The sequence below is a fragment of the Onychomys torridus genome, chromosome 3, assembly GCF_903995425.1.
Source record: "Onychomys torridus chromosome 3, mOncTor1.1, whole genome shotgun sequence".
Lineage (NCBI taxonomy): Eukaryota > Metazoa > Chordata > Mammalia > Rodentia > Cricetidae > Onychomys > Onychomys torridus.
The window spans coordinates 116,900,288-116,972,376 of NC_050445.1; the positions used below are offsets into that span (position 1 = coordinate 116,900,288).

General features: G+C 46.5%; 1 protein-coding gene across 1 annotated transcript; it reads right to left on the reverse strand.

Annotated features, from left to right (window-relative positions):
• Positions 1-6,788: 6,788 nt before the first annotated feature.
• Eva1a (eva-1 homolog A, regulator of programmed cell death) lies at positions 6,789-57,533 on the reverse strand. The gene is given in 4 exon segments (XM_036180212.1): positions 6,789-8,104; positions 28,710-28,797; positions 28,799-28,872; positions 57,393-57,533. Coding segments are annotated over 3 exon segments (480 nt in total). The 5' UTR covers positions 28,817-28,872; positions 57,393-57,533; the 3' UTR covers positions 6,789-7,730.
• Positions 57,534-72,089: the final 14,556 nt, after the last annotated feature.

Consider the following 72,089-nt stretch of genomic DNA (forward strand, 5'->3'; position numbering starts at 1 on the left):
AACGACCACAGTTCCTGATTCTGAAATTTACCCTTTCCATTCTAGAGGTTCACTAGGGAATACCCTCCAAGGACCCCACTCGCTTTCACTAGCTCCTGCTTTCTGTGGCTCTTGACCTCAATAGCTAACATTTGGTTTCTTTTGTCTTTAATGAGATCAGTTCCTGCTAAGTTATTTTTAATACTATATTCTTATTAATTCTTTGGGAATTTCATACAATGTATGTTCATCAGATTTACCTCTACTCCTCCAAGTTCTACCCCTCAATTTGTGTCCTCCTTTTTTAAAAAGACAATAAGCCATGGAGTCCAATTTCTGCTGCCCATATACTCATGGCTGTAGAACTATTCACTGGAGAGTGATCAACCAACCAGGGTGGTGACCACCATTTTTCATTTTTAAAAACATATATCTGGTTTGATGTCATAACAACATATGTTGCAGCAGATGCTACCCATGAAAAGACTAGCAATAAGCAGCCAGTTTTAGCAATAAGGAAGATTTTGGTTAATTACCTGGTCTTTTTTTTTTTTTTAACTATGGAGGAGCCTTATGATTGTGAGTCTGAACTGACTGCCTAATATCATGACCTCTAAAGCAGAGAAATCTTTCTTCTTAGACATCGCAGAGACTCCTACTGGTTTGTCTAATGAGAGCTGAAAGTGAAGGGCTATGTTTCGTTTCTCTGCTCAATCAGGGCCCAAGTGTCTCTCTATGACTGAACACAGAAAACAAAGAAGAAATGGATCATAGGATAAAACAGACTTCAATCCCATGGTTTCTTCTGGGGGGCAAATAGTGTTTGCTTCTCATTAAAAATTTACTAAATATGTCTGGGAGTCAAATGCCTCACAGTAGATCGGGAGGACAGAAGGTCTTGAAAGCAGGTGTGTCAGGGAGGTAGGCAGATGGGACAATTCCTATCTGGCAGATAGATTCGCAGGGCAACTCCCAGAAGTCAAGTTTTTGACCTTTCCCTTTCTTTGTTCGATGTCAAAGAACGTAAATATCGGCCATCCATGAGGTTACCCTTTAACCACTGTAGAGGAAGGATGGCTTCTCCCTTTTGTTTCTAAACCCCACCCAAGTCACAGGGAACTTCAGGGAGAGGGAATGGAAAGAATGTAAGAGCCCAGGGATACAAGGAGTGCTGTGAAATCCTGTCTTCTGGACATGATAGGACCATTGCCCTCATGAGCTCACAGTGGATGTGGTGATCTGCACAAGGCCAAACCAGTCAAAAACTCAGTGATAGGGTATCGGTGATTGGTGGCTGCTGGGGAAGGGACAGTCAGTTTTCTTTGGGCTGTGGCTGTAGTGGATGGCCTCACACCCATTAGTATACAGTCAGCACTGATTGGACTTAATGGGTTATTAATCAAGCTCTGAAGAAATTTCAGAGACCCTCCAGACAATTGAAATTGGACATCCCCACCACACAGGCATCTCGGTTAATGTAGAGGAAGACAAGGGGCATCAGAAATTGAACAACATAAAGAATTGTTAGGAGTGGAAGGGTGGATAAAACAAATGTCCATGACCTCAGGAAACAATCCCTGTCACAGGCAGGGCTGGCTCTTGGAACAACAAGCTGTAGAAGATTATAGCTCATGTACTCTGAGACTTTACTCATCCCTTTAGTAGTTTAAAAGTATTTAGTCAGGTGTGGTGGTGTGCACCTGTGTTAGCAGCCACTGGGGAGTGCCAAGTCAACCTGAGCAGCACAGAGAGACCATATCTCAACACACAGACACACACAGACACAGACACAGACACACACACACACACACACACACACACACACACACACACACATACACGCACACATGCACACAGTAGCAATATTGAAGGAGGAGGTAATACTCTGAGGTGGGTCCTGTGTGTACACTGAGAACACAGAGTTGAGTATTGTGTATGAGAATTACTGAAAAGAAGTTGCCTGTAAAGGCTGACTGACTGATTAAAACGTCAATAACTGTGGAGAGATTGGAATGTTGCAGAACCAGAGCCTAATTACAATGTATCTTGCTCAATCTTTAGCCTACTGAATAGTTATTGTCTCACCTATGTGTCACCTAACAGCTTGCTCCTAGCAAGACCTAGCATCCTAACTACAGATAAAAACCATTGGAATGTATTAACTTGACCAAACCCTAATTTTCCATCCACCAAATGCTGAGTCATCAGATAGCATCTGATGCCTATAGCTGAGATTTCTCTACTGTGCCATAACTGCCACTTAATGTATCCACTGGTGTGGAATTTAAATTGTCTTTGTCTTAGAGTTTCTGCTGCTATGATGAAACACTGTGATCATAAACAGCTGTGTGGGGGTGGGAGAGCGTTCAGTTCAGCTTACAGTTCCACATCACTGTTCATTGATGAGGGAGGACAGGACAAGAACTCAAGTAGAGAGGGAACTTGGAGGCTGGAACTGATACAGAGACCATACAGGACTGCTGATTACTGACTTTCTCCTCATGGCGTCCTCAGGTGGCTTTCTTTTTTCTTTTTTCCCCCGAGACAGGATTTCTCTGTGTAGCTTTGCGCCTTTCCTGAATCTCACTCTGTAGATCAGGCTGGCCTCGAACTCACAAAGATCCTCAGGTGGCTTTCTTATAGAACTCAGGACCACCGGCGGAGGGGTAGCAGCACCTACAATGAATGGGGCTTTCCACATCAAAGAAAACACAGCCCAGGCTTACCCAAGGGGTGTGGGGGTGGGGGTACATTTTCTCAGCTGAGGTTCCTTTTTCCAAATGACTCTAGCTTGTGTGGAGGTGACATAAGAACTAGGCAGCACAGCCTTAATGGATGGCTTTCTTTTTTTTCCCTGCTACTCTAAAACTTCATGAAACTGCTTCCACATTTCAGTAACCTAAGTGTGTGTTTCCAGGCTGTGGCCCCTCAAATTTGGTTCCAGAATAAACCACCCCTTATCCTCGTTGCGTTGAGAGATGTGCTCTGCATCAACACTGCAGTGTGGTTCTTTGTCAGGGGCTCAGAGTATAGAATAGTAAGACACGTTCATAAAAACCGCACACAGTGAGAACGTTCTGGAAACCATGGGGAAGCAATGGGAACATGTGACTTTGTCTAGAGGAAGTAAGACATTTCCATACAAGTGTTTTAAAATAAAAAGCAATTTATACTTTTAAACTTACAGTTGTCACTTTTCAAATTTACACTTAGTAATAACATAAAGTTATGATGTGAATTTACAAGAGACCTGGAGAGACCATCTACCACATAAAGGCTGATAGGCTCCATACTAGCCTTTAAGGTATTAAACTCAATGTTTAGAGCCAGGAAATGATGGTTTCTGACCTAGCAAGGCTGATTTAGGTGGCAGATGGTCTGTTTACCCAGAACTCTTCAGAGGTGTTCGTTTTTCTATTTGTGAAATGGCAGCAAGGACTGAGAAGATGAAGAAATACTTAAGACACGAGACTAGTTTCTCTGCCCAAGGCAGACTAAGAAAACCAAGTTGAGATGTTCAGAACTGCTGTTCTGGTGAGTGCATGCTGGATGAAGAGCACACAACAGCCATGGTGACCGGGGGGGGGGGGGGGGGGGGGGGGGGGGGGGGGGTGCAGAGTGGCTGGATGTGTATCATTTCAGCACCGTTGAATCCAAGATATATGTGCACATACAAATAAATGATAGAACGTGAGGAGAGAGATATCGTGATAAACACATAAATAAATTAGAAAATTTCCTCACAGAGAGATGACTGTCAAAACAAATTGAGTTTGAATGTAATGTGAGTTCTTGTTTAAAAAAAGATAAAAATCTCTTATAAACATCAGGTAACTTCACGAAAGCTTAAAACCCAATAGCTGTTAACATAAGAACCCAGAAGGCTCAGAACAAGAACAAGAAGGCCTCCTTGTGAAATTGAAAGCCTGGAGGCCACTGGAGAGCCACTAATTCCAGTCCACACTGAAGGCTGAGAGGTCTGTAGCCTGATGTCTGTATGAGATGAGACCAGCAAAGCATGCGCCACTCAGAAACAGCTGAGCAGGTGTATGGGTGGGAACCGGCAGGTTTTGTTCCATCTGGGGTTGAGATGTAATAGATGGACCTCCCACATTCAAGCTGGGTCTTTCCCACTCGGGCTGCTGAACCCCCTGCCAATCCTCTCTGAAAATCCCTTCCCAGACTTACCCAGCAATGCACTCCACCAATGACTCAGGGTTTCTAAGAGTCCATCTATCTAGTCAAGTTGATGACCAAGATTTACCAAAGTGCCTGTGGGGAATGTTAGAAGGCTTGCTAATCTGTTACCTGGGAGGCTCAAGGAAGGAGAGGAGGAGCCTGCTTTTGGTTAAGGGGCCATTTATCACTTGTTAAAGTGTGGGTAGGGTATTCCCTCAAGGAAGGCGAGTGTGAGGCCATGATTTTTTGGTCACTTAAACAAGACTTGGAAGTCCAAGAGTGAGCGACATTCCCTGAGCTACACTCCGGTTTCTTCTCAGTGCGTTGTAACATGGCAGAAAGGCAAGCCCTCACAAGAGACAGACATCAGTCCTGCCGTGGGGGACTTTTATCAGGAACTCACTGCCTCGGTGAGAGGACTCTTGTGACCTAATACCTCATATGGGTCCCTCCTCTCAGCATTGTTTCCACAGCAATTAAATTTCAACTTGAATTTGGAAGGAACATTGATCCACAGCATGGGATTACACAGTTGTCTGTTTTGTCACCAAATTCCTCAAAACCTAATGACAGAAAACAGTACTATGAAGCTCATAAATTCTATGGAATCCCACTGGTGGGTACATTGTACAGCTAGACTCCACCATCCTTCCCTACATGCAGTGAGGCTTTACTTTCCTGTGTCCTACATTGGAATGTTGTAAATCTGGAAGTGCCCACAGCACACTCCGACAATGGCAGTGATTCAGGAGTATGGGTGTGGCTGTGTCAGGAGTTGGACAGTAGCTATGTCTGCTCAGCTCAGAAAGAGGCTCCTAAGGGGAGTGGGTGGGCGATGCCTTACATCCAGAGGCTTTCTTGGGCACTGAGACACTTTTGTCAGCCGGTACTTCTCAGTAGAATTATAGATCAGAGATCTATAATTGGAGCCAACACTACCCTTCTATGATCATTCCCTCTACCCCTCCCTGCCTCTCCCCCCCCACCACACACATACACACAACCATTCCCTATGTGCTGTCCAGAAGCTTAGCATTCAAGTCAACACAAGTATAGTACAGTTGCATCTGCAGCAGAAACAAACAAACGAACAAAGATGAGCAGAGCTAGGGAACAAAAACCAACCTCTTGGTAGTATGTGAGCCTCTGTACCCAGCCATCCCTTTGAGCTCTAGACATCAATACATTCTCTTAAGTTGGGTATCTCTCTACTATAAACACAGATATCTTGTACAGAAACTAAAACCAGGAATTGTGTTATGAATCTAAACCTAAAATATGAAACTGGATGGTTTAAAAAAACAACCTGGAATTCTTGTTATATGAAAATGAAACTGCTGGTTACCAGTATCTCTCGTGCCTTAGATAGTGCCTCCACCACCCCAGACATGAAAACATCACGGACAGGGTGAAAGTGTATGACGATAATTCATCTTGCACCGGCATAGCCCTGTGGCCCGGAGTCCTGTCAAGCACACCCACCTCTGCAGCCTATGTCTAGCGAGGGCCAGAACCTCCCCTGTGATCAGCTTGGGCTATCCCTGGAGATAAAGGTAGATACTGACTTCCATTTTTCTAAAAGATGGAGACCAAGACTAAAGATGTAAATCTAAAGCCCGGGAAAACAGGACTCTGCCTGTGATTGGTCCCAAGGGACTCAAATGACAAGGATGCACGTACTGATCCAGAGAAGCTGACTTAAGTACAATCTTCAGCACTCCGTGTTGACCAAAGGAAGCGAGTCTCAGTGGTATACTCTGACTAGTCACACAGGATTTCAGGCAAACTGTAGAGGCCCCTGGCAGCTGGATATTGTGAGTGTGCAGTTAGTTCTTAGCTCCTGTGACTGAGAATGAATTCCCAAAATGCTACACACTCCATGGCAAGCTTCCTGCTCATCTCTTAGGCACGGTGATAAGGCCCCTCCCCGTAAAAAGGCTCTGGATCATGCAGCTGGACTCAATAAGGGTCCTAGTCCATGGCAAGAGAGGGGAGCCCCCGGACAGACCTCTAGGTTCCTGATTCTGTGACTCTAATAAGGTTCCTCATGTTATGGTGATCCTGACCATAAAATTATTTCATTGCTACTTCACAATTATAATTTTGCTACTGTTATGAATCATAATATGAATATCTGATATGCAGGATATTTGATATGTGACCCGAAGGGGTTGAGATCCACAGGCGGAGACCCTAGAAGCTACTGCCTCATCCTGTCAGCCAGTTCCCAATATGGTAGTCATCCTCCTATCCCTCTCCAGGGCCTGCCCGATTTCCCTCCTACCAACTTCTCTCCAGGACGGGCTGGGGTGGGGTCACTCTCTTTCCTCTTGCCTTAGGTAAATCTTCAGTTCTTCTATCTGCTTGACACTAACTCAACCACAACATATATCCTACACAAAGAACCCTTATCACAAGGGATGCTTTTTTAATTCTTTTTTTTTTTTTTTTTTGGAGCTGAGGATCGAACCCAGGGCCTTGTGCTTGCTAGGCAAGCACTCTACCACTGAGCTAAATCCCCAACCCCCCTTTTGTAATTCTTAATCCTTCTGGGGTCCAGTAGAGGCCATACTTGCCCACAAGCAAGGGTGACCACAGAGGCTTATGTGTGACCACACAGACAGCAAAAGGAGATTCTCATGGAATGTTTATTTTAGATACCACTTTCAACTGGGCTTTAATTCTCACCTCTGCTTTCCATTCTTTCCTTGGAATTCCGAACTGTTTCTTTTAAACAAAATATTATTTAAATATGAGTCTCTGAATTCATGAGAGACTTTTCTTCTCTCCAAAAACGGAAGGACACACGGCTTCTATTGTTATGCAGCATTTTCAAATACACATGTCAATATGTGTTTTATAGACTACTAAGAAATAAAACCCTTTATCCTTTGAGGTTATCGATGTATCATCCTAAGTCACTAACACATCTCACAATACAGTAACTTCTATTCATTTTCATGATTGAGGTGGGAACTAGACTAAAAAAGAGGATTTAATCCCTGAGGTGTCAGTTAAAATGCAGAGGTTGCCAAGATTTTTTTCCCTCCCATCTTAAAAATTAGCTTTAAATTAGCACAGATCATGCTATCTCAATCAAAACCACGTCCACTGGAATCCTTTAGAAAATTGCATTTTCTGGGTTAAGTTCACCCTGATATCAGCTCTCTAGCTATGAGATTTTTTTTTTCCTTTTGTAAAGGAATTGCACAGTGGTAAGTCTGCGCAAACTTCTGAGCGCCACAGAAAGTAAGAAAGTCCATCCATCCTTTCAGCTGATCGCATCGCTGTCATGTGGTTGGAGAGGAAAATCTCAGCACCATTCCAAGACCAGGAAAGGTTGGGCTGTGTGCCCATGTGGGTGTCAAGACCTGGAAAGGCAGATGCCCCTGCTTGGATTGTCTATTTCTCCAGAGGTAAGAGTCTAAAAAGCAAACCCCCATGCCCTTGGGAAAGCAGACTGGCCTTGTGCTTCTCTCCAGACTCGTTAGCAGAGCTGGCTTACGTTATGCACACCGTTCCTGCCTGCAGAACCCACGCTTTTTCTGGCAGCCTGCAGAGGTTCTGGGGTCTTAGTAGTAGCGGTTTAGGCTCCTGGTGCCAGGCACCTCGGGCTGCCCATTCATCCAGATCTCCCTGATGATGCGCTCGCGCTCCTCCAACCGCTGTGCGCGCTCCAGCTCCTCTGCAGAGGTGAAAACGTTCTTGTTCAAAGTCCTCTCGAATCGACGGTGTCTGCGCACTGACAGGTCCGAGGCTGTGTCCTCACTGCCATCCTCGCTGTCGCTGCTGTCGCTGCTGCTCTCATGGTCCTGCAAGCACCTCCTCCGTGGACCCCGCCGGCAGTCAGTGTGGCAGGAGATCCTCATCACCAAAGCAGCCAAGGTTAGGAACAGGCCAATGCACACACCAGAGACGAAGTACAGAGCGGCTCGCTCAGGGTTTTCTGAAGGGAGAGGAAAGAGAATGCATTGGACAGGAGCCACGTCTCCATGCAGGGTCAGGGATGCTGGCCCATGCTCTCATCAGGAACTGAGCTTGGATGGAATCCAGTACCAGCCTTCCCAGGAACAAATGTCATAATGTTTACAAATAGTATGGCTTGTGCCTATAAATTATCCCCGCATTTGAGAGACTGAGACAGGAGGATTGCTGGGAATTCGAGGCCAGAGTGAGACTATCTCAAACACATAACCAGAGGGTGGCAAGATGGCCCAGTGAATACAGATTTTTAACTCCAAGCCTGAGGATCTGAATTCTATCACAGAAATTTGCATTGTGGAAAGAAAGAATGGATGGGTTCCCTCAAGTTGTCCTGTGACCCCCACATGTGTGTCACGGGACAGTGCACTGGAAGACACACACACACAAGTAAATGTAATAAAATGAAAAAGAAAGAAAAGGGCAGGATGGATGGATGGATGGGTGGGTGGGTGGGTGGATAGATAGGCAGATAGATAGATAGATAGATAGATAGATAGATAGATAGATAGATAGATAAATTGGTATTGACAACAGGCCAACAACACATCTGTTGGGGGGGAGGGTATGTGAGATTATCACTATTTTCAACTTTAACTTTGAAACTATTTCTAAAATGAAGCTATGTATATAGTCTCTGGGTCTGGTTAATTTTGGTGTGTGTGTGTGTGTGTGTGTGTGTGTGTGTGTATACACAATTTTTTTATACTAAAGTTGAGAAGAATTTTTAAAGTTAAAAGACCCAAGAAATTAAAAGGTAGAAAAACTATAATTCAGCCCTTCCCTCATGGAGCAACTGTGTTCAGTTTAAGCCATGAGTCTTTATGAAGACGCTCTTCCTGAGTGCCTGAGGTGTCTGTCCGCCAACTCACTTACACAGGCCTCTGAATCACTGCTAATCACCATGAGGTGACCCCACCTTTTGGTATCCATGCCCTTGGTCAATCAACCTCTTCACAAAGTCGGGAGCTAGCAAGTGGATGTATGTGAGTGTGTGTTTGAGAGTGTGTGCATGTGTGAGCAATGTGAGTGTGTGTGCAGTGTGTGTGTGCATGTGTGTGTGTGCAGTGTAAGTGTGTGTGCATGTGTGAGTCTGTATGCAGTGTGAGTTTGTATGCAGTGTGAGAGTGTGTGCAGTGAGTGTATGTGCACATGCATATGGAACTCAGAGGTCAATCCTGGGTACTCTTCAAGCACCAGCTGCCTTGTTCTTTTGAGATGGGGTCCCTTGCTGGCCTGGAACATGTCAAGCTGACTCGGTGAGCCAACCAGTGATCCACCTGGAGTCTCCACCATCCATCCCACGCTGGGATTACAAGTGCATGCCACCATGCCTGGCTTCTTAAATGTGGACTCTAGGGATCAAACTCAGACCCTCATGCTTGCAAAGCAAGCAGTTCACTGAAGGAGCTGTCTTCTCAGGCCCTACTGACTTATTTCCACACAATATGGCAAAAGCAATAGGTGATTCTAAAATGAGGTCAAACAAAGCTTCAATACCCATCCTTCTCTCTCTCTCTCTCTCTCTCTCTCTCTCTCTCCCTCCCTCACTCCCTCCCTCACTCCCTCACTCACTCACTCTCTCTCTTTCTCTGTCCCTCCCTTCCTCCCTCTCTTTGCTCAGGAAGATAAAGTCAGCCACTGTGGGTAAGTTGTTTATATAGAGGTCCAAGTATCACAGAGCCAACAATGGCCTCTAGGTAACAGCCTTCAAAGGACTGAATGTTGCCAACAGCCATGTGGTTGAGTTTGGAAGTAAATCATCCTCAGAATGAAGACTGAGGCGAGGTGATACAAGCCTGGCTTTCCAGCAGCCTTCCGAGGGGCTTTGAACTAGAGAGCCCAGTTAAGCCACACACATCTTTCAGAACCACAGAAACTTAGAGGTGTGTATACAACTTTTAATATTTATTCATATCTACATTTATGTTTATGTGGGGGGTCATGTGCACATGAGTGTTGTAAGTACCTTAGAAGGCCAGAGGCCATCAGGTCCCCTAGAGCTGAAGTTATAGGTGGTCATGAAGTGCTTGCTGTGGGTGCTGAGAACTGAACTCAGGTCCTCCACCAAAGCAGCACCTGCTCTTAATTGCTGAGCCATCTCTCCAGCCATCTATGCTGTTTAAGACCCTAAGTGTGGGCTAATTAGTACATAGTCATGGATCACTCACATAATCAATCACACATCTAAAAGCAGGATAGGCACTGAGGAATGACCTCATCCACTGAAAGAGAAGGCAGGCCTGGGGAGTTCTGCCAGAGAAAGCTCTAATTGTTCTATAGATGAGGTGTACACTCAGTGGGGCCCTCAGTGACCCTTGTGGTATGCACTCAACAGAATGAGAACCATTAGGATGAACAGAGTCCTTTTCATGAAGATATGCCTGGCCCAGGTCACAGGGCATGGTTAGATGGACAAGATTTACATACACATCAGCAAATCAATTTTCCATATTCTGTAGTGACTTGGAAAATGAATCAACATGTTATTTTTGTGGCTTCAAACAATAGAAATGGGGTCACAGATGACATGAACTTGCTTTGTAAACTTAAAGCTGGGCATGGCGGCACAGACCTGTAATCCCAGCACTCTAGGAAGTGGAGGCAGGAGGACCAGGAGGTTAAGTTCATCCCCAGCTATGGAGTTCAAGGCCAGTCTGAGCTACACAAGGACCCTGCCTGTGTGTGTGTGTGTGTGTGTGTGTGTGTGTGTGTGTGTGTGTGTGTGTGTTGGGGGGGTAGGTTCTTAGTGAGATTTTTCAGATTTGTGTGTTTATGGTGATAGAAGAGTACTCTGTAGAACAGACCCATAGGTTCATTGAATTGTTTATTGGTGGCCTGTAAGCTGTTTCTCACATTTTTACATGTTAATGATTTAAAGGTGGAGCTGACAAAATGGCTCAGCAGATAAGAGTGCTTGCTGAGAGTTAAATCCCTGACACCCACATAAAGGAAAGAAAACAGAAAACAGGACCCTAGAGCACAGCGGTTCTCTCCTTCCTGGATTCTGTAATGTGAGCGGCCATGCTCTGCCATAGTGTCCCACTATGGTTGACTGAAATCTTTGAAATAATGAGCCAAAAGAAATCCTCCGGCCTTTAAATTATTTCCTGTGTTTGGCCATAGCAATGATAAATGAATATCATTGGATCTGAGAAAGCTTCCTATAAAAAACAATTTCTGAGCTACAAGTTGATGGCTGTGATGAGTTATAGCCATGTGGAGATCAGGAAAAGTGTTGCCAAGGGTACACAGGTGTGAAGGGTGTGTCGCTCTGTGGGAAAGCATGAGATGTGAGTCTTAAAGAGAGGGGATAAGCTCTTGGTTTCTGGGTTTTGCAAATCCTCCTTTCTATTGCTGTGGTAAATAAAACAAAACAAAAAGTGACGGAGAGAAACTTGGTGAGGGAAGGGTTTGTCTGGCGTACATGTCCCAGTAATAATAGTGCATCACTAAGAGAAGTCAAGGCAGGAACTCAAGGAGGGCAGGAAGCTAAAGGCAGGAACTTAAGCCAAAGCCAGGGAGGAATGCTCTTCTCTGGCTTGCAGACATCCCCTTACCTCCAGATTACTCAGCTTTCTCTTATATAACCCAGAACCACTTGCCCAGGGAGGTACCAGCCACAGTGGGCTGCCCACCCCTATCAATCAATCAAGAAAATGCCCCATAGACTTGCCGACAGGTTAATCTGATGGAGGCAATTCCTCCATCAAATACGTCTAGGTTTGTGTCAAGTTGACCAAACTGGCAGGCACATCTAAGATTAGTTCATGTTCACCTGAGGACAATGTGCTATCTAATGTCAGCTTGAGATAAGTCTGACTCAGTGATTCACTGATCCTGGGCCTGAGCAAAAGTAGAAAGTCATTAAACTCTCTGATACATGGGATGTGACTTAGGCAATTAAAAACCTTCCATGAGCACGTCTTTATTCCCAGCACTCGGGGGGGGGGGGGGGGGGGGGGCAGAGCCAGGCGGAACTCTGTGAGTTAAGGCCAGCCTGGTCTACAGAGCGAGATCCAGGACAGGAACCAAAACTACACGGAGAAACCCTGTTTCGAAAAACTAAAAAAGAACTTTCTATGAGGTTAAAGCCCATGAACCGTCTTTCTGTTGTGTAGCAGGAGAAGGGCAGTCCTATCAACTAATCACTTTAGCCTGGGTCCATCTCAGCCTCCTAGAACCTCAAGTCCCATAACACATGATAAAATACAGATGGAGGGGGCTGAAGAGCTGGTTCAATGGGTGAAGCACCAGCTACTGTGCCAACATACGGATCTGGGTTTGTATTTTCACTACCCATTAACAGTTGAGATGTGGGCACACTGCCGTAAGCCCAGCCCTGGAGAGCCAAAGACTAGTAGGTCCCAGGGACTCACTCACCAGACAGCTGAGGCAAATCAGTGAGTTCAACAAGAGACCCTGTCCTAAAAACTAAGGGGGAGAGTCTGGGAGAGGAGGGCAACTGATTTCAGTCCCTGGCCTTCACATATGGCCTCACAGGTGAGTGTAACACACACACAAACACACACACACACAGAGAGAGAGAGAGAGAGAGAGAGAGAGAGAGAGAGACAGAGACAGAGACAGAGACAAGAAGAGGAGAGGAGAGGAGAGGAGAGGAGAGGAGAGGAGAGGAGAGGAGAGGAGAGGAGAGGAGAGAGGAGAGAGAGAAATAAATGGAATGGAGTGAATGGGTGGTGTGTGCCCCACACTAGAGCAGATACAGAGGGAGACCAGGCAGGGTTGAGTCAGGGCTCAGGGGATGGATCTCTGAAAGGCGAGAGAGGCTTAGTCTGGGTGGCCCTATCCGACCTCATTCCAGTGATAATTCAGAAGTGTGTCACTGGGGAAAAAAGCAAAATGAAAATCTATTTGCTGGAAAATGAGTTCTGCTGTTTACCAGAATCAAACCTCTCCCAGGGGCCGTGTTCTGGCTTAGCTGCTCTGTGCAGAAAGATCCAACAGCCTCATTCTCTCTAAAGCAGGATGGACTCAGCCTCAAACACCCATCCCCAGCTGCTACCACCATTGATTTTCCTGCCATCACCTGCACAGGACAGAAGTAAGGTCATTGTATCTGAGGTGTCAGCTTGTCAGGAAGCCCAGAGTCCTTCCTCTACTACACAGCCACTAGGGCCCTTTAGGCCACTGATCCTGCCTGTATTGCTGAGTCTAAGAAAGCCTGGGCTCTGGCTGTGAGCTTTGCTCCAGGGTAAGCTGTCTTCACAGTGGAAAGTGTGTGTAAAGGGGGGAAAGACAGCAGATGATTTTTTTTAAGCTTTTAATTTTGTATTTTTGAAATAAGGTCTCATGTAGCCCAGGCCAGCTTTGAACTCCTGATCCTCTTGCTTCCATCTCCTAACTGAGATCACAGGCATGCACCATGCCAGCCTCATGGATGGTTTTAACAGAACCAATTTCAATGCCTTTGACAGACATTTTCTTGGTTCTTCCCATACTGTATTTAACTGGGAAGGCACTTGTGGTTGACCATGTGTTCACTTGCCCCCACCCCCACCAGTCCCCAAGACTCTCCCTAAAGATGCCCTTCCACACGTGAACTGTATGTATCACAGTGAGCTGTCATCAAGCACAGACATGGCCAGGGTGTAAAATAAAATACTGACAGTCAGGAGGCAAGAGCTCCTTGGAACTACCACATCCTTTTCAAAGTCATTTCCAGTTCTTAGTTTCCTGTGTGCTGTGTGTAGTGAATCTACACATGGGTACGTGTTTAAGTGGAGCTCCACAGCTGACACTGGAGGTCTTCCTCAGCTGCTGTCCACTTTACTTTTGAGGCAGGGTCTCTCAACCCAGAGTTTGCTCTTCTGGCTAGTGGAGCTAGCCAGCTTGCTCCTGGCACTCTGTTCTCCACTTTCGCAGAAAGTACAGGCTGCCGTGTCCACCTGGCCTTTAAAAGAGTGAGGGGGGATCTGAACACAGAGCTCTGATTCAAACAGCCACACGGATGGGTCAGAAACAAACTTGGAATAGATTACCTTTAAAGACCCGTGGAGAGTTCAGGCCACGAATGTAGTCAACGGACTATTTCTGCTAAAGTTCCTGTCTCCATGTCTTGGAAACTTACCTCCATTCACTACAATATCATGGTCTCAGACCTTGAGTTTTGACACAGTCACATTGATCACATGCCCCAACGCTGATCAGACACAAGTTCTTCACTTCCCAATCCCGTCACAAGTGGAATCACTGTATCCCCTTGCTATAGTCTGAATATGAACTGTCCCTCCAGGTTTATGTCTGAACACCTAGTTCCCAGTTGGTGGTGCTGTTTAGAGGAGTTATGAAACCTTTAGAGGTGGGCTCAGTGGAAAGAAGTGGGGTCACTGGATGGGTGGGCCTGCAGATTGACAGCTCTGTCCCACATCCTGTCCTCTTCCTAATCCATCAAGATGTGATGAATCAGCCACAGGTTCCCAGTGACATGAATTCTCTACCATGATAAACTTTATCCTTTAAATATGAACCAAAACAAATCCCTCCTCTCTTTAGTTGCTTCTTACCAGGCATTTGATCACAGAAAACGGAAAGAAACTAAGATAGCACAACAGACATACATAGTTCACAGACATAGACAGAAATACATCATACTGTATATACATCCACATAGACTCTCAGGGATGGGAGGGAGGGATGAAAACAGGAAGGAAAGGCGGGGGAAAAAAAGGCAAAGAGGAAGTTTGATAGATGATTGACAGGTGATAGAAGATAGATATTAGATAGGCAGATTGGAAGAAAGACAGATGGGTCGATAGAAGATAGAACAAAAATAAGAAAATGGATGCATAGACAGATAGAGGGGGCTCTCATTTACTTAACCTTTGCTAGTGTCTGGGAAAACGTCTTTTTTTTTTTTTTTTTTCATTTTTCGAGACAGGGTTTCTCTGTGTAGCTTTGGTGTCTGTCCTGGAACTCGCTTTGTAGATCAGGCTGGCCTTGAACTCACAGAGATCTACCTGCCTCTGCCTCCCGGGTGCTGGGATTAAAGGCGTGCACCACCACCACCACCACCACCACCACCACCACCACCACCACCACCGCCCAGCTGGGAAAATGTCTTTATGCTAGTCTTTTATCTTTAAATATTAGCACAATTTAAGGCAGTGAGTAAGTACTGGTACCTATGGTTAAAACAGTAAGACCGGATGACCCATGTCCTTACTTACATGAGATGGAAAGTCATGCTTGAGACAAAGAGAAGGAGAACAATCATTCTGACCTCCATAAACTGCCTTCACGGACCTGCTACACAGGCCTAACTTTTACTGTTGCTAGGTTGTTTATTTGTTTATGAGACAGGATTTTGTTATGTTGCCTGGGCTGGCCACAAACTCTTATTCTTACATCTGATTCCTGAGTGCTGGGATAATAGCCATGGACCACCACGCCTACTCAGTGGGCCTCACTTTGGAAACTGCTATTCTCTTTCTAGCCTAACTAATTTTTCTCTCACACCAGAAAACACTTTCTTTTACATACAGCATCCCAGATGTCCCCAAGCTGACGGACACTTCAAGGCAGGTTTTCTGAGCTGGTGTAATTTGAATCATGCTAACTCACTTTTCTGCCTCCGTCCAACTCGGTCTAGACTGTTTGTTTTCATTCTCCTCTAATACTTCCTGCTCCAGGTCACTCCCCTCTTGGCCAATGACCCTCCCTGGTCTTGACCACATTCAGACATCTGTGAATTAGCCAGGAAGCAGGGGGAAGAGGGCTTTTGTTGGCTGTTTTCCTTCAATAAATAAAAATAAATGTATTACTCTATCTTGCTTCCTGCAGGGTCATTGTTTTCATGAGCAGGAAGAGGCCCTTTGCGGAGGTTCTGAGGCCGATTTCATTTGCATGCTGGGAAGTCAGATCATGCCCAGGAAACTGTAGGAAGGAGCAGCCACACCAGGCCGGGCCCAGATCAGACCTGGTCAGCTGGTCTCCAGGCCAGCATACCATGTTCTCTGCCTGAGGTTTCTTGTCCTCAAAGTTTTCAGTCTTTAAGGGGGAAGGAAATACACTTTTGAGATGAGCTTTAGAGAGAGTAGCAGGGTTGTGTGGAATCAGGCAAGACTTGGCAGAATGTCTTCACTGAGTTCTCCATCATTATACAGATGGCTCTTTGTGAAATTCTGTCGCACACCACAGGGAAGGGAAGTCTTCCACCAACACTCCAGGCCTCTTTGAAATGTCAAGGGAGGCTTCCCTCAGTCTCTTCCACTCCTGGCTTGTCCTGCTTGGGAATAAGGAATACTGCAAGCAGAATCTGTCCCTGCCAGGCCAGCTCTGACTTCTGCTCCTTTGGCCCCATTCACCTTTTCCTCTCTCCTCCTAGGCAGTAAATACCCTACCAGGAAATTCCACACTCCAAGTTCTTATCCAGCCCACAGCTGAGTTTTCTCTCCCCTTAGCCTACTCAGTGGTTTCTGTCAACTCGACACAAACCAGAGTCACCTGGGAAGAGAGAACTTCACCTGAAGAATTGCCCATATCAGACTGGCCTCTGGCCATTTCTCCGAGGCATTGTCTAAATTGCTATTTGATGGAGGAGGGTCCAGCCCACAGTGGAAGGTGCCATGCCTGGATAGGTGGGCCTGGGCTGTGTCAAAAAGGAGGCTGAGCAAGCCAAGGAGAGCAAGCCAGCAAGCAGCATTCCTCCATACCTGCTTCAGCTCCTGTGTGCAGGTCCTGACCCTGGATTCCTTTGATGATGGACTGTGACCTCTAAGCTGAAATAAACCCTCTCTTCCTCCTAGTTGCTTTTGGTCACAGTGTTTCATCACAGGGAAGTGAACTGGCTTCCCTGGGGCTTGACAAAGGAAGAGGAAGGAAGGCTGAGATACATACCTGACTCCGATTTTACCACTGCTGGAGACTCCAGTCCTATATTTAATCAGTCTCTCCAGGCTAGGCAGCACAGTATGTACTTCTGCTGTAAGTATCTATATGGCCATTACCTTTCCATATGACAGTGAAAAATTTGAGGGCAGACACTATGAGTCACTATGGGTTCTCAGAACCCAATCCATGTGTTTATCATAAATATGATGACTACTTTAAATCATGAATGACATTTAAATTAAATCATGAATACAAATTCTTTTTTTTTTTTTTTTGAGCTGAGGATTGAACCCAGGGCCTTGCGCTTGCTAGGCAAGCACTCTACCACTGAACTAAATCCCCAACCCATGAATACAAATTCTAAAAGTTCAGTTAACAACAAAAAAAGTTCAGTTAATACATTTATTATATGTTCGTAAGTGTAATTACATGTTTGAGTGTGTGAACATGTCTATGGGTATGGATGTGTGCTATCAGATAGCTTTTTGTCTCTGTCACCAAAATACCTAAGATAAACAATTTAAAGATTTATTTTGGTTCACAGTTTCAGAACCAAAGTTTCAACTGTCATCTTGACACCATGCAGAATTACCTGGGAAGAGAGCCACAAAGGGGATCTGTCTAGATCGGAACTGCCTGGGGAGGATTGTCCTGCTGATCTTAATAGATGTGAGAAATTCAAGCCCACTGTGGGCAGCGCCATTCCCTGGGGGTGAGTCCTGGACTGGGTAACAGAAGAAAGAAGAGCAGTAGGTATTGGTGCATTCATTTCTCTCTGCTCTTGACAGTGGATATAATATATGCTAGCTGCAGCTGGGTGGTGGTGGCACATGCCTTTAATCCCAGCACTCGGGAGGCAGAGGCAGGTGGATCTCTGTGAGTTCCAGGCCAGCCTGGTCTACAGAGGTGCAAAGCTACACAGAAAAACCCTGTCTCGAAAAACAAACAAATATATACATACATACATACATACACATACACACACACACACACACACACACACACACACACACACACACACACACACACACATATATGTATGTATGCTAGCTGCTCAAATCACTGCCCACCCGTCATTTGCAACTGTCAATGCAATGGAACCTTTCTTTTTTAAAGTCACTTTAGTCAAGGGATGGCATCACAGCAACAGAAACGAAACTGAGACAGCGGGTTGGGCTGGTAGTTAAGAGCACCTGCTGCTCTTGCAGAGGACTCAGGTTCAGTTCCCAGAACCCACATCAGGTTGCTCATAACTGCCTGCAACTCCAGCTCCAGAGGATCCAACACCATCATCTGGGCTCCTAAAGCGTGTGCACACATGCATGAGCACACACACACACACACACACACACACACACACACACACGATATCCCTTTTAAGTTTAAAAATAAATAAATAATAACAAATTTTTGAGAAACTTTATAAAGCACACCATTCAGTTAAAGGGACTTGCTTTATGCCACTGTCTTACTGTGAGCTAAGTGCTTTGGAACCTCTCAGCAGCTAAGGGCACAAAGTCCTCAGCTCTCAGACAGTAATAGAAGCCTGAAATTTTAACACTTTATCCCATGTTCAAATGTGTGACCCGCTCAGTTGAGCTGTGGAAGTCTAAGGCCTTCTACTGTTGAAAGCCCACCTCCTTCATACCAAGCTCATAAGAAACTCTAGTCAGATTCTGGCAAATTACTGCACTCTCAGGACAGCTGGATCTGCAGGTTATCAGTGAAACAGAAACTGTAAGCTGGGGGCTAGAGGACTGGCTCAGTTAATAAAGTCCTTGCTGTATAAGCACGCGGATAACAAGAAGCTAGGCAGGTAGGGGATTTAGCTCAGTGGTAGAGTGCTTGCCTAGCAAGTGCAAGGCCCTGGGTTTGATCCTCAGCTCAAAAAAAAAAAAAAGAGAGAGAGAGAGAAAGAAAGAAAAGAAAAACAAAACAAAACAAAAACTTAAAAAAAAAAAAAAAGGCTGGGTGGTGGTGGCGGCGCACGCCTGTAATCCCAGCACTTGGGAGGCAGAGGCAGGTGGATCTCTGTGAGTTCAAGGCCAGCCTGGTCTACAAAGCAAGTTCCAGGACAGCCTCCAAAGCTACAGAGAAACCCTGTCTCGAAAAAAACAAAAAGAAGCTGGGCATGGTGGTTTATATAATCTCAGTGCTAGAGTGGTAGAGACAGGCAGACACATGGAGTTCTTCTAGCCAATCAGTGAGCTCCAGATTCAATATGAGACCCTGTCTCAGATAACCAGGTGGAGAACAATAATGGAAGACACCTGACATCAACACCTGGCCTCCACACGTGCACAGCACACACACACACACACACACACACACACACACACACACACACACACACACCAATACAAACATGTACTTACACCACATACACATATATAATAGGAAAAACATATAAGCTAAGTAGTGGAGATTGCCTGCAATCTTAGCAATTGGAAAGATCAAGAGTTCAAGGCCTTCCACAGCTACATGAGACCCTGTCTCAATAAACAACAGGAGTATTAAATATTACACACATACAACACACACACACACACACACACACACACACACACACATACACATACACACAAACACACACTTACCTTTGATGGGGGAATGTTGTTGTGTATGCTGTGAATGTGTTGCTCTGATTGGTTGATAAATAAAACACTGATTGGCCAGTAGCCTGGCAGGAAGTATAGGCAGGATAAACAGACAAGGAGAATTCTGGAAGTGGAAGGCTTCCAGATACCAGCCCACCATCCAGGGAGCATCATGTAATGGCACACAGGTAAAGTTAGGGAACACATGGCAACATATAGATTAACAGAAATGGGGCTGAGTTTAAATATAAGAGCTAGTCAGTAGTGAGCCTGAGCTAATGGCTGAGCAGTTTTAATTAATATAAGCCTCTGTGTGTTTACTTGGGTCTGAGCAGCTGCAGACCATGGGGCTGCAGGAGCCAGAGACGGAACAGGAAAACTTTCAGCTACATACCTTTAATGATCCACCAAAACTCTTCACTAAAATACTACTATACACAAAATCAAGTGGCAAATTAGAAAAGAATATTTGTTATATTAACAGAGACATGGGATCAATACATAAAGAATACATGGAAACAACATTAAGAAAGAGAGCAACAGTACTGGAGAGATGGCTCAGCAGTTAAGAGCACTGGTTGCTCTTCCAGAGGACCCAGGTTCAATTCTTAGCACCCACATGACAGCTCAAAACCATCTGTAGCTCCAGTTCCAGGGGATCTGATGCCTTGCTCTGACCTCCTCAAAGGTGGTATATATACATGCAGGCAAAATACCCGTACACATAAAATAAAGAAATAATTATCTTTAAACAAAATAAGTAACAATTAATAAAGAAATTTTGGAAAGGATCTGAGCAATTCACAGGGGGAAAAAGCCATTGGTATGGGTCTTGGCATATGAAAGATGTCCCCTAACAGGGACTGGGACACTGTGGGTCATAAACTATGTATCTGACTTGACTCCTGCACTTATAAACAAAGCTCCACTGAAAAGCAGGCATGTCTGTTCAGTTATATAGTCTTTGTCTGCTTTTATGTTCCAGTGGAGTTAAATTGGTAGGACATAAGCTGGACCATAAAGCTGAAAACACTCTCTGGCATTTTAAAGGAAAACAAAGTTTGCTGACCCCTGGCCAACAGAAATTAAATTACATTTAGGGAGCCTTTTCCATCTATCAGATTGTCAAAACTCCAAAAACAACTGAAAGCACTGTTCTGGGGCTTTGCATAGTTCTTTTTAAAAAGATTAGTAAAGTTCTTTAGGTGGCAAGTTGGTGACATTTTTCCTTTGGATGTGTATGGGACATGATCCAGCCAGTGTACTTTGGGAAACCAAGTCTGGAAACACACTTGAATGTTATGCTGCGGTGACTTATCACTGCTGTTTGAGAAAGGTCTGAGCCATTCCCACTGGCATCTGCAAAGGGCTGGCTAAGCTTGGGGCCATCTGTGCAATGGAGAAGTAAGCAACTGTCTAACAGAACAAGGACGGTTACTCTCTGCTAACCCGAGTGTCTCCAGGACATCGTGCTTAGTGGGTCAAGCAAGCACAGACAGTATATTCAATTCACTACTTATCTATAAAATAGGGGAAAGGTGACAAGAAGGGTACACCAAAGCCTATGAACCATGAGATTAGACTTCTTCTATGTCTTTTCACAGGGTGATAAGGAGAAAGAGAGGACAGGACGTACTCAATGTGTGCTGATGGGAGCGGGTGGACAGTGACCAGCAAGAAACTCACTAAGAAGGTAACGTTAAAGGGAAACCCTAAAGGAATGGAGTCCTGAGCCAGGCATATACACTAAAGAGTCCAATCATTAAGTTAAAATGAGTAATTATTCCATTTATTCTTTCTATTAGAAATTATTAATGAGGCTGTTATTATTAATGACATTATGAGTTGCTTGCAATAGTTAAGGTGGGAAATGTTAATTCCCTCAAATACAAGTGCTGAGACAGAAGAACTAAAATACAAGTCAAGGAAATGTGGATGTGTGAGAGAACAACTCTCCAGCCGCCTATGGGCAAGAGAACTCCACAGCCTCATTAGGCGACCAAGTGAAGATTTTACACTACCTATAGCTAACAAAAAGCATTAACAGTTAAAGCATACAAAGCATCTGGAATATTTTGGTATGTGTATGTGCCTGTGATGTGTGCCTATGTGTATGCATGCTTACATGTGTGCACACACATACACATAGAAGCCAGAGGTTAACATCTGGTGTCTTCCTTGACACTTACACGCTGAGGCAGCAGCGCCTCTCCCTTGGGCTCCCAACCCACCCATTCATCTAGTCTAGCCAGCCGGCTTGCTCCAGGATCGCCTGCCTCCACCTCCCCTGTTCCGGGACTGTAGGCAGGGCACCACAGTCACTGGCATTTATGTGGGTGGTGGGTATCTGAACTCCGATCCTCACGCTTCCTTGCACAGCAAGCTCAAGATAGCAACAAAATAAAGTGAATTTCATCAACAAAATAAAGCGCATTTCGTGCACTTTGGACAGATTGTTCTGCTACAGAAATACAGTATGAATTAGAGGCAGGAAGATGGTGGACAATACCATTGTGGTAATTTTCGCAAATGCAAGATGAAGTTCAAACCAACTCAGTGCCAGGGGCCATGAAGGGGAACACAATGGAAGGACTGGAAGGGGTGAACAGACTGACCTAACCAATGGAATGTGGTCTACAAAGAAGACACAGGTAAGAATCTTATTTCTGATTAGGTACAAAGAACAGTCTAGTCTATCTAGAAGCTATGGAGCTCAAGAAGACAGAGAAATGGGAATTTTCTAGTGTACGTATAACACAAGTAGAAATTAATAGTCTAGGCTGGGCGGTGGTGGCGCATGCCTGTAATCCCAGCACTCGGGAGGCAGAGGCAGGTGGATCTCTGTGAGTTCGGGGCCAGCCTGGTCTACAGAGCTAGTCCAGGACAGGCTTCAAAGCTATAGGGAAACCCTGCCTCGGAAAAAAAAAAAAAAAAAAGAAAGAAAGAAAGAAAGAAAGAAAGAAAGAAAGAAAGAAAGAAAGAAAGAAAGAAAGAAAGAAAGAAATTAATAGTCTAGTCAAATATTATTCTTATACGGCACCACCCATGAATTACAGGATACAGCTAAGCAGGCTGGGGAGGGGGTGCGGCTCAGTCAGTAAAGCATTTTGTCTTGCAGGCACAAGGATCTGAGTTTGGTAACCAGAACCTATATTTAAAAAAAAAAAAAAAAAAAAAAAAAATCCAGGCATGGGTGTGCTTGCTTGTAACCCCAGTGCTGAGATGCGGAGGCAGGCTGATTCCTGGGGCATACTGGCCAGCTTGGCCCTACTTTGCCAGTTTCAGACCAGAGAGCAGCCCTGTTTCAAAAAACCAAATAGAATCCACAGAATGACAGCTGAGGTCGTCCTCTGGCCTCCATGTACACATGTATATACATGCCCCGGCACACCCAGTACCACACAGAAACCACATACAAAAAACGGAGATAATCAAAGTAATATAAAAAGTACACAGACACCCACTTGATCTCAGCACCCATATACGAATCATAGTAGAATGCAGTACATTTAAAACTGACGGCTAGCAAGAGTACACATACCACACATTATACATGCATGTTCTCTATCCCCTTAATAGCACACCAGTTACATATTTCTATTTCATTTCATATTCAGCACATTTTCACATTTTTTCCATCAAAATTATTCTGAGAATTCTTATCCTCATAATACTGTGACTGCCTACATCTTTAATTATGCCCTTAGAAGAAATTCCTAGAAGTGGATTCCTAAAGACATAATATATGCACATGTAAGGCTTTGGGCAGATATTGCAAAACTATTCCCTAGAGAGCTTCCTGCGGTCTGTGACTCCATCAGGTTCGTGTGCAAACACTAGCCTCCCTGCACTTCCATCCTATCCTCATTTTTCATGCATTTGCTAGAATTTTAAACGGTTCAGTTTTATCAGCCATTTGCATTTTTTCCTTATGCAAACTGACAATTCTGGTCCTTTGTGGCCTTTTCTTTTGGGGACTTTTATTAAATTTGTGAAAGTTTATGTTACATATTTCAACAGTTTATCAGTAGTAACTTTTTTTTTCTTAAAGAAAGAGTCTGTCTAGTATAGTGATTACAATTGTAATCCCAGGACTTGTGAAGCTGAGGCAGGGGCATCACCCCAAGTTAGAGGACAGCCTATGCAATGCAGTTTATCATTTCTCTTCAAGGAGTATTTTGTTGAACTGGTACTGTTAATTGTTAGACTATTCAATGTTGAGGCTGTTCTGAGAATGGTGACATTTTACAACAGTTACGGTGTAAGAGTCATGTCACACACACACTGGACAAGATTCATCCAGAAGTAAACAGCAAGATCACAGTACCATGTCACAGGCTCAGCTGGGATCAGAGGCCATGTGGGTCTGCTGGCTTCCATTTGCACACACGTCAACCCTACCTAGAGAATCAGAATGTAAAGCCAGCCCTCCCACAAAGGAAACTTCATCAAAAACCCAGTCCCTTCCTCTTCAAACAACACCCAGAAATGACAGCTAACAGACACAAGACAAAAGCCAGCTACCAAAAGATGAAAAAGTCATTCAAGCGGGCAGGAGGGGTTCCACATGTAATCAAAGAGCTGCGACTGCATAAAAATGTCTGGTCCACAGAAACAACCTCAAGAAGTCAGTCATCCTGCAGAAAAGTACAACTTTAAGCTAAGGAAGAGACAAACAGGGGTCTCCCAGATTTATATTTATATAAAACACTCTCTCTCTCTCTCTCTCTCTCTCTCTCTCTCTCTCTCTCTCTCTCTCTCTCTCTCCTGGGAGGTTCAAACACCTCATATGACCCCTAAAACACTCTCTCTCTCTCTCTCTCTCTCTCTCTCTCTCTCTCTCTCACACACACACACACACACACACACACACACACACAAAGAAAGAGAGAGAGAGAGAGAGAGAGAGAGAGAGAGAGAGAGAGAGAGAGATTTGTCAGACAAAGGACTAAGACAGTTGTACGCATTAGCAGTACCAAGTGTGTTGGTGTTGCCCCAAAAATGGGCTTCATGGGTTGGACAAGAAACAATTTGTATTAGTCAAGATTCTTCTAAGGAAGAGAATGAATAAAGGGGGTAGAAGTTGTTAGATTCATGATCATAGGCTATAGAGTCCCACAGTCTGCACGCAGGAGAACTGAGGAAGCCAACCTCTGCTCAGTTGTTAGAACAGCTGAAGGCCCCAGAATAAGAGGGACCAGAAAGGCTGGAAAGTTTAATGCTGGTAGAAGTCCCCATTGCAAGATGTACTAACCCAGAATCTGATGTCAATGATCAATGCCAGCAGCAAGAAAAGCACCACTCACAAAGAGTCGTACTTACCTGTGACAGTTCGCTGTAATTACCAACTTAACACAAGTTGAATTTTATGGGGAGAGAATCTCAGTGATGGTTGTCTAGATCAAGTTAACCTGTTTTCATGTCTGTGGGGAATTGTCCTGATTGAGTTCATTGGGGTGAGAAGACTCAGCACACTATGGGCAGCACCATTCCCTATGCAGGGGATCCTATACAGTATAAGAATGAGGAAAGTGAGCTGAGTACAAGCATGTGTGCATTCATTGTTCTTGACTGTGGATATGACTAGCCATTTCAAATTCAAGCCACTTTAACTCTCCTGTAGTTTTGGACTCTAACCTGGAATTGTGAGCTAACGTGAACTCTTTCTCTCTCACCTAGGTTGCTTTTGACAGGGTTTTTATGACAGTGGCAGAAAACAACACTAAACACCACCTTGTGTACAAGTTTCCCCCTTCTTCCTCATTTTTGTTCCACTTAGACCCCCAGCCTAGGAATACAGACACTCAAGATGAGTCTTCCCCTCTTGGTTCACCGTTCTGTGCCAATCTCTGAAAAACCTATTAGACAAACCCACACATGTGCCAAAATGCTAGGCACCTCTCAATCCATTCAGATTGACAACAAAGATCAACCAGCACACAACTGAATCCCTGGGAGTAAGCAGGAGGTGTTGGGTCCCACTGAAACTACCAGCCAGCTAGAGGAGAAAGGGCATGGGAGAAAGGTAAGGCAAGGTCAAGATATTCCAAGTTCTCCAGCCATGTTTTACAACTTTGCTTAATCTATTACTACATTTTCTTTAAGGACAGTAACATTTTTATCTATTGTATTCATCTTTGCATTCAGATTTTTTTCATTGCTGTTATAATTGAGGAGTGTCCTGATGTTCGAATATAAAGAAATTATATATTTGTATGTGGGTATGTCCACCTGCATGCAGGTGCCTGTGGAGGCCAGAAGAGGGTGCAAGATCTCCTAGTGCTGAAATTACAGGAGGTTATAAACTGTCAAGTGTGGGTGAGGGGAACTAAACTTGGGGTTCCTCTACAAGAGTAGTTATTCACTCTTAACTGCCAAGCCACCTGTTTAGGCACTCAGAATCAATTTTAATCATTGTCTTTTCATTACACATGAGAAATTTTATTTTGGACACCGAAGCTGCCGTTTTCTGGCATTCACTTTAAATCTTAGCCCATGCTTATTTAATTTCAAAACTGTTTGCATGTGTTTATATATTTGGGGGGGGGGACGCACTTGCGCCATGGCATGACAACTTACTGGAGTTGGTTCTATCTTTCTGCCATGTGGATCCTGGGATCCAAATTCAGGTTGTCAGGCTTGGTAGCACGTGCCTTCACCTGCTGAGCCATCTCCTCAGCATCCTTCCCCTCAACTCCCACCCCTGCCTCTCTCTGTCTCTCTCTGTCTCTCTCTCTCTCTCTCTGTCTGTCTCTCTCTCTCTCTCTCTCTCTCTCTCTCTCTCTCTCTCTCACTCACACACACACACACACACACACACACACACACACTTCCTTAAAAGAAGGAAAAATTACTGTAGCCCACGTAATAATTAATTCTAGTGTAACGGGGTAGGGGAAACAGAGGTTGGAGGAGACAGAAAAATGGGGCCATGGGCTTTTTCAGCCTCAACATGATCACAAGACACCCAGTAAACAGCAGCCAATTCCATGAATTACCACATTCAGTGGTCACAACTCAGGGTCATGCTAGTCAAAGTGGAAACTTGCCAAGTGCCTCCTGTGCTGAGCGGAGACAAAGTCCAGCGCTCTGTTTGCTTTCATCAGAGGCATTTCCATCCAAGAGCTGGTATGCAGGTGTCCCTCAGATTGTGGGAATCCCAGACCCCCCTGCTGTCCATGACTTCACTGTGGGGAAGTATTCAGGACAGAGTCAGCAGAGCCTCCTCCAGTGATGTGCAAACATGTTGTCACAGCCCCCAAATTCCCTTCTCCAGCTTTGGTGTCCTTTATTCCCAGCATAGCTCAAAGGAACAGCAAAGGGGTTGGAAGTGTAGCTCAGTGTGTGGAGTGCTGGCTTAGCCTGTATGAAGCCCTGGGTTCAGTCTCCAGCATAAACCACATGTGGAGGCACAAGTTCATAGGACATTTGAAGACAGCCTGTGGGACTCTGTCTCCATTAAAAAAAGAAAAAGAGTGAAATCTCTCTGTTGTGTGGATACCCAGGAAGGAGGTAGCAGCTATCAGATTTCCTTAAATGAGGCAAAGGATTGCATTCTCTGCATCATGAAAGAAGAATCAGGACATATGGCAGCCGTGGACTAGATGCCCTGTGATGGTCAACGCTAATGGTCAACTGAGAGACTTCGCTGCACCTGTGAGGGGTTGTCAAGACTAAGGTTAGCCTCTGAGAGCATCTGGGAGAGGTTATCTTTCTTTAAAAATATATATTCCCCCAGCTCCTCCTAGACTCACTTTTACCCCCTCCCAACTTCATGTCCTTTGGGAGATTATATTTATTATGCTAATTAATATGAGAAAAACCAATCTCAGTTGGGAAAGGTGGAGCCATCCCCTAGTCAGAGCAGAGGATCTTGGCTATGTAAACAGAGAAGAAAACACTGCTCTCTGTTCTTGGTTGTGAGACCATATGGCCGGCTGCTTCAAGCTCCTGCTGCCTTGACTTTCCCGACATGATGGGGTAACCTTGAACTATCAGTTAACATACACCTTCTCTCTCTTAAGCTGCTTTGTCGGAATGCATGTCACAGCAGTGGAAAGCAACTAAGACACGCCCCATCTCGCCAACCACAAATGAGCCAGACGGGTTAGCCCTCAGAAGCCCCCTTATAGTGGCTGAGCCATTGTAAATAGAAGCATTAGGCTTCATTTGAATTCTTAAGTTACCAATGTGAACTCTGGCTAGAAAATTAGAAAATAAAACTCTTCCCCCAAAGGGAGTGGAATCAAAACAATCAGCCCCTTCTTCATACAGTGGCCGTACAACTCCAGGCAAAGCAAAACAAAATACAAGCAAGTTATCAAAACATGAAAGATTAAAACATTCACTCCAGCAACCGGAGTCTGATCATTCAAATGAGAGAGCATTTCCATGGGACATTAAATAACACCTTTTATAGGAACAATGTCTGGGCTCCAGAACAAAAAAAAAAGAGAGAGAGAGAGAAAGTCAGCCAACTTGCTGAAGAGCATGACTTTGAATCAAGAAGAGGTTAACATCAGGTCTCTGAGAGTCATGAACCTTCTGTCTCCCTCTCCTCCAGAAGGCTCTTAAACACCTTAGATGGCCCCTGAAATACTCTCCCACTACACACACACACACACACTCACTCACATGAATAAACATTCTCCTCTCTCTCTCTCTCTCTCTCTCTCTCTCTCTCTCTCTCTCTCTCTCTCTCACACACACACACACACACACACACACACACACACACACACATACACACATGCATATACACACACTCTCCCTCTCACACACTCACAGACAGAGAAACGTGTGTGGGGTTGAGAATCTACAGAAATCCTCAGGCTTATTAGTTGATGTGCTGAGGACAGAAGCCAGCAACAGCCCATGGCCAAAAGGCTGCTAAACATTTCTCTAGAAAGATAAAGCTGTTGGGAGTATTCACCTGCCAAATTAGAGGATATCACACTTAAATAAGAACCTGAAAAACTTACATCTCAAACCCAGTGGAACAGAGCCTCCCCGTGATGATCACTCACTTCTCTCCTAGTACTAGACCAGACCTGGCCAGCAGGAAGCAGCCCAGGACTCAGTCTAGGGTCACAGCCCTGGCCAGCAGACAGCAGCACCCACCTGAGATATAGGAACAGGCTGCCAGGATGCTGCTGAGCAAAGCCATCTCCAAGGGCTCCTTGGCCACTGGCTCCGTGCTGGGGCTGAGGGGCAGCCTCATATGGCATCGGGAGGAGAGCTCCTGGACACTTCTGGATCAGCGTGGCCCCCTCCCTGTCTTCTCCTGTGTGGAGACATAAGGTGAGCAGTGAGGCACACACAGTCTGCTTTCCTGGGGTTGTTTCCAGCAGGCTGTGCTCAGTAACAAAGAGCCGGGATCCCAAAGGAAGCCACCTTTCCCCGGCAGGGAGCCACAAAGATCTGGGTCTTGTCCTTCGATGGGGTGAGGCGCCTCGTTTTCAGGAAGGCAGTAGCACTTTATGTGTTGTTCCTGACTTTTCTCCTTTCTCTGCCCTGCTGCAGCCCTCCCTCAGGCCATTCCTCACAGGCTTCACTGCATTCTCCCTGGTTCATCTTTGAGGGACAGTCCATTAGAGCCACATCATCACCTCGGTGATGGCTCTGCTCCCATGCCTTGCTGGAAGCCCACACCGATGACACGCATGTACTTTGATCAGATGCCCTGTCCCTCGGGTCATAATATGCCACCCTTGGAGATGGGTCAGCGACGCCCATCACAGCTGCCACCCTGTGTCCACTTCTAAAACACCCATAAAGACCTGGGAGCTCAGTCTGCTCCTGGATCCCAGCTTCGTGACTCCATGGCAACCATGTGTGATGTGTCGGGGATTAAAGAAGGATGGGGGGCTCTCAGAATCCAGAAGTGAGAGAGAAGTTCTTTTTAAAAAACAGGAGAAAACAATAAAGCAGGGTAGTAGGCAGTGGGATGGCACAGTAAAGTTGTTTCAGACATGGTAGTAGGTGAACTCCCCCCAAAAAGGTACTCAATCTTTTTTTATTACTTTAAAACAACAACAACAACAACAACAAAAAAAAAAAAAACAATAACTCAGAATTTCAGAATGAAGAGTGGGAGCTAAGGGTCTCTGAAAAGAGGCTGCCTGCTGGGGGTGCTATCTGCTGGAGGGTGACTCCCCTCCCCCCAGCCTCTGAGCCACAGCAGGGCATGTCCTTCACTAGCCATTAGCATTCCTGAGAGGGCCACTGGCCAGCAGCTCCTCACCACCACTTCTGGGCCCAGCAGGTTCCAGGAGCCCAGAATCCAGGCAGAGGAAGAAGCTGCTGGAATCTTAAGTTCAGATCCATCCCCTCCCACCTGTCCTCACCAGTGCTCCCTGATGCAGGCCACATCACTCACTTCTGAGGGTTGCAACTGTCTCCCACATGCTCATTTGGATGACTCTTCTTCCTGACTCAAGCGAGTACCCACTCACCAGCAGGGGCATATTTCAACAACATAGATTTGATCATACAGCTGCAGCAGTCTCCACTCACTTCAATAACAAACACGGGCACTTCTATGACTCTAACCTACAGAACCTCCTCCGCAGGCCACACACCTACAGACAGATACAAGCTCACCGAGTGCTCCGACAATGCCAGACTGCCTTCAGTTCCCAGGGGTGGCAAGCTCCTTCATCTTTCCATGCATTTAACTGCCATCTTCACTCGGCACATACTGCTCTCACAGAGGAGTTGAGTTTGTTTCCCAGCACCCACGTGGGGCAACTCACAACCACCTGCACCTCCGGCTTCAAGGAATCGAACACCCTCGTCTGGCTTTCTCAGGTAGCCTCACTCACATACAAATACCCCCACAGACATATATATCATTGAAATTAAAAAAAAATAATAACTTAAAAAATATGATCTCAAGTTGGTCCGGAGACTGTGTTATGTAGATGCCTGGCCTACATCCTCAACTGCCCAGGGCATCATCTGAGAATCAGCAGCTTGTTAGGGCTACATAATCTTAGACACCACCCCAGACCTAATAAATCCAAATCTGTTTCTAAGATGCCCAATTGAAATGTTTGAAACATGTTGTAGTATATGACCCTGTGGGCTCATGTGGCCAGCACATTGTGAATCGACACACTAGCACAGAGATACAGGACAGAAACATTCAGCCACTCCTATGTACAGGGTTATGCCATGTTCCTCCAGGAAGCTCTTTGTCCCTTCTTAGCTCCGTGAGGACTGGTTCTCAGTCCAGGTGGCTTTGCCTGCTGGCACATATTTGACAGTATTTAGCATCATTTCTGGTTGCCATAGCTACAACACAAGGTGACATTGGTGTCCAGGGTTGAGGTTAGAGATGCTGCTAAATCTTCCATAATATATACAGGACAGGCTTCTGCCACAAAGAGCAATCTGGCCCAAAAGTGTTCACAGGGTTCTAGGTGATCAAGTACCACTACTTCCGAGTCCAGCCTAAGCCAGCCTTGGGTTTAGGAATCCCATGTGCCTTGTCCAAGACAGGAAGGTGGCAGAGAGAAGCTGCCAGTGAGAGCACTGCTCCAAACTCTGGTCCAACAGTGCAGTCAGTGTTCCCAGTGACCACAAGTGACCAGGCTCTTGGAGAATAAGTTACAATAGCAAAATCCTCCAAAGATACCACAGTGGTTTATTAATCTGTAAGCAGAGAGCCCGTGGCTTAGAACGGTCCATCCTACATGGGAACCTCCATAGTAGTATTTCCTTGGTTCACAGGGCACAAGGTCCATGCCAAGACTGGGATTCAGTCCTCCAGATGCACTGATGCTAGGAACAATGGGAATTATGTTGGGAAAGGAAGAATTAAAAGGGAGTTGGATATTTTCAAAGCCAAGGCTTTCCTCAAATGATAACCCATTGGGTTAATTATACATCCTTCTAGAGAACCACCTGTCAACACTCACCTAGCAATCCAGCATCTACCAGTTCTTGTGTGAATGGGAAGAGTGCACAGCAGCACATGCCCATGAGCACACCTGAAGACCAGAAGAGCTCAGATGCTCTGCTATATCATTCCACCTCATTGCTTGAGTCAGGGTCTCACTGAACCTGGAGCTAGGCTATCAGCCAGCAATGTTTCTGTCTAGGACATGCACAGTCCTGGGATTACAGGCTTTTTAAGTGGGTGCCGGGGATTCAAACTCAGGCCCTCACAGTTGTGCACCAAGTGCTCTTACCCACTAAGCTAACTTCCCAGGCCCCTAATTCTTAACTCTACAATGGCTTTCTGTCTTATATCCATCCACAGCTTCTTCTAACTAGAGACTAACTGCCAAGTAATAGAAAGAAACAATCTCCTTCTAACACATCTATCCCGGTGCCTCAGCTTCCTGACCATATACTGCTTGCTTTCCTGATGAAGACATCAACGTGCCCTGTCTTGTGAGAACCTAGATTGAATGGTTAACCGGATACATGGTGTTCTGTTTACACCAGCTTCCACTTCACAGGTAACCTCATTCCCACAGTTACAAATGTACATTCTCTGCAGCCTTGAGTCCGTCCATGTACACAAAGTGTAATCACAGAAATGAAATGTACCTGGTGATAGTGCATTGCACCTTATACTCAGAAGTAATGTGCCTTCCCTAGGAAGTAAGCCCCACTCCACTCCTGTGCAGGTAACTCTTAGGGTTGGGTAACTGTTGTTTTAGCTAGCTGAGGAGAGGTGGGGTGCCAGGAACAGAGATGGATCTGGTAAGAACTGGTCATCCTCAATTAGGTTGGTTTCAGAGTTCTAACCCTGCTTGGCCTCAGTTGACTTCTCAGATATTGAAAGGGAAAAAGGAAGGGGACGGGGAGACACACACACACACACACACACACACACACACACACACACACACACGTCTTGGAGATCACCTTGTTCCTTAGACCTGGTGCCATCATGAGTCCAACAGAGAGGTCTTGGGGTGTGTCTGGGTCCTTGGAGCACTGGATAACATTCTCTTACAAGAAAAAGTCCATGGATAAGGTATTTTATGAGCATGAGTGTTTGCCTGCAGGTATTTATGTGTACCTCATGCATATGCTTGCAAAAGCCAGAAGAAAGCATTAGATCTCCTAGAAATGGAATTACATCTGATTATGAGCCACCACGTACATGCTGAGAAACAAACCCAGGTCCTCTACAGGACAGCCAAGGCTCTTAACTACAGAGCCATCTCTCCGATTCACCATGGGTTGGGATTTTATCTGGAATTTGGACTACCAGGTGGAGAATCCAGTCTCCTCTGTTCAGAACAGAAAGGAAGCAAGAGACAGATGATCAGAGACACCAGCTTCCTCTTCCTTCTCTTCAGCCAAAACTCACAACCCAGGGAGTGAGGGACCAGTCTGTCTGGCCCCACATCAGTGAAGCCTGCAAGCCACTTCCTTGGAACAGGAAGGAAGGGAATTCAGTTCCCAGATAGCAATGCCCTGATGCACCATGAAACAAACAAATAAAAAATCTCACGCAGCTCTGTGTGGAGCTAAAACCCAGTAAATTCTGACACATCTATTCCCACAGCCTGCTCCTGCTGCACAGGAAGCCTCTCTCTTCAGCCCAGAATAGAGGCAGTTTGTCACCAGCTTCATTTATGAGTGAGTGGGGAGAATAAACAGGACCAGTGGTGGAGCTCCTGGACTGCTGAATGTCCTGCTCCATGTGTACACAGCCTCCTGTGTGTTTTGTAGATGTTATGTCAAGGCTTCCCCTCACAAAGGATGCTGCAGCCCCCTCCTATGTCTATTTCTCTCTACGGGGATGAAAATGAGAATGAGGCTGGAGAGGCAGCTCAGTGGTTAGGAGCACTGGCCGCTCCTATAGATGGTCCAGGTTTGATTCCCAGCACCCACACAGTGGCTCACAACTGCCTGTAACTCCCTCTTCTGACCTTTGTGGGCACAAGGTGCACGTGCAGGCAGGCAGGCAGGCAAAGCATTCACACACATACAAACTATTATTAAAGAAGAACAGGAAACTGGAAGCACAGGATCTTTAGTTCTTTTTTTTGTCTGTTTTATTTATGTTTTGTTTTGAACACATGGTCTCTCTTTTAGCCCAGGCTAGCCTCAAACTCTAGATCTTCCTGCCTCAGCCTTCTGAGCTCTAGGCTCACAGGCATGCAGCTAGCATTTGAATTTGGATTCTCCAACTGGCAATTCCTTTGTTGTCATTTTGTTTTGTTTTAATTTTTTAAAAGTTTTCATACCTATATATTGTATATTGAGCACATCCCAGCCCTATTCCCTTAACCTCTCTATGTTAGTTGGGTTTTTTGTTTTGTTATTTTATTGTTTGTTATTTTATTTATATCAAACTGATATAAACTAGAGTCCCTTGGGATGAGGAAACCTCAAATGAGGAATCACCTCTATCCAATTGGACTGTGGGCAAGTCAGTGGGACATTTTGTTCGTTAATGGTCGGTGCTGTGAGGGCACAGTCCGCCCTCGGCGGTGTGAAGCTTGGGCAGATGGACCTGGGTTATACAAGAAAGCAGGCTGAGCAAGCCAAAAAGTGCTGTTCCTCCATGGCCTCTGCTTTGGTTCCTGTCTCCAGGCTCCTGCCCCCAGCTTCCCTCAGTGATGAATCCTGAGTGAGAGTGTTAAACCAAGCCAGGCCTTTCCTCCCAAAGTTGGCTGGGTCAGCATTGTGTCCAGCAACAGAAAAGCAAACTGAGACTCCCTCCGTTTCCTCACCCTTCCCCTCCAAGAGTCACTCCCCCTTGTCCCTTAGACAGTTGTATTTCCACTTTCATGTCATGTACAAACATATTTTACGTATCTATCTGACATCTGGGAACTACATGATGATACCAGAACCAGCGTTTCCAGCCTTCCATCAAAGTCTTAAGGACCAGCAGCTTCTCCAGGAACCTTTCAGGTTTTTGGCGATAGACTGGGGTTGCTAAGGCACCCAGCCTTGTGGACTGAGCAACTACAGGTTGCTGGCCTCCCCAGTGAGGCAGTCGCTCCAGGGGCTACACCACGCTCAAGGACTGAGGAACCACCGAGAGGGTCACAGCTCTCAGGTATGACTCAGCTACTGTTACTATTTTCACATACACATCCACTCCAGCGAGTCTGCTCCTACTGAGAACTCTGACTGGTACATGGATTCATCCCGATAGAGTCAAAATCTAAGTAGACCGCTTGGAGGTGGGAGAACGTAAAAGGTGGGTCACAGTTGGAGGATGCAGATCACTGGGGCCATGTCCTTGGGGTTATATCTTGCACTGACCTTTCCTATGTTACTTTCTTTGACTCCTGCCCACCAAGAGGAAAACAGCCTCCACTGCACATTCCTGCCACCATGATGCTCTGTCCAGGCATGTGCACAGTCTCCAGACCTTGGATATGGAAGAAGTTCATGGTCCCAGAGAAATGACCAAGCCAACAGAAATCTGAACTTTCTCTGTAGCACTCATGAGCACTTGTGGTGACCCATGAGACATACCATCTGCTGACCTCTGCTCCTCCAGCAGCAAGTCATTCCCAGTGACACTCCTGGACCCCGTCAGCCCCTTGAGAGGCTTCTTCAGCTGAGTCCTGTACTATGAAACACTTAGGGGCAGAGAAGTGTCTTAATCCCCAGAGTCACCCATAACTGAGCAGAGCTGATGCTCAGTGGCTGCTGGATGAGAGATTCCCTGGGAAATCATATTCCCTGCTTCCTCAGGACGGAGTCAAAGCTTGTGTGTTCACCAACCTCTCCCGGAGCCCGCCCCCCCCCCCTTTCTTCTTTGTCTTCATCTGGCACATCATCCTAGGCTCAGCGATTCTCTCCGCACAGCCTGGTTACTACAACTGTACCCCACAGTTCTCACCAGGACCTATCTGGCACCCCTCTCTCCCCCAGGCCCATCTCTTAACCACTCCAACCCCCACCTGCCTGGTCTCTTGTCTCAAAAACAAAAGCATTTGGAGTCTGTATCATCATCCCAGCTTTCCTGAGGAAGCAGAGACAACTCCCCCACACTTGAGCTCCCACACATCCCATACTCCCACCCTCCTCCCCGACTCCTGGTGGCATCCCAACCTTCCTGCTGGCCTAGAGAACTAACATCAGCACTGTCTATCAGATCACTTCCTCCTTCCTATGGGTCACACGCCCACAATGACTCATTTTCCCTCTTTTAACTCCTCTTCATCTTTACATATTAACAACAAGTGGGCACACAGGCAGAAGGCTGGAATAACAGAGAGAAATGACATATGTGTGCATAATTCCCGCTCAAACTTCCCCACTCTCTCCCTTCTTACTGTCTTCCACCTGTACATGTGTGTATGTGTATGTGAATGCAGATATGTATGTATATGTACATAACCCACAGATCTGAATACTCACATATGCAAATGTATGTGGATGTGTGTATTTGTATGAGTATATGTACATCCTTCTCCAACGATTTCCTATTCTTTCCAGTCATTCACTCCCTCTAGCCATCTTTTCATCTGTTTCCCTCATCTGCTACAAACTTACTTAATTGCCCCCACTTGTAACTGACCCTGTCTCTGGTCCACCTCTCTACAGATCCTTGGCACCCACTCTTCCTCCTTTCTACCTTGGTTCCTGTTGCTGTGACAAAAACAGCTGGAGGTGGGAAGGGTTTGTTCCGGCTTATGGTTTATGGGAACAGTCCAGCATGGTGGGAGCCTGCGGCAGCAGCAGCCCAGGGCAGCTGTTCAGCAGCTGGCAGTCAGGATGCAGACGGCCCGTGAGCACCAGGGCTGTCATGTTCTCTTTCTCCTTCAGTTCTAGGATGCCAGCCCACAGGAATGGTGCCACACACATTTAGGATGGGTGTCCCCGCTGTATTTAATCGAGATGCCCCCACACAGGCATACCCACAGCCTAATCTAATCTGTGCATTTGGAAGCTTATCCCTTGGGTGACTCTAGACATTGTCTCATTGACAATCAACATAAACCATCACATGTTCCCGGACAAGCATCTTCACAAACATTTACACTTTCCATCACTCTTCACATCCAATTCGTGGCCCATGAAAGTTGGCTTTATGACCAGTGAATCTTGCAAGTATCCTTAGCCAGGCAGCCCTGGTGACACCATCAAGTCTGAGTTGCAAGAGACTGTTGAGGAAGGAGATTGACTGTCAGGGTCTCAAGCCTCACCATTTCCCAACAGTGGTGATCATAGTGCCTAGCACTTGAATACAAATCCTATCACATGACTGGAAACAAAATGTGGGGTGGGGCAAGATTTCCAGGCTTACAAGTAGAGTTGACACTGTCTGGACCACCAGGAGCATTTCTGTAACCCTTGAGAGACTGACAAGGACTTCGTCTTCATTGAACGAAAGCTCTGAGTTAACAGAACTGGCTTGACCTGGTCTGGCTCAATCAAGGCAGACTCAACATGATGGCCCCCACCCTCAGAAGTCCCAGTGCCACTCTGACAGGGATCTGCAGCAGGAATCTTAAAAGTCTTATTAATGAAATCAAACCTGACGCCAGTCATTGGGGTGAATGCTGGAAGATCAGAGAAACAGAACAAGCCACAGTTTCCTCACCTCGCCAGTTCCTCGGCTGGTCTTGTTTCCTCAGACTGCAAGCTTCTGTGTCCTCATCCCAATGGCTCTCAGCTGAACTGTGCTGTTCCAAAGCCTGAAAGCTTAACCAGCCAAATGCTGAACCAGCCAAATGCTTCTAGTTTCTGGTCTTCACACCTTATATAATCTTTCTACTTTCTGCCGTCACTCCCTGGGATTAAAGGCTGGATTTCTTGGATTAAAGGCATGCGTCACCATGCCTGGCTGTTTCTAATGTGGCCTTGAACTCAGATATCCAGAGGTATTTCTGTCTGTGAAATGCTAGGATTAAAGGCATGTGCTACCACTGCCTATCTTCGTGTTTAATATTGTAGCCGTCCTGTTCTCTGACCCCAGATAAGTTTATTTTGGGGAACACACAATATTTTGGGGAACACAATACCACCACAGGGATCTAACAGCCTGATGCTTCGCCTAGGACTAGACAGGGGTCTCCAATAGGAACAGCTTACTGAAGTTCCTAATCCAAATGCCTTTCAGCCTGAAAGTGAGCAGACTACCTTCTTGTCCCAAGGTAGATAGCCTGCCAATCTTACGTCAGTAAATATTAATAAAGGCCCACTGGAACCGTTTATTTAGCTAAGCAGTTTGCTGCTCCCAGGGGCTGAGAATGCAGAGGAACGGTCCACATTTGTTCACCTCTTTGCCCAATTCGGAGGGCTTCCTCTGAACGAATGATGGACTGAATGAATGTGGCCAGGGGAGAAATCTTCAGTCAAATTGCCTGAGATGCAACAAGAAAGAAGCATAAGAGCAATGTAAATTAAGTGCTAGAGGGGCAGTGGGGAAAGAGCAATTAATTCCAACAATGGGGTAGCAGTAGGGAAAGCCATAAAGGCTCCATTAGAGGCAGTGCTCAGGGTACCAATTACTAATTATATTCTCAGCATGCATTGCCAAGGCCTTCCCTTGCATTGGCTGAATGTTTCTACCCACGATGTAGGCGTGATTGTTGCTATTTTTCAAACGGGAAAATCAAGGCATGGAGACCAGTTGGAAAGTAACAGGCTGCAGGTCAACCCCAGTGCTCTGAACTTCGGGGCTACTGCCCCTAGAGTAAAGCACAGACTCCCATCTCAGCTCCCGCATCAAGACAGAGATGATTCAAGCAGTGCTGTAACTGAATAAACTGAATTCCAAGGTGGGCCGATATACCCAGTTACTCAAGAGGCTGGGGGCAGGAGCATGGGATGGATGTTCAAGGCCTGCCTAAGCCACAGTCTGGGCAGTTTAGTGAGACCCCCCATCTCAGAATAAAAAGTGAAAAAACAAAGATATAGCTCAATGGGATAATATTTTCCTACCATGTGTGGGGTCCTATGTTCAATCCTCAGAAACACACACACACACACACTTGAGAAAAGAAAAAAAGTGAATTACTAATTTAACTAGCCCCAGCCCCACCCTCTGATCTTCAGATCCAGATTGTTTCACTCTAATGTTCTACCACTTCGAGAATAATTACTATATATTCTAAGTAAAAGAGAGGAGTCTACTCCCCAGTGCATTTCACCAAACTAGCATGATCCTAATATCCAACCTGAACAAAGTTAAAACAGAAAACAAACAAAAACCTAGGGCACAGAAACATAAAGGTCCTTAACACAGTATCAGCAAACAGGGCCAACAGCACCTGAGGGGTTTTTCTCACGACTTTTGTGACGTGATAGTGTGGGGCTTATTCTAAAGATGCAAGACTTGTTTGCTTTTGGAAATCCAATTCAGGTGATCTACCGTATTCACAAGGCTGATGCTCACAGTTTTGGAGAATGAAAGTCAAAGAGTATGCGACCAACCCTAGTAGGGCTCCTCTCTCACCTCATGGAGAACGGCACTGCAGTGGAGGAACAGACACGTGGCCAGACACGAAGCTGAAGAGCTTCCCGGAACTGAATGGGGTCCCCTGAGAACTACATTAAATTCTTCCATAGTCACACCTTGTAATGATTACTCTTCATCAACTTGACTGGATTTGGAATCACATAGGAAACACCTCTGGGTGTGCCTATGAGAATGCTGTCAGAAAGGCTTACCTGAGGAGGGGCGACCCACTCTCACTGTGAGCATGGGTTGGAGTCTAGCCTGGACAAAAGGGAGAGAGAGCTGAGCACCAGAGCTCACCTCTCTCTACTTCCTGACTGTGGTGCCATGCCATCTTACTCCACTGCCTCCTTGCTGTCCCCGCCATGATGGATTTCACCCTCAAAGCATGAAGTGAAACCAACATCCCTTCCTTAAGTTGTTTTTATTGGGTGTTTGTCACAGCAACAAGAAAGACCATTAATACTCAGCACCAATGATGTAAAGACCCCCCACAAGGCCCCCCCTCCCAAGGGTGCCATCACCTCCCCCATTCCCACACTGCAGGCCAAACCTCTGACACATTAGCCTTCAGGGAACACGCCACTTCCAAACCACAGCACTACTCACTAAGCAAATATTATAACTGCTATGTTCCCATGTCATACGATAGCATCTAGAGCCACATTCTCTCAGTTTTATATCTGAACAGATAGAAACACAGTCTGGGGTTCATGTCACACGGGCTCTGTTAAGAGTGCTTCTATTTTTTCCAAGTGAGCATCCTATCCCCCCCCCACAAAAAAAGATTCATAAAGCAGTCCTACCCTGAAGTTTCAGGGTATAAAGCAAATGTTTGAGTTTCTGCAGTTTCTGGCTTCAGCCTACCCCAAGGAATCATTTCAATGAAAAATTAATCTCTGAGAAAGCCACCCTGGGATAAGACTGCAAAGTAATTCAAGCAGCATGTGTAAAATTTATTTAGTGTTTGGCTGGGGATGTTTTTAATTATGTGAAGTCTTCAGAATGGGAAGAAAGTGACTGAAGATGTTTGATGTAACCATCCATCGAGGCGCTGGAGGTTCCCAGACTTCTCTTTGGCTTTGGTTTATTTCTGCAGACCCCAAGTCATAACACACAGGCAGCTCACATGGCCCTGTCACACCCAAGACACAATCATCAGCAGAAAGAGCCAAGGAGACACCAGAACCAGCAATCCAAAGACCTCCAGTGTAAGTGTGGAGATCAGATATCTAGTCATAGGTTCCCACACCCAGAAATGCGTATCTAAAGCAATGGTTCTCAACCTCCCTAGTACTGACCCTTTAATCCAGTTCCTCATGTTGTGATGACCCCCAGCCATAAAATTATTTTCATTGATACTTCATGACTGTAATTATGCTTGCCTCATACACAGAAAGCTCCAAGCTCTAGTTTCAACACAGCACTAACCAAGCATGGTAGTACACACCTATAGTCCCAGCACTCAGGAAGTGGAGGCAGGAGGAACAAAGTTCAAAGTTGTCCCTGGCTACATAGCTAGTTCAAGGCCAGCATGGGCTACTTGAGACCATGCCCCATCCTCCCAAACAAACTGAAGATCAGAAGTTGCAATCTGTCTGATAACCCGGTGGAAGGCCCAAGACACTGTCTCTAAAGATAGGCTTTCCACCACCTCTGGGCTCTGTCCATGGACATAAAATTCCTGGAACCAGCCTGAGGGCAGGGGTTTCCATTCCAGTGGGGCCTATATAAGGCACAGCATCAGAAAGGGAGTGAGAATTTCCAAAAAATATTCATAGCTGGTTCTGTGAAGTAGAGCTCGAATGCTGGAAATCGGTACCAAGATGTTCACATCATGAATGACCTGCTTGGGATCCAGCTCAGTTGGCAGAGTGCTTACCTGGCATGCATGAATCCCTGGATCAGGTGCCAGCACCATATAAACTAGGCGAGGTGGTGCACTTGGTCCTGCACTTTGGAGGAGGCGAGAGGATCATAAGTTCAAGATCTTGGTGTGGTGATTTGGAGAAAAAGAAAGAGAGAAGTGTTGCAGGCAAGACCGAGATCCTAATCCCTACACCCACTGCACTGCAGCCTCCTGCCTCAGGTCAGAAGATCCTTGACAACAAAGGGGGCCCAGTTTGGGCTAGAAGAAGCAGGCAGAGGAAGTAGAATGTGTTGAACATGAAAAAGAAGTCAAGATACTGAGACAGGGTGAGGAACTCCAGTTCCAAAAGATCCGACCCCCTCTTCTGGCTTCTGTGGGCACTGCATACACATACATTGATACAGACAAACACTAATATGCATAAAAGAAAAATAAATAAATATTAAAAGAAATAGTCAGCATGGCAGTATGCACCTGTAATCCCAGCACTGGGGAGGCAGAGACAGGAAGTTCCTGGGCTCATTAGCCAGCCAGCCTAGCTGAAACCAGTCAACTCCATGTTCAGTTTAGACATAAGAAGACAAAGTATGATTGAGAAAGTCACTCAACACTAACCTTTCTTCTCCCTGACTGAACACACACATACACACACACACACACACACACACACACACACACACACACACAGAGGCACATACGTGCACACACATACACAGACTGGCAGGAAACAGTTGTATGGAATTAAAGACAACCACAAAATCCATACCACAATGGGCATGGAAAGACTTCCAGCCTCACCACCACGTGCCTGAAAAACCCTAACCAAACCCCATCCAACCTTTCTAGCATTGCGGGATGCATAGGAAGGACATGCTGGCAGATCCCTGGAGCTTTAATTTAGGACACCTGTTAAAACATGTGGTCACTAGCCACTGTTTTATTCCTAGCCAGGATTCATCCACAAAACCTTCCTCTTCCACTGCAGGCCTCCTGAGACGGATGTATCTATCCCAGGCATCAGCAGACAACAAAAAACATCAGACACACATACACACACAGGGCTACTTTCCTGCTGGTCACACTCTCTGCTGCATTGACCTCACAGTTCCAAACATGACTTGTAAGGACACTATTGTGGCTGAAAACAGAACATGACATGGATGTGGAGGGCTCGCGAATCACCCTAGCCCATGCCCACTCCAGCCCAAGGGGCTGTTGGCATGCAATGGCTGCTGTGTTGGTCAGATTCACTTTCTTCGGGAGGGCAGCCGCTGTACAGCTGCTGTAGCTTCAGGAACTAAGCCCCTGCTCACATTCATACAAACAGCCCTAATTAAACCCAGAGGGTCACAAGAAACAAAACCAAAGTCACAAGTAGAGGGGGAACATGTTGGGAAGAGGAATGGGTTCCCTGGGGTCGGGAAGGCAATGGACTGTGTAGATGATCAAAATATATGCATGCATGAAATTGTCAAAGAATAAAGCAAGACACACTTCTTGAGAAAACCAGAGCATACATATAAGGAGTCTGAGAAATCCAAAAGGAAACTAAAAATCCTAAACCTTGGAGTCTCAGGGAACACCAGCAGGGATCTGGAGGAAGCTAGGGGGAAGTCCTAGGCTGAGCTGGCTGCCCTATGGGTGGTGAGAAATCATACTCCACCTGTACATCCTGATCACTCTTCATTGGGGGGAGCTGGTCTGGTAGGCACACAGAGCCTGTTCCATGTAGATTCAGCTCCAAGCAGCACACAAACAAGCTGATGATCACCTGAGTGGGCAGAGCCGAAGCTGGGTACTTCCTTGATCACAACACAGAGGTCTTCCCCAGCCAACCCTGCTCAACACCCCAGCCAGGACCACCATTGTCTTACATCTTTCTCCCCAGTGCAATGGCACTCATCCCATCTGTATCAAGGGCTCTATGGATGTTTGATCCACATCATCCTAAGACAATATTTTTAAAACTGCAAATAGAGAGCCTGGAGAGACGATTCAGTGGTTAAGATTGCATACTGCTCCTCCACAGGACATGAGTTCAGTTCCCAGCATCCACATCAGGCAGTTCACAACCACCTGTAACTCCACCTCCAGAGACTCTGACACCTTTAGTACCCACACTCATATACAAATACCTATACAAGAATACATATACATATTTAAAAACAAAATACATCTCTTTAAAAACATTAGAGGTGCCAGGCGGTGGTGGCACACGCCTTTAATCCCAGCACTTGGGAGGCAGAGCCAGGCGGATCTCTGTGAGTTCGAGGCCAGCCTGGTCTACTAAGTGAGTTCCAGGAAAGGAGGAAAGGTGCAAAACTACACAGAGAAACCCTGTCTCGAAAAACCAAAAAAACATTAGAGGCTGGAGTAATAGGTATACTTATTCTTTTTTTTTTTTTTTTTTTTTTTTTGCCAGAGCTGAGGATCAAACCCAGGCCCTTGTGCTTGCTAGGCAAGTGCTCTACCACTGAGCTAAATCCCCAACCCCAGTACTGATTCTGATTCTTGCAGAGGACCCAGGTTCAATTTCCAGCACTTACATGATGGCTGAGGGTTGTCAATAACTCCAGTTCCAGGGAATCCCTCTTTTGACCTTCTTGGACACCAGGCTGGTGCCTGGTACCTACACATATATAAGCAAAACACTTATATATAAAAAATAAAACTTAAAATATTTAAAAAAAAAAAAAAAAAACTGTTGCCTTGCTTGCCGAACTTGACCTTGATATCCTCCCTATTCCAGTTCCCTTCAAGATTCCACCCTCCTGAATGCTTAAAGGAAGCTCCTTGTCTGAGTATCCAGCATATTGGGCGTTAACAGCTTAGATGCGAGATTGTAAAACATCAAGAGCAGGGGTGGGGATTTAAGTCAATGGTAGAGCACTTGCCTAGCAAGCACAAGGCCCGGGGTTCAATCCTCAGCTTAAAAAACAAAAACAACAAAAACAACAACAACAAAAAAAAATCAGAAGCAAACTTCTGCCCTCCAGGGTTCTCCCACTGTGCTGTAGGCCTGTATTTAAGACCTCCTCCCTCCTTCAATAAATGGCATTGGGGGGAAGAAGAAGAAGAAGAAGAAGAAGAAGAAGAAGAAGAAGAAGAAGAAGAAGAAGAAGAAGAAGAAGAAGAAGAGGTGATCAAGATCATGATGGGGAAACCCACAAAGACAGCTGACCAGTGCTAGTTGGAGCTCACTGACTCTGGACTGACAGCCCGGGAACCTGCATGGGACCGAACTAGGCCCGCTGAATGTGGGTGACAGCTATCTGTTTGTGGGTTCCCTGGCAGTGGGACCAAGACTTATCCCAGATGCATGAACTGGCTTTTTGGAGCCCATTCCCTGTGGTGGGATACCTTGCTCAGCCTTGATACAATCGGGAGGGGCTAGGCTCTCCTTCAACTTGGTAAGCCAGACTTCGTTGACTACCATGGGAGGCCTTACCCACTCTGAGGAGTGGGTGGAGGTAGAGTGGGAGGGAGGTGAGGAGGCGGGAGAAGGGGAGGGAGGGGGAACTGGGGTTGGTATGTAAAATGAAAAAATTTTTAATAAATAAATTATAATATATATATATATATATATATATATATATATATATATAAATTAAGCATTGAATGCTCTTCCAGAGGTCCTGGATTTAATTCCCAGGCAGCTTTCACAGCCACCTGTAAATCCAGTGCAAGAGGGTCCAAACCACCCCTTGGGCCTCTGCCAGTTCCCAAGTGGTGCACAGATATACATGTGGGCAAAATAGTCACACAAATAAAATAACAATAAAAACTTAACATTATTTTTTAAAACTTGTAAACAGACACACTCAATAGTGGTCTGTGCCCTTCGTGAACAACCACAGGCCCAGTGGGTTTATAGGCCCAGCTGGCTACGTTAGTGCCACTTCAGAATGAAGGGTCTCCTGCCAAAGCTATGACGACACCAGCACAGATGTTGAGGTGTCATCAATTAGGAAATCTGGAGTTGCAAAAAGATCACTTAACAATTCAAATCCGTGCAAGTCTGTTCATGCTGTGAAACTGTACACACAAGTACACCGTTACCACTCCAGCTTTCCAGTGTGGTGTTCAGTGAAAACACCAGGCAGGTTCAGCAACTCCTGTGGAATGCATCCTTCTATAAAGACACAATTGTATGTGGCAGGTAGCTCATATCTGCAATCCTAGCACTCTGAATGATGAGGTTGGACCAGCCATGGGGAGTAAGCCAGCAAGCAGTATTCCTCCATGGCCTCTGCATCAGCTTCTGCCTCCAGGTTCCTGCCCTGTTTGAGTTCCTGTCCTGACTTCCTTTATGATGAACAGTGATGAGGAAGTGTAAGCCAAATAAACCCTTCACTCCCTCATGGTGTTTCATCGCAGCCATAGTAACCCTAACTAAAATAATTCCTCTTCCAAGTTTTGAGAGCTTTTGTTTAGTTGGTTGGGTTTTGTTTGTTTGGTTTAGTTTGGTTTTTCGAGACAGGGTTTCTCTGTGTAGCCTTGCCTGTCCTAGAACTCACTTTGTAGACCAGTCTGGCCTGAAACTCACTATATAAACCAGCTGACCTCAAACTTACAGAGATCTACCTGCCTCTGCTTCCTGGGTGCTGGAATAAAGGTGTGGGCCATCACACGTGGACGAAGACCCTTTTTCAATCAGTATAGGCTGAATCTATAAGGCATCCTGTCTAAAGTACCTGTCTACCTCAGTCCCAAGCTTCCATGTGTACCATGCCACTCCAGTGTTCTCAATAATGGAGTATAGAAGATAAACTATTAATTATCATATAACACACGGTTCTCTGCACTCACTCCACACACCCAGCCTTTTCCCTTGACAGCATATTCAAAACCAGAGGATTGGACAAAAGCCACATCAAGGATTAGGTGTCTTCACAGAGTCCACATCTGTGCTGAGCCATAGGCACACCCTCCTGGGGAAGAATGTTGGCTTCCCCTGGTCTACCAAAGAAGGGTGGGGCAAGGCACCTGTGGTTCCTCCCTCTTCTGCTACAGTGTCTTGTGTGTGCATACCACCACCACCCAGCCAAAGGCCCTGTGCACTATGCCCACATCCCCATTCATTCTTGGTTCCTCGAGTGTCTCTCCACAGACCCATGAAACCTCCAAGTTTGAACTACAACTTTCAAAAGATGCCATGTTCATGTTTTCTGACACCCAGAGGAAGAAAATGAAGCAAATAATTCAGCTGAATTGTTACTGTAGGTGTAAAGACACAAAGAAACACACAGACACATACACTCATACACATACAGTCACAGATATACATACCTGTACAGACTTATACACACACACACACACACACACACACACACACACACACACACCCAAGGCCCTTTCCCATGGTCTTTGGATTCAGGGCAGCATGTCTCTGGGAAAGCCGGTCAGAGGCCCTCTGAGAAGGTGTGTCCATCTCACTGAGGTACTTCCAAGAGCAAAGATGCCATTTCAACCACAGAATATTTACAAGGTTGGACGCCAGATCTTAATTCTAGCCCTGCGCCTCTGGGATGTCAGTGTCAGGAGCTGGGGCAAAGCAGCATTTCTTGCTTGACTTTAACCCTCTGTGGTCCCTGTCTGAGGAAAAGAATCCTAGGTCCCCAAAGCCCAGAAATTGTCTTTGCCCCAAGATGAGGAAGTCACCTCGGAAGGCCTACTGAGTCCCTGTGCCCAGCAGCAAAGCGTTACAGGGGAACTAGATTTTCTCCTATGACAAACTGAATGACAGAAGCCATATCACCTGGAGACATTCCACAGAGACCGCTGAAAGTCACACCTTTCCGAATTTCACCCTGGCCCTCTCTCAGTCTTCATCCCCATCATTTCCCCCTCTGCTCCAAGAACCAGGATTCTTGGGTCCAGGCAGGAACAGGTGACTCTTCCCCACAAACCTCCCCGAGCAAGGGTCCCTGGGGGTCCCCTTCTTCCTCCTCAAGGCCTACGCCAGCAGTCACTCTCTGACATCTACAGAGAAGGTGCCTATTCCCACAGAGGACTCCCACCCCAGCATGTCATGGTACCATGAAGACCCTTCTGGGAGTAAACCCCAGGAGCTGGCAGGGGTGGAGACTGGGGGGGGTGGCATGTTGTCCTTCAATTTTACTTGTCTGGATATGACAAGTGATGACTCATCATTGGGCATTGTGAGAGAAAGTTTCTGTGCCCCACCTATGAATGGTAGAGCATTTGAAACACCCACCCCGGACTTTTGGTGTTTGTGTGTGTGCACATATGCACATGTGTGTGCAAGTATGGGTGGGTATGTGTGTGTGTGGAGGTCAGAGGTCAACACCTCAAGTGTCATCTACCTTTTCTATCCCCCCCCCTTTTTTTTTCTTTTGAGACAGGGTCTTTCATCAGCCTGAAATTCACCAAGTATGCTAGGCAGCCTGGCTAGAGTCCCAGAGATCCATACCCCTGTCTCTACCTCCCCATTGCTGGGATTCCAAGCATGCACTACCATGACATGCTTTTCACAGAGATTCTGGATATCTCACGCAGGTCTTGTGCAGCAGGCCCCTCTAGGACTTCCTTATTTCACTGTGCATGTGGCCCAGAACACAGGCCAAAATATCAAAGATCTTTCTGGAAAGGAAAGTGAGCAAAGAGATGCTCACCCCAGGAGATGGCATATGGCTCTCTCATATGCATTCTCTGGTGTTTAATTCAGCAGAAACTCTGAGAGAACTTTTTGCTTACACCTATTACACTCAAAAACTTCTCCCCATTGTGAATCCTCTGATGGTAAACAAGAGCTGAGCTGCATCAGGTTTTCCCACACCCGCCACAATCACAGGCATTCTCCAGCGTGCTGGGGATTCTCTTCCGGGCTTCCTGGAACTCATCTACCTATTTGCTCTCTTTTCTGACCTCCACACGAGCTCTGTCAAAAACTGCCCGTGAAGCTCAGTGGTACTTCCTCACCTTCCATTTGCTCATTAACTCGGTCTTCTCGCTAACCCCCTCACCAGCCCATCACTCAATAGCCTTCTTATCCCCTGGTCAATGGGCACTTCACCCTATGTGGACTTGACCTGATCCAGGGCTGTTGATCCCTGCCTTCCAGAAATGCTTCTGCCCCACAGACCAGTCTCCTGTGTTGTCTTGCTCTCTGCAAGTCCCCCTCCAATTCTGCCTTCACAGAGTCTTCTCCTTTCCTCTCCTGGAACTCTGCGTGGCGTCCTAGCAATCCCTGCTCTCATAGCAGTCTGACACAGGCATGGATCCTGACAAGCTGGGTGAAAATCCTGGGTCTGTTATTGACAGTTACATGGATAAGTCATTCGTCACCTCTGTGCCTCAGTTTACTCAGCTATAAAATAGAAACATTAATAGGAGTCCTCCTTGGTGCCACTTGTATTCTGAAGTTCAGACTCTTCAACAATCCCCTGCCTGATGGTGTTTCATTGCTTGTAATTAGGATTATTAATACAAGGCTTTAGAATGCACCGTATGCATAAAAAACACTATCTGGACCTAGGGGTGTGGCTCCATAGGTAGAGTGCTTACCAAGCATAAACCACATAAACCAGGCTTGGTAATATACACCTGTAATCCCAGAGGCAGGGAGATCTAAAGTTCAAGGTCACCCTCAGTTATACAAAAAGTTTGAGGCCAGGCTGGGCTACATAAGACCCTGTAAGCACTACTTGTGGCCCTCTTCCCATACCCCATAACTCTCCCTGATCAAATGACATGTAACATGACTTCACTGCCTCTGGCTAAGAGCTGGCTCATGAATCTTCTTTCAGGCCTCTCTTGAATGCCAAATTCATGAAGCCGTCTGCCCAGGCACCTATCACCACCTGTCCTTGAGGCTTCCAAGTTGGCCAGTCTGAAACTGAGCTCACTGCCCTCTCCTGCCATGCTGCACCTCACCTCCCCCCACATCCCATCCCCACTCCTCCCCACCCTCCCCTCTGCCAATGAATGGCTCTACTATCCTTCCCCAGGTTGCCCGGGCCAAAATGCCCCAGTCATCATGGGCTCCTGCCCTTCTGTACTCCTTTATCCAAGCAGGCACCAGATCATGGTGACTTCAGTGCCAAGTGTTTCCTGAGTCTGTGCCCAATTCTCCACCCCTGTTACTGGTGTCTTAGAAACTTACTAGTTTCTGCCTGGATGATAGCCACAATATTAAAAAAAATAATAATCACATGCCCATTATGGCTTAAACATGATTGGAGGCATTTCATGCCATACAGAATTCCAACACTAGCCATATTACCCATGAATGAGGAATCGGAATTCCTGCCTTCAGAGAAGACAGACTCTCATTCACCATCTAGCCCAAGTAACAAAGGGGTGTGCTGGGGGCAGGGAAGCAAACACAGGTCCATCTGACTCCAGATTTCAGACCCTTTACACACCTCACACTACAGTGACATCCTGGCTGCTCATCTGACATCTGCCTTGCTCTTTTCTAGTGTTTCCTCCACAGCCAGGAAGTCCTACCATTACAGTGCCGCCCGGATGTAGTCTCTCTGCTAGGAATCCCTGCAGGAGTTCCCCAGTGCTTTCAAAGTCAAGTTCAGATGCTTCATCAAGACCCTCCTGATGGAGACTTTGCTCTTCAGCAGACTTCCCTTCTGTCCCACCACAGCACCCTCATCCGCCCTTCTACCTCCATCTCTATTCTCATTCTCCCATCCCCTCTCCCTTTGGACCTGCCAACTTGCCTTCCAGGCTCGGCTGATGTGTCCCTCCTCTGGAAGCTCACATCACTTTGTCATTCCCTACATCTCAGATGGTCACATCTAAAATGGCTTGGATGCGTTTCCTAGAATTCACTTATTAGAAACCTCATCCCCAAGTTACGTGTAAATGACATTTGCAGATGGCCTTTTGGAGTCAATTAGGATGAGATAAAGTTATGGATTAGGTCCTATGCCTGCCTGCATGGGTTACTTTATAAGACGAAAGGGCAAGACCTGAGCTACATTGCTCGCTCTGTCTGGCCATTCGATACCATCTACACCACCATGATCCTGCAGGGAAGCCTTCACTAGGGCTAAGCTAGGCTTTCAGAGGTATGTATTAAAAAGACCTTTTAAAAAGTAATAATAATAAAATGTCCAGCCTGGGCAATTACAGCCACAGAAAACAAACTAGGAAGATGTTCATTTATTGAGTCCTTGGAATATGTGAGAACTCCCATTCATAGTGGGCCTTAGCAAATTTAAGTATTGGCAGGGTACTCCCTGCTTCCAGAGAGCATATTTCAGTAAGAAGGATGGACAGTGAGATGCTACATTCCTACCTCTGGCTCCATCTATCTCTACACTGGGTCTCTGACTTCTCAGACAAATAGCGTACCTTGTACATCTCTGTCTCCAGGGCCTAGAATGAAGCCTAGCTTGTATGTGAGGTATCAGTAAATGGTGATGTGTTGAGCTGAGCAAACACAGCAAGGCCACCCAGCCGTCTGTGTGAGCCCAAAGATGTCCCCCATTCACAGCATGCTTCCCAGAACAATGTCCAAGGTGTTTCAGGATTTGCATAAGATTCTCAGGGGGTCACCCTGGAGAAAGCCTCTGCCAACCATTCCTGTCCTGTGTTACTGACTCCCTGAGAGATGAAGGGACCAAGTCCTTGCGATAGACCAGTGGCAGTTCAGAGCCCTTCCAGTAGCCGAGTAGCGAAGACCAGAGAAAGCGACATTCAAAAGTCAGCCTTCATGGAGAAGGATGAAGTCCTTTGCAGTCTAGGCTTCATACAACAAACTCAAGAAACAGTGAGAAACACAAAAGAGAGAAAGCCAGTTATCTGTAAACATCAGCTCAGCGCCCAGTGCTTTGGTGTTCCCTCAGCTCACTCGCTCATTCCCGCTCCTGGGAGTAGTGCCTTTCTTTTTGTTAACAAACTGTTTCTAGTTCTAAGCATGCCCAACTGGTCCAGTTCTTTGCAGTGGGACCTAAGAACCTGGACACTTCAGCAGGTGCCCCTCAGGAAACAGATCCACACCTATAAATGTTACAGCCCCATCCAGGGGTTCACTATTGCACCTCGGGGAGCCAATGCAGAGGCAGGCACACTGGCCAGAGAACGTTGAGAAAGTAATGTGCCTGTCTTCTTCCCCTAGAGGTGCCACCGGCCCCTGCCCTGAGGGCTGCTGTGACCTGTCTTGTCCTAACAAGAGGAGCAAGCTAAAGGACAGCTGGCTGTTAGTATAGGTGCCTGGGGAGACAGACTTAGCCAACGATGTGACTATCCCTCTCTGAACAGGAAGAAGATCCCCCTGAAGTATGCTCCCTTGGGCTACTGCCCTTCTGAGTGACAGGAGGGCACAGGGCAAGGGGAGGGGTTTCACTCATTGTGGGTGTTCTGGGAAAAGCCTTGTTTTCCTGACAAGTTTATGGTGGCCCCTCTGCTGAGTAGCACTTCCGCCTCCTCTTAGAGTGGAGGACAAAGTGCAGGCTGCCTCTGGGATCAAATCTGGGGCAAGAGAAGGAAGAAAGCAAAAGAGCCCTCTCCGAAGCAAGCCTGAGGGGGAAAGGAAGCAGGAGGAAATGGCTGTTCCCATTGGCTTGCTCTCTTGCTTGCTTGCTTTCTGGCCTTGAATTTGTGAACTTATTTTATGTAGCTGACAATGACCTTGAACTTCTGATCCTCCTCCTACCTCTACCTCCCAAGTGCTGGGATGGCAGGCATGTTCCATCAAACCCAGCTTGTGCAAATCTGGGAACTGAACCCAAGGCTCAGTGCAAAGCAGGCAAGCATTCTACCAAATGAGCTACATCATTTTTCTTATTGGGTGGGCATGATCTCATGTAGCCTATCTTTAATAGCCAGACACTGTCCTGAGATAGTCTGGAGCTGGGCTGGATAGCTGAGTCTATGGCTGGCATCTGATACTGGATCTGCCTTTTAGCTATGAATGTGGTGTTCCTCTCTCTCTCCCTCTCTCTTTCTCCCTCTTTTCCTCCCTCCTCCTGCACACACACACACACACACACACACACACACACACACACACACACATATTTGCACACACCCCTCAGAGAGTAGACTCAATGAGACAAATATATCTAAATAAAGCTCCACCCTCCTGGAGTCCTTTTCTCCAGGGTAAGTTAGATAGATGGTCTTCAGAAGAGGATGCCCTCTCCTGCCTCCATCCCCTGACCTTGGGATGGAATACATCTCCTCTGTCCCTGTTTCCAGAGTCATTAGGGTCAAGGCCTGGGCCCTGGTGCCTCTAAAGAGCCAGACTCAGCTATCCACCCTCACTAAGCCAGTTAAGTAACAATAAAACAAACAGTAAAGAACAGATGAAAGAGAGCTCATCAGATATTAGGAAGAGAAAGAGGTCCAGTCCAGTGACACTCCCCATCCCGGGTCCTCATGGGAAACTCAGATTTAAATCTAAGTAGTGCTGCCCAGTACTAGTCAGGATGTGGTCCCTCCATCCTCACCATCTTTGGGGAGTTGGTCTGAGAAGTGGTCAGTACTGTGTAAAGTCTCTTGGGGAGACAAGTTCCTGCTCTGGCTGGCAGCAGGGTCCCGAGCCTTTTCCTTCTTCTCCCTTGGGACTCCAGGGGAAATTCAATTTTTGGACTGTTACGTTGTTATCTTGTCCCCGCTGGCCCCTGTGTTGTGTGCTCTGTCTTCCTCTTTTCTCCACTCCTTTTATGGACATCCTGAAAGTGGGGGCACGTTTGCCTCCTGTGCTAACGAGGGCTTTTGTTCACTGTCTCCCCGAAAGTGCCTGCATTTGCCCAGGGGTGCTGAATGGTGGGCAGAGTCAAGTTTGGAGTGCAGAGGTGATCAGTTAGGGAATCAGCAAGCAGATGTGCCCATCACCTACGGGAGCTTTATGCAGTAAGTGCACACAGAAGGCTTTGGGCTTCCAGAAGTGTGTCACCCCTGATAGCCACTGACCTGCTGGATTAGAATGGGCCCAGAGAGCATACTCAGTCTCTTCTAGTTCGTGCTCTCTGTTCCCCACAAACCTCTGTCTCGCTTTCCTTTCTCTCCTCCCTTTCTACCTCAGCCCCCTCTGCCTAAGTCTGAGAAACTGACCCCTTACTTAGCCATCCATACAGACTTCTAGTTGCTATACAGGGAACTGTTCCAAAGCCAGGGCTCTAGAGGGCTCATCCACACAGTTTACCAGCCAGGGCTTTGAGAAGAAAACAAAACAACCATGCACAGCTACTGGGCTCAGCTTTCCTTGGACTACGGTTTCTTTGCTCACTGGAGACAGTGTCCCTGCTCCACCCCCAGGCTCTGATCCCCTGGCCCCAGGAGGAAACAAGGCCAGCAGAGATAGAAGGCAGAGTCACTATTCAAAGCAGTATGCACACCTGAACTGGGAACGCCCACGTCATTGTCTCTAGCAATACAGACAGTTGGACTGCTGACAAGCCACACCTCCCCAAGCCCATCTCTGGGCCTCCAGTACCCACCAAACCTCTAAATATCTGCAGAGCCCTTCCTAGATCTCCTGCTTTGTGAATGTGTTTCCTGATACTCACGCTCCTTGATGGCCTCGCCCCGCCCCCCAAGCCCAGCAAACTTCTTCTAGACTCTCCTTGCAAGATGGACTGACTCTATAGAACACTGATTTTTCTCCTTCTTACTGATTGCACTTCGGTGATCACATGTCTGTCACATCAAGGTCTATGACCAGGCTGAGAAGGGTCATGTCTGTGTGTCTCCAGCACCGAGCACTGAGTTACACATTACACCAGCATTCCAAGTTCAAAGTAACAGCCAAAGACTCATGCAGTGATCATAATATTGGACCGAAACATCTCTTCATAAGCCAAATATGGGATTTGCATGGAGTCTAACAGCAGGGTACATTTCACAGAGACCAGGAAGAATGATACATGGAGAAAGCCAATGGGGGCATGACCTCAGAGACCCTGGTACCAACGGACTCCCCACCCACCACTCTGAGCAGGTTATTTTCTGGGTCAGACTATCCAAATGTCAAATGAAAGAGATGCCCAGGTCTTGGGTCTGGCTTTTCCTTCCCATCTTTAATAGCCTAGGGAAGCCTGCTTCTGGCATCAGCAGCTGAGGATGGAGCCAGGGAGTAAGTGACAGAAAGGGTCTAGGGTGGGAAACTACATGTCTCATATGGACTAGCGAACAGGAAAACGCTCACCCTGATACGCTCTGTGAAGCACCCTCATCCGAGTGTTTTCCAGACCACACAAGGTGATCCCATCCCATTAGAGTTTAGGGAACAGCCTGCTGGAGTGAGCAGACTCTGTGTGGAACAACTGAATGTGAAGGCAGAGTACACAAATGTGCAGGGATTGGGGCAATGGAGTCAAACTTGGCCCAACAGAGCAAGGCCCCAGAACCTGCAAGGAGCAGATTCAGCTTTCAAAGTCAAGGCTGATTTGAGGGAAACAGGATTCTAAGCTGGAAAAGTGGCCAGCTGTAACCTAATGTCCAGTGTCAGCAGTGGACTCCAAACCTGGCTCTCCAATACTCCATTTTAATAAGCATTAAAATCCCTTAACAAATTTTACCTTTAGTAGATGAACGAGAAGGCATAGTCCTCTAGTAGGGGGGAGAGCCAGCATTTATTCACACCCCCACCCACCCAGAGTCGCCTACTTCACATCTGAACCTCTCTCCTGCAAATGGGAGTGTTAATTCTTCTGTCACCACCCAAGGAGTGAGTGCTGTCCCCCGCCTTGACTAGGCATACTTAAGCTCTACAGCAAGGTCAGCATGACTAGGGGCCAATGCCCTTCTCTTCAGTAGCTGCAAGTAAGGTAAAAAGGGGAAGGAACAGCAGGCTGCGGACAGGCCAGTCAACAGCACCGTCTGGACAGTACAGTCTTGGATCCTAAGTGTGGTACAGGTTAAAAAGAAAAACTATGAGTTCAGGCTTCCACTAGTAAGTCAACAAATCTCAGCTCATATTTATTGAGCATTTCCTGAGTCTGCTACAAACTAACCCCCTTACCTACAGAGCAAGAAGAGTGTGTGCTCTGAAATTCAAATGTTTATGCAAATGTTGGCCCCACCACTAATGAGCTGTGCGACTTTAAGGCAAACTCTGTAGCCTCTCTGTACCTCCGGATGAACTTTCTAGAGACGTTATAGGGATCAGGCAAGTCAAAACACATGGAGTGAGCGTGGCACTGAGCAAGCCCTCGGTCTTGAACAATTATCCTATTGGTTAGCACATTGGTCTGCAGAGAAGGCACAATGCTCTTCCTGTAAGACTGTCAGAGTCGGAGCCCACTTGCTCAAGGTCATAGAGTTTATAAGTGGCAAAGCTGGGATTTGAACACAGACAGCAACGTCCAAAGACTATGAGCTCAGCAAGCACTGTAAGCAGGCTCTCAGAAAGTGTATCCCCAGTGGAGAGGTGAGCAAGGGGTCCCTTGTTGCAAATTCTAACAAGCGGGATACTGAAGAGATAAAGGGGGACTGGTTAGGGCCGTAAGGAACAATGAAGCTGCCATAAGGAGTGGAAAAGCATCATCCAGAAGAGACTGAATTCTAGACTAAAGAATGATGAGGTGTTTGTCAAGCCATGGGGAAGAAGGATTCCAAGAGGTCAGAACAGCAAAGTGGCAGTGAGCTGGGATGTGTTGGGAGCATGGTGGAAGGCTGGAGGGTGAGGATGGGCAGGGAAGTCTGGGGCTGGTGCATAAGGTCACTGGTTAGATTTCACTCTACTAAGACTGGCTCGGGGCTTGCAGAAGGACAGCTGTTAATACTTGACGAACAGTTATAGATCCAGGCCCTTTCTGTTAACAATGGAGAAAAACCAAAGGTGTGGGCAAGGTAGTAGCAGGGCCTGGTGGGAATTCAGCAACAGAATTCTGGCCCTGGGATGGCAGTGGGGAAGAGATACGAGAACAGGGGCTGGGGTAATCAGCTAAACCAGATGATGAAAGCAGGAGAGTTAGAATACTGGCTCTCTGTGAACTGATATGCTAAACCAGGGTGACTCAACCCAAGCATTGTGGGCCAGATAACTGCACTGTGGGAAGGGGCTTCTCCTGAACAATCCAAGTGAACAACATCCTCCCCCACTTACATGGCAATGGCCAAAGATGCCTCTGGATACTACCAGACTTCTCTTAAGGGACACAATTAAAACACATGTGGCAGACACACACATGCACATAAACACAAAATAAAATAAAGATAAACTCTACCATCTTTACTATTTCCTTGATTTGGTTTTTGATTTTTGTATTTTGGGACAGGGTCCTGCGGGGACCCAGTTTGGTCTCAAACTCCTTTTGTGGCCACAGATGACCTTGAACTCCTGATCCTCCGGCTTCCACTGCCCAAGTGCTAGGATCGCAGGTGTGCTACACCACCACACCTGGCCCATGGTCTACTTTTCAGAAGAGAAAACACAACTATAGGAAAGCATCACCAAGACTAATGGTCTGACCCTATGACCTGGCCGCCTCAGCACAGGACTTGACCTTAAGTCAGCCAGCGGGGGCAGAATACAAATATGACCGCCTGAGGGAGAAGGAGGAGCTAAAACGTGATGCTGAAGGGCACAAGTCTCCACTGAGCTGGGACCGCAGCAGGAACTACATAAATGCTTTGGATCTGAATGGAATCGCGATGAATTTGCTATAAAAGGCAAAGGCTTGGTCTCCCCGAGTGTGAGCAGGCAGGAAGTGGCAGATTCTTGCTCAGACTGGACAGAGGAACCATCTGTAGGGCTGAGCTTGGGGTGTGCGGCACAGACCAGCTGAGATCCAAATCCAGGCTGGACCCTTTGCAAATTGCCTGGCTCAACTCTGCCTGCTCGCTGGTTTCATTTTGCCCATTTGTAAAGTCGGGACTTTGCCACAGGCTTGATGTTGGAAAAATGAGCTTAACTAAGGAGCAAAAATGAAACTACTCAACGGGCTCGCTCTCGCCTGCTTCAGAACCTTCTTCTGGTCTTCATGACCCACAAAGAGTGCTTTCCTCTATCCCGAGCCTTCGGGAACCTTTACCCCTGCCCCCACCCCACCCCCTGCGGGCATGAGTAAGCCCCTCTCCAGCGCCAGAGAGTCTCATTTAAGGCTTTAGGGGGCGCCAACAGCCTTTGCACGCCACAGTCCACTCTGATCTCGGGGATCTGGGCGGCCGCCAAATGAGTACTAATAGTTCCGTGGCCCCCGAGAGGAGCCAGGTAAGTACTTCAGTGTACGCCAGGCCGACTTCAGGTGGGTGGTCCCCAGCAAACCCAAAGCTAAAGCTTGCCACCGCCGCGGGCTAGGCCGCTCAGCCAAGCTCCAGGAGTTGGAGCAGCTAGAGAAGCACCCAGATTTGCAACTCACTGGCTCTCCAAACCCTGGCTGCGGAGGCAGGGGGATGAGAGTGGTGTGACCCAGCTAAAGAGGAGTAAGAGGCTGGAGACGCCAGAAGGAAGAGGAAGCAGGAGGAGAAAGCAGGATCCGTACTAACACCTGGACAGGGGTTCCGGAACAAAGCGGAGGTTTCTGATCCTAAGAGCGCTTTAGAGTTCCCGCTCAGAAGAATTAGGGTGTCCTTGGCTCCCTGAGCGCGCTTCAGGGGAGCAGCTTACCTTCTGTGGGACCGCAGGCACGCACTTCTGGGGACCGAGCCGGGAGGGGTCTGAAGTGGATCAGATCACCCAGGGAGGGGCGCGGCAAAATGGGGCTGCGCCCTGTGTCTGGGGCACACGTGAGCCCGAGAGCAATTTGGGGCGGCCCTCCCGGTCAGACCTGAGCAGGGGGACGCGTGAACCGGGCCTCGGGACTCCCCGAGCCCTGCACACTCTAGAGAAGCTTGAATCCGTGGGAGGAAAAGGTTGTCTCATTTCCTTCAGTCTCCCCACCACCCCCGCCCCTCGGCTCTGGACCTGCCCTCCCTCCGCTCCCCGCCCCCTTCCCCACGTGGGCGCCGCGAGACGCGAAACCTGAACGGCTGCGCCAACTTAGTTCAACTCTGGCAACTCCTGCCTATCTCCGGGGCTTCCCACCGTCCCCTGGGCTACGAATTCTCCTCATCCGGGGTCCCCACCTTGATCCCCAGTGTCCTACCTTTTCCTTCTTGCTGCCCAGAGCCCAGATCTGCAAGCCTACCCTCTACCCCTCCATCAGCTCTTATTCTGCCCGGTGGACTGCACTGTGTTGAGCCAGCTTTAAAACCCCAAGTCCAGACAGGAAATAACCACTTACTTGGTTAAATTTGATCGACTCTTTTTTTTTTTTTTTTTTGAGTGGAGAGCGTAAAGCCTGATGCCTAATCTCCAAGGAATGTTCGTTTGTATCAGAAGACAGCCACTACATCTTTTGGCCTTGCTCGCCGGGTTTGAAGTTTTGTTTGTTAAACTCCGAGTATTTGTGGAGCAGGGCATAGGCACCGAGCTGGGTGCAGCACAGAGCAAAATGAACCCCAAAGCATCCTACTTCTGGGCAGTTAGCACAGGTGACTGGGGCAAAGAGCGAAGTGGACCAGAGTCCTAAGACAGAGGTTGGACTGCCTTGAGAACAGCCGAGACAGGCAGGCTGTAAAGTCCAGCACAGGCAGCGGGGAGGAGGGGAGCCTGGAAAGAGACCGCCCTGCCAGCCAGAGAAAGGATGGGCGCTGGCAGAAGCCAGGGCAACTGAAAAAAACGAGGGCTCAGATTGGATGGAGTAACCACGGACTAAAGGGTTCACCAGAATCCCAGGTGCCCTCAGAAACAGCTATCAGAAGCATTGTCTAGAAACAGGCTGCTCTCCTGCCCCTCCGGACCTGCTCCATTCTGACAAAATTCCCAGACTCACATACTCATCACTGTTGGTAAGCATTGCTCCCTGGTCCGTTGATAGCATGGTGGACTGACTAACTCAGACCACAGAGCCTGGCTGGACATTAAGCTGTTAAGTTTAAAAACAAAACAAACAAAAAAAAAAAAACAGAGGACCCAGCTCCACTCAAACACTTAATTGGTCTGAGGAAGGGCTCCCATGAGTGTTTCTGAAAGGCACTCCAGGTTACCTAACAGCCAGAGTTGAGAGCCATGTTCTACACTTGTTCAAAAGGTGCTTGCTTTATTTAATCTTGAAATGCAGCATTTCCCCCAAAGAAAACAATTGCAGGTCCTGATATAAACACAGACCAGTTTTCCTTTTCTCATATGGAAGCTACTGGTCTGGTGGGAAAGGCCCTGCTTCCTCAATGCCTCAAGGGACCAGTTCTAGCCTTGGGCAGCCACTGAACTACTATCTGAACTTAATAAGGCCTCTTCTCTGGACTTCAGTTTCCTTATCTGTAAAACATACACCCGCTTAACTAACTCCAAATTCCATACTCCGCCACTCAACATGCTCCTCATAACTGACCAGCTCTATCAGTAGGCAGGTAGAGAGGCAGCCCAGAGGAGGTTTTGTGATGTAATTGCTGTGTTTGCAGCCATCTGGGCACTGCACACAAAGATTCTTGAGGTCACAGGTTGGATCTGGGCCACACATGTAGCTGGTGCTCAGCAAATGTGTGTGGAATAAAGGAATACACAAACCACAGCTGTTGGTAGGTGAGCAGAGACCTTCTCGGGGACCAATTGGCCTTAGACTGTTTTATGTAGAAGACATTTGGCTCCAATCCAGTCTATTCACTTGTCCCCAGACTGAAGAAAGGACATTGGAGTACTCTGACACCATCTGGCTCTGGATATAAGTTTCTTATTGCTCCTGAAAATTGCCAATATCTGTTGTAGCCTCACTCCATGATAATGAAGCAGCTACCATTGAACTTCTGCTCTCCAGCAGCTTTGGGGAGTCCCAGGTGTGAGAGGGAATGAATCTGTCCTGCACACAGCCTGTCTCCTGATGTGCAGCCTCACTGACACGGATAGGGGGTGACCACAGGCTGCACCTCCCTGCAGCATGCACAGGGCTCCCCAGGTTCCAGGGATCAGAGCAGGGACCGCCATCTCTGACAACATCACAGACAAACTTATGGAGACAATCTAGACCCCCGGAGTCTGTTCAGTTAGCCAAAGGGGATATGGTGATTTGGCGCTCCCTTAGCATTCCCTTGTGGGCACACACACTGCAAGGATGACACCAGGGTCTGACAGAGGAGTAGCTCTGCCCCCCTCCCCTCCCTGTCTTCCATCCCTGCCACTTCCACTTCAAAGGCTCTGTTTGTGTTTACCGGACAACAACTTGATATCATAGGAGCTGACATAGCAAAATCATGCTAATTATTGCCTCAAAAAATAAAACCTGTAATTCCAAAACATGGAAAGCTGAGGCAGGAAGGAGTATTGCCGTGTATTTGAACTACATAGTAAGTCAGTGTGAGACACTGTCTTAAACAAACTGAATTGTTTGAGCCCAAAGGATGGCTGATGGGGTAACAATGTTTGCGATATTTGCTGCCCCAAGTCTGGGGATCATCAAACTGAATCCCACAAGTTGTCCTCTGACCTCCATCTCTCTCTCTCTCTCTCTCTCTCTCTCTCTCTCTCTCTCACACACACACACACACACACACACACACACACACACACACACACACACTGTGAAAAGACAGCAAAACAAAAAATAAAAGCAAACAACACGACAGTGAAAACCCACTGACCTGAACGTTCTTCTGTAGCAGCACAAGGCACAAATCTAGATACAGAGGACAAAAGAAACAGCTACAGGCTGAAACTAAGGTGAGGCTTTAGACCACTTTAGTGTACGTCAAGATGATGCTTTGCTGAGGGAACCACAAGATGCTTGCACTGAGATGTGTTCAGAAAGCATCCTCACCCCGAATCCTCTAGCACCATGTTCGTGTACTTAACAATGTAACTCAACTTACCTGTCACTTCCTGGACACTGTCTGTCCATCACAGGAAACTATCCCAGTCACCCTAGGCAACTTCACTGCACATTATACTCAGCACTCTCCCGAGAACTGTCCTCAAATCACAGGGTAGGCTCCAGACCAGAGAGCCTTTTAATCAAACACACCTTGTGGGAATAAGTGTGTGCAGTCGGGCTCTACATCCTGTATGTCGGAAATGCGAAGAACCTAGGGCCTCAAAGACCATAGCTTCTAGAATGGTGAGGAGGGTGATCTCATAGCACATGACTTGTAGGAATCATCAGGAAAAAGAGGCCAAGGCATGTTAACAACAACAAGTTGGGCATGGTAGTGCATGAGTATAACATCCCCCCTTTAGTGCCCACCCCCCATACTCTGGAGGCTGAAGCAGGAAGATCAAGATTTCAGATAGCTCCAGGCCAGCTGGGCTACATAGTGAACTTCAAGCCAGCCTCAAAAACACAGTGAGATGTCCCCTACCCCTCAAAAAAAAAGACAACACAAAAGTCAAATCTACAGTGCAAGACTCTTGGTTTCTTTTCCTGTGGCTGTGACAAAATACCCCAACGAAACAACTTAAGGAGAAAGGGATTTGTGTTGACTTGTCGTTCCACGTTACAACCCATTCCGGCAGGAAAACCAGAGTGGGAGGAACAGCTCATAGGAGCTGGTCACAACACATCCGAAATCAAGAAAAGAGACCAATGACAAGGTATGCTCATGCACAGCTCACTGTCTCCACTTCATTCGATCTAGAGTCTTCTGCTACAGTATAATAGTTCCATGCACAGTTAAAATGAGTCTTCCCATGGTGATTATTCCCATACAGGCGTTCCCAGAGGCCTCTCATCCATGTGATCCTAGATTCTGCAGACCATCAAACAAACAACCAAACAACAATGTCTAGTGCACCCCATAGTCCCAGCACTGAGCAGGCTAAGACAGGAGGCTCCCAGTGAATCAGTGAATAGTCAGCTCCAAGCCAACCTCAGAAACATCCCCTATTGTCATCAACAACACAGGACAAGCCAAATGGACAAAAATCCCTGGACTTGCCTTGTACCTTGACTGGCGAAGTCAGCCCTTATGGTTGAGGGGAAGCAATCTGGTTCTCTCGTAAGAAAGCACAAGTGATTGAAACCAGAGTCTTTTCCCCATCCTGTGGCAACACTTTTACAAGAAGCTGCAAACTCACAGCTCTTATTAATCCCAGAAGTAGTAAATGATCTCCAGGAGCACCAGAGCATGGCGGGCGTGTACTCCAAATACCAGGAGACAAAGGAAATTGCCTCGTGGCCCAACAAGATGCTAATGGATGGGCAGACAGAGACACTGGTGTCATCCTGAATGATGTCACTGGAGGAAAATCAGGAGGCTGAGAAATTTCTTTGAATGCTTTGCCCTACAGTCATTTCATATCTATTCATTTTGGCAAAAGTGAGTTTGAAAAGAAAATGTCCACTTTTTTATGATGTTAGGTTGGGGGTGCAGATGAAGCTCAGTGGCCTGAAGTGTGGAAAGTCCCGACTTCCGTCTCCAGCACTGCATAAAACTGGGTATGGTGGCACACATCTGTCATCCCATTCCTGGGGCGTGGAGGGATGTGAAGGCAGAAGAACTGTAAATTCAAGGTCACCCTCAGCTACAGGTTTTTTTATTTTGTTTTGTTTTATCACCAATTAAATAAACAATCAAAGTGTTAGTTTGGGTCGTATGTAGTGGGGCATACCTATAACCCCAACAGTTGGGAGAAAGATGATGAGTTCAAGTTCATCCTCTGCTATGTAGTGACTTTGAGGCCAGCCAGGGCTACATGACCTCAAAACAAACAAACAAACAAACAAAAAACCTAACATAAAATCTTAGTTTTGGAAAGGCAAGATACTCAACTTTTCTCCCTCTTCTCTCCCTCTCTTTGCCTTTCTTTCATTTTTTTTTTTCAACCCAGTGACTCATTTTTGCCATTACATTCCATGGCAAAGGGATTTCTGTTAAGTCCCATGGGCCATCATTAACCAGGTGGCATTTAAATCCATCCAGTCCTTGGCAGTCTACTAAAGGAAAGCTAGACATTTGGCTGTGCTAGCTACTAACACCTCCTGGTCACCAAGGATGACTTACCACTTGCTGATAGATCCATATTGCATCAGTCTTAACAAAACAACAAAAGCATGCATGTATTCATGTCGCTGGTGTGGGGTGCACATGGGCACTGGTAGAGGTCAGAGGGCGACTTGTGGGGGTCAGTTCTCTCCTACTCCGTAGGTTCTGGGAATAGAGCTCAAGTTGTCAGGCTCAGTGGCAGGTACCCTGACCCTCTGAGTCATCACACCTGCCCTGTACCACTCTCCAAGGCCTGATGGGTACCTCTTACTGAGCTTTGACAGTTACTCACTCTCTGAGTTTCTCCCTTCCAGGTAGAAAATTATAATACTCAAGTTCTCCAGGTTTTGTCTTCTTCCCTGGCCAGAAGCGAAGCTTTACCCATACCAAGAGATGAGAAGAGAGATGGGAGATGCTATTCAGTTGTCTAAAAGTCTATCTGGAGCATTGGTTCTGGACCTGTAGGTCGCCACCCCTTTGGGGGTTACATAGCAGATATTTACATTGTGATTCGTAACAGTAGTAAAATTACAGTTATGAAGTAGCAACAAAATAACTTTATGGTTGAGGGTCACCATAAGGTGAGGAACTGTATTAAAGGGTCGAAGCATTAGCCAGGTTGAGAACCACTGGTCTGGAGGCTCCTGGGAAGACGGTCAGTTAGTTGCTAAAGTATTTAATGTTCGGGAGTGAGAACCTGAGTTCAGATTCCCAGAAGTCCAGTAAAGCTGGATGCAGTAGCTTCTTTTGTAACCCTAGCATTCCCACGGGAGGTGGAGACAAGAGAATCCCCAGAGGCCCCAGAATCAGCTGGCCTTACAGTTGAAATGGGGTGGGAAATCTTAAGGGGGGGGTGGTGGAAGGTGAGAAGTGCCCCTGAGGCTGTCCTCTTACCTCCAGGCACATATTACTAAATATGAAACGACTATAGGGCAGACCATTCAAAATGCTTTTTTCTCAGCCTCCTGATTTTCTTTTTTAAAAGCCACTTTTTTATTTTATGAGTGAGTAGCACCAAACCTAGGGCCTTGTGTTAGTGTTAATTGCTAACTTGCCAGAATCTAGAATCACCTCTGAAATAGGTGAACACACCTTTGTGCACAGTTATCTAGGTTAGGTTAGCCTCTGGGCACCCCTTGGGGGTTTCTTCATTGTATCCGCTGATGTGAAAAGACCCATTTTAATTGTGGGCAGGGCCATTCCCTGGGTGGGGATCCTAGATCAGTAAATGGAGAAAAGAAAGAAGGCAGCAGAAGGGAGCATTCTTCACTCTTTCTGCTTTTTTTTTTTTTTTTTTTTTTTTTTTTTGTGGATGCAATGCACCTGCTCCACCATGAATAAGCTGTCCCTGGAACTGTGGGACAAAATTAACCCTTTCTTCTCTGTGTTGCTTTTTTTCTCAGCAACAGAAACATAACTAAGACTGGCCTCCCACCTGCCAGGCAAGTTTACCACCAAGGAGGTAGCTCCCCAACCCAGACACCTCCCCTATGAAGAAAATACTGCATGATTAGAACAAAAACGAAGTTAAGTTTGTGATAATGTATAAATTTGATTTCAAGTACTTCAAAGTTAGCGTAAGCAACATGAACAGGGGGCTGTGTTCAGAGTTCCATCATATGACTGCCAGATGCATCCTCAGATACTGAAAGGCTGGTTCTGTAACTCTGTGCAAAGTGTGGGCTTAATGGGGCGACTTTATATAAAAGATAAGTGGGCAAATGAGACAGAGGAAAGATTGTCCAGGCTCTTAGTGTCCTCAGAGAGGTTTGAAGGGTCCTGGAGAGACGACTCAACAGTTAAGAGCAATTGCTGCTCTTTCAGAGGACCCCAGATTGGTTCCCAGTAGCCCCTTCTGGAAGTTCATGACCACCTGTAATTCCAGCTCTAGGGGATCCAACTAATCTAGAAGAGGTTCTGGCCTTTATGGGAACCCCAAGACACACATACACTTTTTTAAATTAAATTTTAAAATGCATGTCCACTGAACCAGAACAAATGGCTAAGGGATCCCAAATTTCTGTGTGCCCCTAGGACGTATATTTAATCCATTCTCTGATTTCACAAATTGTGTGATAGCACATTCTAGAACATGGTTCCCTTATGCACAGGTAAACTAGATCAGGTCAACTCAACTGGATAGCCATGTATTTATGATTCTAGTGGCCTAAACTAGAGTCCTCCCCATTCCTAAATTGCTATATACAGCCAGCACCTGGTCAGCCTCCTGCATGAGCACATCAACCAAATTTGAGATCAGCTGCAGATATGAGCAAGGTAGCTAATATTTTGCACCTAAGATATAAGAACAACAACAACAACAAAAGGCAGGTTCATTCGCTTCAGGTAAGTTTCTACATAGGACTCCTTTAAGCTAACAAATGTGGTTGGCTACATTTACATTTTACTGTGTGCCATTTGCCTCATTTGGAATGGTTTACTAGGTTTCCCAGAGGTCTGCGGTTTGCTCAGAATGAGATGTGGAAAGCTGGAGATTCTCTATCCATATGAGTGGCTCCAACCCTTAGGATTGTGGGAATTTGGGTGTGGGGGGTGTTGTGGGGCTCTTTTCTGACTGTCAAGCCCCTGCTTGCCCAACCTTTCCTCTCCACTTCACCTTCCTCTTTCCTTATCTTTAATCATTCAACTGTCTCCTTTCCCTCCACTTTGAACATGCCCCAACCTCCCCCGGCATTTAGAATGTGTTGCAGCCAATAATGGACCACCACACAGAACTTCCTCAGAGGATGAGAAACAGAATCCTGACATGACCCACCAGTCTCCCTTCTGGGTATTTAACCGGAAGATTTGAAATCAGTTTGCAAAAAAAAAAAAAAAAAAAAAAGAAAAGAAAGAAAGAAAAAAGAAAAAGAAAAAGAAAAAGAAAGAAAGAAAGAAAGAAAGAAAGAAAGAAAGAAAGAAAGAAAAAGTCTGCATTCCGTGTTCGTTGCCGTACAGTGGGGAATAGCCAGGTTATAGAATCCACTTGTGTCTGTAGCAGATGAAGAATTAAAGAAAATGAGGTGGATGCCCAAGGGGATGCTATTTATCATTTAAAAAAAAAAAAAAAAGAAGAAGAAGAAGTCATACCACTAGTGATATGGACAGAATCAGAAGGTATTGTGCTAAGTGAAATAAGTCAGGCACAGAAAGCCAAATTCTACACATTTCCACATATGTGTGGAATCAAAAGCAGTCAAGCTTAGAGACAAATAGTAGAATTAGAATGATGGCTATGGGTCTTGTGGTTGAGGAAAGAGGGGAGGGGATGATTGATTACTTAAGGGTATGAAATATTAAGTAGATGTAGGAATATGGAAGATTTTTTTCTCGCTTTATTGTACAGCATGGTGAATGTAGTTAATAAGGGTATTGCACATTTCAAAATTGCTGAGAGTAAATTTCAAATGTTTCTTCCCACAGGGAATAAGAATTTGGATTTAACAGTTTTTAAAATGTGTGTGTGTGTGTGTGTGTGTGTGTGCAAGGTGTCCATAGAGGCTGGAAGAGGGCATTATAGACGCTGGAGCTAGAGTTGCAAGTAGCTGTGAGCTGCCTGAGATGGGTACAGGGAAACTCTGGTCTTCTAGATGAGCAGCCAGTGCTCTTAACTGCGGAGCCATCTCTCCAGCCTCAGAAGACGTATTTGAAGCCGGGCATGATGGCTTAGCCCGGCACTCCTGAAGGCTGAAGCAGGAAGACTGCAGCAAGTCTGAGACCAACCTGTGGTACACAATGAAGCACTGTCTCCAAAAGAAATACAAAAGTAAAAACTAAAGTGTTTGAGACAATGCAGATGTTAACTGGTTTGCTTTACTTATCCCAAATTATATTCATAAATCATAACATCTCTTCTTATCCCATAAATATATATAATTATTCACATCAATTTTTTTTTCAGAGCTGAGGACGGAACCCAGGGCCTTGTGCTTGTCAGGCAAGCACTCTACCACTGAGCTAAATCCCCAACCCCTCATGTCAATTTATAATAACACAAGACACATAAAATGAACATAAATTACATATAATTACTATCGGATATATTGCTGTGTTCTGGGTACATTTCTAGATATTTCTCTGTATTTTTATTTTACTTGTTCTTTTTATACCCGAATTTCTCAGACCCGTGGGTATCTTCACCCCTGAACTTTTAAAAACTGCCATTTAGCCTTCATTTCATGGCAGTCTGACTTTGGTACCCAACATTGTCCTCAAACTCCCCTCTTCAGCTCCCACACCCCCCACGCTGGGTCCCCAACTGTCTGCGTTATGAGCTACCACCAGTCACATGTCCTTCCTGCCTTCTCCTCCCTAACTCTGAGGTCTGGGCAATCCTACCCTTACAAACACATCTGACCATGTCACTGAAACATCTGCAGAACAGTAGACTCAGCATAGCACACAAGGTCCTTCTGTGTGGGCTGCCATCTGTCCCCATCCCCCACCCACACCCCCAACAACCTGACTTGCTGAACCCTCAGAAATGCAAAGTGCTCACTCCCAACACAGCACAGCAGTGTGGTTCTTCTCAGAGGAGAGCAAACATTTTGGAAAAGCTAAGGGCTAGGGTTGGGTCAGTGGCACTGGCCAGTAATCACAGCTACTCTGGGAGGCTGAGGCAGGATGATCATGAATTGACAGCTAGTTTGGGCTTCTCAGTAAGATCTTGTCTCAAACTAAGAAAAGGATTGGGATGTAGCAATTGTCTGTCAGGTTTGAAAGGCTCATTGCTCCATCACTGAAGAAAGACAAAAAAACAAAAAACAAAACAAAACAAAACAAAACAAAACAAAACAAAACATTCTAGTACTGTGGCTCCCTTGGTAGAGTACTTGTCTAGCAGCCACAAAGCCCCAGATTTAATCCTCAGAAGCACATACCCTGGATATAGGGCCACACACCTGCGATTACATAGTGAGACTCTGTCACACACACACAAAAAGCCAGTCAATGAATAAATTCGACCATTTAACTATGAATTCATGTAATTACTTAATTAAATGCTGAAATGCCCATAAACAAATTACTAGAATTCTCCCAAAGAAAGACACCTCTGCCAGGCAGGCTTCCGAAGCTTCAGCTTCCTCCTGGAGAGCCCAGACCCTCTGAAACCCAGGAACAGGGCTGGCTCCCAGGGCCAGTTTATGTGAGCAGCGGACTTGAGCTGCTGATGCAGGGTGTTCCCTGAGGCTGAGCTAACCCACTTTCTCTCATGGATGATTCTCATCTCATCTATTCTTGCCCACCCAATGAGAAAACGAAAACCATGGTTGGGAGAGGGCGGCAGATAGAAGCCACAGGTCAGGAGCTGAGTGGCAGCTAAATCCAGCGGGAGGAAGCCAGGGTGAGTGTAATCCTTTCAGGAAAGCAAGTATTATCGGAGGGGAGAGGGCTGCCAATGCGACTTTGTTCCAAGGATAAATAGCACATTTTGCTTCCATGCTTGCTTTTCTCTCTTTGATCCCCTGGAGCCCCCATGGAAATGCCTGGCCAGCAATTTTTCTGCCCTCTGAGGCTAGGGAGTAGAAGCCGCAAGTCCTCGCTTGAGATTCCTTCAACCCGGGCCCAAGTGGGGGCTGCGCTGGAGCCACCCAGGCTTGTGGAAGCCTGGAATCCAGATGTTTCCGTGAAGTTTAATCACCACAAATATGCCACACAGTGTTTCCAAACATGTTGTCACGGTGCCCAGAAGCCGTTTTTAAAGAGAATAATCACAGCCAGGGTCTATTTGACCAAAGCCACCCGGAGTCCTGAGACTTGGAAAATGAGAAGCTGAAGGCAAAGCTCGAGGGGGATAATGTTTAACCCTGGGTCCCAGGTGAAGTAGATGTCTGCACACAGCCAGGCTGAAGAGCGTGGCCTCAGCCAGGGCAGTTCACAGTTCATGAACTTTAGAAACCACAGTCCCAGCTTTTCACACAACTGCCCTTCTGTTCCCAGAGAGCTGGGTTTCAAGGGAGTTAGAGGCAGGACAATGATGAAGAAAGCTGTAAGGACCTTAGCCTCAGACAGGCCTCACAGTCAATGCTGATCGCCCTCTTGCTAGTAGGTCTAAGACAATTTAAAAGACTGGGTTATTGCCGGGCAATGGTGGCATACGCCTTTAATCCCAGCACTCGGGAGGCAGAGCCACGTGTCTCGAACCTCCCCCAGCCCAGCACCCATATTCAGGCTCACAAATGCCTATAACTCCAATTCCACAGGATCCGATGCCCTGGTAGTACACAGATACATATGCAAGCAAAACACCTACACAAATAAAGTGTTTTTTTTTTTTTAAATTAGGCCAGGCACAGTGGTAAATGCCTTTAATCCCAGCACTAGGGAAACAGAGGCAGGCAGATCTCTGAGTTTGAGACGAGCCTGATCTACAGAGCTAGTTTCCAGGGCTACATAAAGAACCCTGTCTGAAAACAAATAAATAAATGAATAAATATATAGGCCAGTGGTAGGTGCTTTTACTCCCAGCATTAGGAAAGCAAAGGCAAAGGCAAAAACTGGCTGATCTCTATGGACTGAGGCTAGCCTGGTCTACGTTGTTATTTCCAGGCCAACAAAGGCAACATAGTAAGACCCTGTCTCAAAAACAAACAAACAAACAAACCCAACAAACCCCTCAGCTTCAACTGTCAGCTGTGAACCTTAACACTGACCTTATAGTATATTCTGGAAGAGTGAGATGATGGATGTAGTCTCATGATACCCTAGCTGTTCAGTAACTGTCAATTCTCTTCCATTCACTGACTCTCACAGCATATCAGCTATATGGAAACATAACAAGCAAAGATTTATAAATATTATTATGTCAGAATATAAGAGTGCAATGATTTTTACTAGCCTCAGATAGGAAAAATGGCATTCAAAATGAAGATTCAATCTCAGAAATTGTCCAGTGACAGGCACATGTCATGTTACAAAACTGTCCACCAGATACTTATCAACAGCCATGTTCCCAACCTCAGTTGTACGGCCCCTAGGGGGTGGGTAACCAAGAAAACCCTCCCTGACCAGAGCTGGGCTTGCTCTGGCCAGAAAGACAAGGACCAGCTAGGGCTATGGAGAAGGCTGATGAAAGTCATCCAAGAAACACGGAGCTGTTGCTAGATGCCTGGAAGGGAAGTTGGAACTGGAGGGAGATTAACAGTGGCCTTGCTGAGAGGCAGGTGTGTATCTCTTGGTGTAACAAATAGGAGGACACTGGGCGATGTCTTGGTCTGCTTCCTGTTGCTCTAACTGAACTCCACAAATGGGGTGACTTACAAAGATTAGTTACTGAAGGGCGAGGAGGTTGAAGAAGGGACACAGGAGCCAGCTTTGTAGGAAGGTCACTGTCTTGATGACCTCTTGTACTCAGTACTTTCCTGTTGTGATATCTCACACACTCTACAGAGGCTCACAGTTCCAGGGTGCACCCATCATGGAGGGAAAGACAGAGTGACAGCAGGAAATGAGGCAGCTGATCTCATTGCATCTACAATGGAGGGGGAGGGGGAGGCACTGGAGCTCAGCTCTCTCCTTTCCACTCAGTTCAGGATCTGAGCCCACAGAATGGTGCCACGCACATTCAGCATGTCTATTCGTCAGGGTTCTCTTCAGTAACAGAAGTTAGAGAATGAATCTCTCTCATATATATATAAGAATATTAGAATGACTTACAGGCTGTCGGGCCTAATCCAACAATGGTTGCCTATGAGTAGAAGGTCCAAGAATCCAGCAGTGGTTCAGTCCACAAGGGTGCATGTCTCAGCCAGTCTTTAGTAGACTCTGGAATCCTGAAGAAGTTGCCTCTAATGTCAGTAAAGGAATGGACTTGCTGTCAAAGGCAAGAGCAAGCAGGGAAAGAGGGCAACTTCCTGCTTCCATGACATTTATAGAGGTTTCCAGCAGAAGGTGTGGCCCAGATTAGAGGTGTGTCTTCCCACCTCAAAGATACAGATTAGAAGAGGATCTTTCCACTTCAAATGATTAAGCAAAAATCCCTCACAGGTGTGTCCAGCAATTTGGGGGCTTTAGTCAATTTCAGAAGTAGTTGAGTTGACAACCAAGAACAGCCATCATAGGATGACTCTCCTCACCTCAGTTAACTTAATCCAGAAAGTCTCTCACAGATGTGCCCAGATGTTCACCTCGTATGTGATTTCAGATCCTGTCCACTTGACAATATCAATCACCACACTAAAATAGTAATCTATTAATCCATGGGTAGATTAACTTGTTTACCAGGGCAGAACTCTCAGAACCCTATCCCCTCCCAGAGCACCCCCACCTCAATCTTCCCAGTTTAAGAATTTGAGTCTGTTTCTAAGACAAATTGGGGAGCCATGTTCTAATCACAGCAGTGTATACCCCTGCCCTCCAAATTCTCATTCTTCTCACAGGTAAGATGAATTCCATCCCGATGGCCCCGAAGTGTTTACTCGTTCCAGCAACAGTGGGAACGTCCCACGTCCAGAGTCTCAGGAGGTTGTAGTTGGATGTTGGTTGGGGCCTAAGCTGTCTGAAGATGCGCCTCCTCTCAGTTGTGTGTTTGTGTCAAGATGACAAAAACCAACCAGCACACTCACCCACATGGCTGCCAATTGGTGGCAGTTGTTTCTGGGGAGCATCTGTGTCCTCTTTACTTGACAGCTTTTACTTTACTCTGCCTTTCCTTACAGAAATGCCTAAAAGAAAAAAAAAAAAAAAGGAAGGAAGGAAGGAAGGAAGGAAGGAAGGAAGGAAGGGAGGGAGGGAGGGAGGGAGGGAGGGAGGAAAAAGGCTAAAGCAGAAGTTACAGCACCTTTAAAAATGTGGCCTTACAAGCCACATGCCATTCCTTCCACCTTACTCTATGGATTACGTCATAGCTGTGAGGGGCCCAAAACAGCTTGACCACACAGCTGCCATGACAGGCTTAGAGGCCCAGACACAGCTTCCGTGACAGGCTAACTCTCAGGCAACACCCAGACCGAGGAAAAGCCATAAGCTGACCCCACCCAAGAAGAGCCAACATCTAAGGGGAAGAACCTGACAGTCCAAACATTCCAACCATTAGATAAGATGTCCAGATGGCCCTGAGTCTGGCACACACCTATTTCTGTTTTACGGATACCCCCTCGACAAATGTCAGCCAATCAGGGTCCTGAACTCCCTCACCCCAACCTCTGCTATGATAAAACCCCTACCCCGCCAGGGCTCAGGGCTCTCTGCTCTCACCGCTGCGTAGGACAGAGACCAACCTCAGAGCTTGAAAATAAAGGTTCTGTGCTTTTACATCTGGGATTCTGTCTCCATGGTGGTGGTCTTTTGGGGGTCCCCACAATATGGGCATAACAACAGCACCATTGTGTGGCAGGGCATTCCACAGAGTCAT